The following is a 70,316-nucleotide window of genomic DNA, read 5'->3' as shown; positions in this document are numbered from 1 at the left end:
AGTATCCGCTAGCCGTATTGAAGGCTGTCTTCCACTCGTCTCCTTTCCGTATCCAAACCAGGTGGTAGGTGTTCCGAAGGTCCAACTTCGAAAAGATGGTCGCACCCTAGATAGGCTCGAAAGCCAAGGAGAGAAGTGGTAGCGGGTAACAATTTTATACAATGATATCATTGTGGCCCCAGAAGTTGAAACATGGGCGCAGGGTTTTGTACTTCTTTTCCACAAAGAAAGCTCCCTTCGGCAGAGGAGACTGAAGGACGCATGATTCCGGCCAATAGAGAGTCTTCAATGTATACCTCCATGGTTTTGGTCTCCTGGCCAGACAGGGAATAAAGCCACCCCTGAGTTGGTGTGGTGCCCAGGAGGAGGTCAATAGCGCAATCGTAGTGTCGATGCGGAGGAAGGGATGTGGCGCGAGCCTTGTTGAAAACCTCCCGGAGGTCCTGGTACTCCGCGAGAACGGCGGAGAGATCCGAGGCTTTACCCAAGCCCACAAAAGGACATCCCAGGGCAGGCTGCGCCGCCTTAAGGCAATGTGCGTGGCAGAACTGGCTCCAACCCAGGATAGAACCAGTAGCCCAATCGATCAGGGGGTTGTGCCTCTGGAGCCATGGAAATCCCAAAATCACAGGTGTATGAGGAGATTAAATTAGTATAAACTGTATGGACTCACTGTGATTACCCGACACTTGCAGGTTAATGGGACCCATACTGTGAGTGACCCTGCCAATGAAGCGTCCGTTCAAAGCTCTGGCGTCCATGGGAATGGAGAGGAGTTGAGGAGAGATACCCAGCTCAGATACCAGGCTAGCGTCCATGAAGCTCTTGTCAGCCCCAGAGTACTCAGAGATTCTGACTGGTCACCCCACAGCAGGATAGCGTGGACAGGAGTATGAGTAATTGGAGTCTCCCTGTATGGCCCATCAGCGTACCCGTACCTACTGATGAGCCTGGTCTTTTATTGGACAGGTGGATATGTCATGTCCTGTTGTACCACAATACAGGCAACTGTTGGAGCTCAGCCTGCGTAAACGTTCACTAGGAGACAATCTAGCCCTGCCCAGTTGCATGGGCTCAGGTGGAGACAAGTGAGAAACCGTGGACGAGCGATTGTGGATGAGAACAGACCTCCTCTCCCTCCTGCATTGCCATAGGTGCCTATCAATCCTTATATTCAAGGGTAACTGAAGGGTAACTCCCGGGCTGTGAGTTGGTCTTTGATTTCCTCCGATAATCCATGAAGGAAGGTGTCAAACAGGGACTCCAGGTTCCAGGCACTCTCGGCGGCCAGCGTGCAAAAGTCTAGCATGTAAAAAAAAAGTCTGCCACACTGCGGGAGTCTTGACGAAGTGGCTTCTGAGCCGCCTCTCTCCGGGAAATTGAGCACCTTCCTTACCTTCGCCACGACATCATCCAGACTAAGGAAAATGGCTGATTGTTAATACCACACCGCCATAGCCCAGGCGAGCGTCCTTCCCGACATCAGCGTTATAAGATACGCAATCTTCGACTGATCCGAAGGAAATTAAGAGGGCTGCAGCTCAAAGATGAGGGAGCACTGGGAGAGAAACGCCCGGCAGGTTCCAGGATCTCCTGCATAGGTAAGCGGGGTTCTCAGGAAAGTGGGGTAGGCTGGGGAGAAGCATCACTAGTAGCAAGGTTACTGAGAGCCCGGGAGGTTTCCGTTGTGGCTTGCTCCAGTACTTGACTATATGGTCATGGCATTCCTCCAAGGTATGGAGTCCCTCCATGAGGTTCTGAAGTAGCTCCTCGTGTCTTCCAATGGTGGCTCCTTGCAGGGAGATAGTGTTGTGGAGCTGGTCTGAGTCTTCTGGGTCACTCATGGCCAGTTTGTCCTATCACAACTCAAGATTTGACCCAGATGCAGACACAGGAGAAAGATGTTTCGGTTGTCAGAATATTTACTATCCCAAAGGGTCAGGCAAAAGGGCAGGTTGTGGGCAAGTAGAGGTTCGTAATCCAAGGCAGAGTCAACAAGGGACAGAACGGCAGGCAGGCTCAGGGCAGGCAGAAAGGTCAGAACCGGGAAGACTAGAAAATAAAACTAGAGAGAAGCTAACACACGGAAAAAACGCTGGGACGACTTGACGAGACAAGACGAACTGGCAACAGATAAACAGAAAACGTAGGTATAAATACACAGGGGATAATGTAGAAAAATAGGAGACACCTGGTGGGGGGTGGAAACAAGCACAAGACAGGTGAAACAGATCAGGGTGTGACATTATGTGTAAGGCAAAAGGTTATACTCAGAACCTATAACATCATAAAGACTGTTTTTGGAAGTAAGTTTTTTTTTGATGATTCTTTGGAAGGCAAGAAGGGTTCTACATTGAACATTTATCATATTTCCCAGCATGCTCTATTGCAGGGTGATTTTCATAATTGTTTGTTTTAATATCTGTGTTTTTTTCATGTATATTGATTGGTTGATTCATGTTATGCTACACAAAGATACATAGCGTAAATGTTTCTAAACTAATCCAATCTGTTAGTAGGCGGACTTATTGTACCCCTTACAGAGATGGTTGTCCCGGTTTATATGATTGAGGCAGTCTCGATAATTATTTCAACCCTGGCAGTCATTTGGAATTTAGGCTGTGGGTAATAAAACATTCCTCTTGTTTGAAAATCATAACTTTATTGATGGGAAACTACATTTCCTGAAGCATGAAGCTTTCCAGGCAATTGTGTAGAAAATAGGTTCATTCAGAGCTTCATTATCAGTTCACAATGCACATTAATGACATCTGCTGATCAGCAGTAAAAAACAAAGTGTGAGTATCAGTTTCAGTATCAGTGTGAGTATCAGTTTCCACTGATTTATCAAAACTTCATGGCGCGTCAGTAAAGTCGTTTGCTTTAATAGCCTACAATCAATTGGATTCCATCTTACATCATGCTTCCCTGTTTTGCCTTCACATCGACTATTTTTCAAAAATGGAATCTATAGCAGTGCAGAAAGTGTGGCTCCACATAAAACTATTTTCAAAATAGTGTGCCTTCAACATGATTCGACTTAATACCCTCACATCCCTGAATTGTCCATAGTTCCCTACTCAACCTGCTAAGCTACCAGTCAGGTGAAATGACATGTACAAAATCCCAGCTATATTTATAGGTACGATATCCAGTAGAGGTTGGTGTTTGAAAGCAGCTTAATTGAAGAAAGCACCGGAACCACAGCGAGATCAGTGGGATCTCGCATTTTGCAACACACAGTTTCAAAAAGCATGTGATCAAACTGACATTCAGACGTCATTGATGACGGATTTCTGATAAATTGATACACGCATTGGCACACTGTTTCGAAGTTAGCTGCTTAGCAATTTCGATGCATGCCTTGGAGCTCCAGTATCAAACGTAACATCACTACCTAACTCTGTCTGGATTCCAATAGGAATTAAACATCACATTGCAAGCCAGCACAATGTGACTTACAGGCCTGTAAACCAGGAGTTTCCCAACACCACTGAGTTAGGGTATATGAAGTTTTGATAAATCAGTGGAAAGTGATACTCACACTGATACTGAAACTGAAACTGATACTCACACTTTGTTTTTTACTGCTGACTATACTAGTTATACCCTAAAAGGGTTCTCGGTATATCCCTTAATAGAGGGTTCTAGGAAGAACCTTTAGATAATAAAGTGGTTCTCTGTAGAACCATATGAGAACGCATATGAGAACCCTGTAGATGTCCTGGAACCATTTACAGGGGGTTCTATGAAGAACCCTACATAGATGGTTCTAGGTAGAACTCTCTGCAAAGGTTTCTACCTAGCACCAAAAAGGGATCTCATATGGGGACAAACCAAAGAACCCTACATGGTTCTACTTAGCAACTTTTTTTCTAAGAGTGTAAGTGGGCCATTATATTCGTTCCTAAATTAGAAATCAATAATTAAATGAGCACAGTGTCCAATGGTCTTATATCTAGAATCAATATGTTTATTATGAAATAGTCCTGTGGAATCTTCGTTATGCCAAAAACACCATCATGACTTTTGTAGGTCACTCAGGATTCCACTGTCAAGACATTTTGTGCATCAAAATCACCATTGACAAAAGAGTTTGTTAAACAAGTGTTGATACATTAGAAATGTTGCTGGTATTAAATTCCCACCAAATATATGATTGTAAATTAATACAGTGTGCTAGCATAATGATTCAGAGACAATGGGTGAAAATCTAAATCAAATCAAATTTTATTGGTCGCATCACATACACATATTTAGCAGATGTTACTGTGGGTGTAGGGAAATGCGTATGCTCCTAGCTCTGACAGTGCAGTAATAGCTAACAATACAAAACAATACACGTACATCTACAAATAMATTTTTTCAAATTAAGAAATAGAGAAATATTAGGACTGGCAATATCAGAGTCCGGAATATAAATGTATATGTATATGATGGGATGTGTAGACATTATGGACGGTATATGGATATAATATGTAGTATATCTGTAGAATATGTGAGTTTGAATAGAAAATGTACACAGTGGTGGAAAAAGTACTCAATTCTCGTACTTGAGTAAAAGTAAAGATACCTTAATAGAAAATGACTCAAGTAAAAGTGAAAGTCACCCAGTAAAATATTACTTGACTAAAAGTCTAAAAGTATTTGGTTTTAAATACACTYAAGTATCAAAAGTCAATGTAGTTGCTTAAGTACGAGTACTTTTGGGTGTCAGGGAAAATGTACGGAGTAAAAATTACAGAATTTTCTTTAGGAATGTAATGAAGCAAAAGTAAAAGTTGTCAAAAATATAAATAGTAAAGTACAGATACTCCAAAACACTTCTTAAGTAGTACTTTAATGTATTTTAAAGTACTTTACACCACTGTTTGTACAGCAATAGTTAAATAGGATAGGCCTTGACTAGAATACAGTATATACAGTACATATGAAATGGGTAAAACAGTATGTAAACATTATTAAAAAGATCAGTGTTCAATGCCTCTATGTACATAGGGCAGCAGTCTCTAAGTTGCAGGGTTGAGTACCGGGTGGCAGCCGGCTAGTGACAGTGACTAAAGTTCAGGCAAGGGTACTGGGCAGAGGATGACACAAGCATTTCGCTACACTCGCATTAACATCTGCTAACCATGTGTATGTGACTAATAAAATTTGATTTGATTTGATTTGATTTGATTTGACTAGTGGTGACTATTTAATAGTCTGATGGCCTTGAGATAGCTGCTGTTTTTCAATCTCTCGGTCCCAGCTTTGATGCACCTGCACTGACCCCACCTTGTAGATGGTAGCAGGCCGTAGCTCGGGTGGCTGAGTTCCTTGATGGTCTTCTCGGCCTTTCTGTGACACAGGGTGTTGTCGATGTCCTGGAGGGCAGGCAGTGTACCCACGGTGATACGTTGGGCAGACCACACCACCCTCTGGGGATCCCTGCGGTTGCGGAAGGTGCAGTTGCTGTACCAGGCGGTGATACAGCCCTACAGGATGCTCTCAATGGTGCATCTGTAAAAGTTTGTGAGGGTCTTAGGGGCCAAGACAAATGTATTCAGCCTCCTGAGGCTGAAGAGGCGATGTAGCGCCTTCTTCACCACACTGTATGTTGTGAATGGACCATTTCAGATTGTCAGTGATGTGTACGTCAAGGAACTTGAAGCTTTTCACCAGTGGTGTACTACTTAGTTGTCTTTTGTACTTGACTTTCCTATTTATATTTTTGACCACTTTTACTTTTACTTCACTACATTCATAATGAAAATAATACACTTTTTACTCCATACATTTTCCCTGACACACAAAGACAGGAAAATTCTCAAATTCATGCACTTATCAAGAGAAAATCCCTGGTCATCCCTATTGCCTCTGATCTGGTGGATTCACTAAACACATGCTTCCTTTGTAAATTATGTCTGAGTGTTGGAGAGTGCCAATGGCTATCCGTAAATAAAAAAACTAACAATATAAGGAATTTGAAATTATTCATATTTTTACTTTTGATATTTAAGTATATTTTAGCAATTATGTTTACTTTCAATACTTAAGAATAAATAAAACTAAATACTTTTAGACTTTTACTCAACTTTTACTCATTGCTGCTGGGTCTGAGAGGGAGACACACCTAGCGAGGGAGAGGTAGTGTTATTGAGGATACAACACAGGCTGTAAAGCCAACAAGTATGGTCGTTACATAGGCATGACAATGATTGGATTTGGCTTTACAGCACAAACAGATTTGGGACAAGGCTACCATGAACTCACTAAATGTTATTCTTATTGGTACTTCTAACAGTTGTGTGTCGGCCTGTGGCTATCAATGGTAAGCTGAAATCCAAGATGGCGTAGCAGTCAGATGTCCTTTGTCCTCGTCCTGTCCCGTGTATATATTTTTTATATATTTTTCTTCGCATTTCTTTTTATATATATTTTTTTTCTTCTTAAAAACTCAACTTCAAAACACTCTCCTGCAACCTACCTCACTAAATGTGGTGCGGATGTGTTTTTTTTCTCCTCAAAGGTATTATTCACCTCGTATCCGAAATCTACAACAGAAGCTAGCCAGAAGTTAGCCAGCTCACAAGCTAACGTGAGTAGTTCAGCTAACCACAGCTAGCGCTTATCAGCTATCCTTTAGCTCGAAAACTATTGCCAGTTTTGTACAACGCGACTCAGACCAGAGCATACCAGACCTATTTTCTCTCCATATCCCCGGATTTTTACCGCAAGCTCTGGACATTTACACCTGGATCTTGCAGCTAACTAGCTGCTATCCGAGTGACTATTGGCTAACATCAATTCCGGAGCAAACACCAATTATCCCGGAGCTAGCCAGCTGAAGAGTTCCATCAGCCACTCCTGGGCTACAATCACCTATCCGGACCCGTTTTACTGCCGATGCGGAGCCCCACCGGGCCTTCACGACTGGGATACCGACGTTATCTGCCCGAGGGAGTTATTCATCTAGCCAGAAGTTAGCCAGCTCACAAGCTAACGTGAGTAGTTCAGCTAACCACAGCTAGCGCTTATCAGCTATCCTTTAGCTCGGAAAACTATTGCCAGTTTTGTACAACGCGACTCAGACAAGAGCATACCAGACCTATTTTCTCTCCATATCCCCGGATTTTTACCGCAAGTCTGGACATTTACACCTGGATCTTGCAGCTAACTAGCTGCTATCCGAGTGACTATTGGCTAACATCAATTCCGGAGCAAACACCAATTATCCCGGAGCTAGCCAGCTGAAGAGTTCCATCAGCCACTCCTGGGTACAATCACCTATCCGGACCCGTTTTACTGCCGATGCGGAGCCCACCGGGCCTTCACGACTGGGATACGACGTTATCTGCCCGAGGGAGTTATTCAACTGGCCCCTCCATCGCGACGTAACCTGAACGCCCATATGCTAACTGCGGCCCGCTAATCACATTTACATTTACATTTAAGTCATTTAGCAGACGCTCTTATCCAGAGCGACTTACAAATTGGTGCATTCACCTTATGATATCCAGTGGAACAACCACTTTACAATAGTGCATCTAACTCTTTTAAGGGGGGGGGGGTTAGAAGGATTACTTTATCCTATCCTAGGTATTCCTTAAAGAGGTGGGGTTTCAGGTGTCTCGGGAAGGTGGTGATTGACTCCGCTGACCTGGCGTCGTGAGGGAGTTTGTTCCACCATTGGGGTGCCAGAGCAGCGAACAGTTTTGACTGGGCTGAGCGGGAACTGTACTTCCTCAGAGGTAGGGAGGCGAGCAGGCCAGAGGTGGATGAACGCAGTGCCCTTGTTTGGGTGTAGGGCCTGATCAGAGCCTGAAGGTACGGAGGTGCCGTTCCCTCACCAGCTCCGTAGGCAAGCACCATGGTCTTGTAGCGGATGCGAGCTTCAACTGGAAGCCAGTGGAGAGAGCGGAGGAGCGGGGTGACGTGAGAGAACTTGGGAAAGTTGAACACCAGACGGGCTGCGGCGTTCTGGATGAGTTGTAGGGGTTTAATGGCACAGGCAGGGAGCCCAGCCAACAGCGAGTTGCAGTAATCCAGACGGGAGAGTGCCTGGATTAGGACCTGCGCCGCTTCCTGCGTGAGGCAGGGTCGTACTCTGCGAATGTTGTAGAATGTTGTAGAGCATGAACCTACAGGAACGGGTCACCGCCTTGATGTTAGTTGAGAACGACAGGGTGTTGTCCAGGAGCACGCCAAGGTTCTTAGCACTTTAATCGTTAGCTGTCTTGAGCATATCGGCTGCTATCTGAACAGGTCTATCGAACAATCTTACGCCGCGGGCTAGCTTAGTGGAGGCCTCACTGCTCCATCTACGGCTGCCCCCTGGACACTATGATCACTTGGCTACATAGCTGATGCTTGCTTGACTGTCCATTAATTCACGGTACTCCATTCCGTTTATTTGTGTTTTATCTGTCGGCTCTGTGCTTTAACTCAGGATCTGTGTGTAGTTAATCCGACCCTCTCTGCCTAGCCGTCGCCATTTTTACCTGCTGCTGCTGTGTTAACTGACTAGCTGCTGTTATCTCACCTGTTGTTTTTAGCTAGCTCTCCCAATCAAGACCTGCAATCACTTTATGCCTTATTGTATGTCTCCCTCAAATATCAATATGCCTTGCATACTGTTGTTCAGGCACGTTATCATTGTTTTGGTTTGCAATGGACCCCGTAGTTCCACTCTCCGTACCTCCGATACCTCCTTTGTCCCACCCCCCACACATGCGGTGACCTCACCCATTGAGACCAGCATGTCCAGAGATACAACCTCTCTTATCATCACCCAGTGCCTGGGCTTGCCTCCGCTGTACCCACGCCCCACCATACCCCTGTCTGCACATTATGCCCGAATCTATTCTAACGCCCATAAATCTGCTCCTTTTATTCTTTGTCCCCAACGCTCTAGGCGACCAGTTTTGATAGCCTTTAGCCGCACCCTCATCCTACTACTCCTCTGTTCCTCGGTGATGTGGAGGTAAACCCAGGCCCTGCATGTCCCCAGTCACCCTCATTTGTTGACTTCTGTGATCGAAAAAGCCTTGGCCTCATGCATGTCAACATCAGAAGCCTCCTCCCTAAGTTTGCCTTACTCACCGCTTTAGCACACTCTGCCAACCCTGATGTCCTTGCCGTGTCCGAATCCTGGCTTAGGAAGGCACCAAAAATTCTGAGATTTCCATACCCAACTATAACACTTTCCGTCAAGATAGAACTGCCAAAGGGGGAGAGTTGCAATCTACTGCAGAGATAGCCTGCAAAGTTCTGTCATACTTTCCAGGTCTATGCCCAAACAGTTCGAACTTTTAATTTTAAAAATTAATCTCTCCAGAAATAAGTCTCTCACTGTTGCCGCCTCTCGCTACCACTCCACCTCAGCTCCCAGCTGTGCCCTGGACACCATCTGTGAATTGATCGCTCCCCATCTAGCTTCAGAGTTTGTTCTGTTAGGTGACCTAAACTGGGATGCTCTAACACCCGCGCAGTCCTAACAATCAAGCTTGATGCCTCTACATCTCACACAACATTCAAGGAACCCACCAGGTACAACCCTAAATCGTAAACATGGGCACCTAATAGACATTATCCTGACCAACCTGCCCTCCAAATACACCTCTGCTGTCTTCAATCAAGATCTCAGTGATCACTGCCTCATTGCCTGTATCCGCACGGGTCCGCGGTCAAACGCACCCCCCATCACTGTCAAACGCTCCCTAAAACACTTCTGCGAGCAGGCCTTTCTAATCGACCTGGCCCGGGTACCCTGGAAGGATATTGACCTCATCCCGTCAGTTGAGGATGCCTGGTCATTCTTTAAATGTTACTTCCTCACCATATTAGACAAGCATGCTCCGTTCAAAAAATGCAGAACCAAGAACAGATATAGCCTTTGGTTCACTCCAGACCTGACTGCCCTCGACCAGCACAAAAACATCCTGTGGCGAACTGCAATAGCATCGAAGAGCCCCCGCGATATGCAACTGTTCAGGGAAGTCAGGAACCAATACACGCAGTCAGTCAGGAAAGCAAAGGCCAGCTTTTTCAAGCAGAAATTTGCATCCTGTAGCTCTAACTCCAAAAAGTTCTGGGATACTGTAAAGTCCATGGAGAACAAGAGCACCTCCTCCAGCTGCCCACTGCACTGAGGCTAGGTAACACGGTCACCACCGATAAATCCGTGATAATCGAAGACTTCAACAAGCATTTCTCAATGGCTGGCCATGCCTTCCTCCTGGCGACTCCACCTTGGCCAACAGCCCCGCCCCTCCGCTGCTACTCGCCCAAGCCTCCCCAGCTTCTCCTTTACCCAAATCCAGATAGCAGATGTTCTGAAAGAGCTGGAAAACCTGGACCCATACAAATCAGCTGGGCTTGACAATCTGGACCCCTATTTCTGAAACTGTCCGCCGCCATTGTCGCACCCCCTATCACCAGCCTGTTCAACCTCTCCTTCGTATCATCTGAGATCCCCAAGGATTGGAAAGCTGCCGCGGTCATCCCCCTCTTCAAAGGGGGAGACACCCTCGACCCAAACTGTTACAGACCTATATCCATCCTGCCCTGCCTATCTAAGGTCTTCGAAAGCCAAGTCAACAAACAGATCACTGACCATCTCGAATCCCACCGTACCTTCTCCGCTGTGCAATCCGGTTTCCGAGCCGGTCATGGGTGCACCTCAGCCACGCTCAAGGTACTAAACGATATCATAACCGCATCATCATAAAACATTACTGTGCAGCCGTCTTCATCGACCTGGCCAAGGCTTTCGACTCTGATATCACCATATTCTTATCGGCAGACTCAGTAGCCTCGGTTTTTCTAATGACTGCTTGCCTGGTTCCAAACTACTTTGCAGACAGAGTTCAGTGTGTCAAATCGGAGGGCATGTTGTCCGGTCCTCTGGCAGTCTCTATGGGGGTACCACAGGGTTCAATTCTCGGCGCGACTATTTTCTCTGTATACATCAATGATGTTGCTCTTGCTGGCGGCGCGATTCCCTGATCCACCTCTACGCAGACGACACCATTCTATATACTTCCGGCCCTTCCTTGGACACGTACTATCTAACCTCCAAACGACGTTCAATGCCATACAACACTCCTTCCGTGGCCTCCAATGCTCTTAAACGCTAGTAAAACCAAATGCATGCTTTTCAACCGTTCGCTGCCTGCACCCGCACGCCCGACTAGCATCACCACCCTGGACGGTTCCGACCTAGAATATGTGGACATCTATAAGTACCTAGGTGTCTGGCTAGACTGCAAACTCTCCTTCCAGACTCATATCAAACATCTCCAATCCAAAATCAAAGCAAGAATCGGCTTTCTATTCCGCAACAAAGCCTCCTTCACTCACGCCGCCAAACTTACCCTAGTAAAACTGACTATCCTACCGATCCTCGACTTCGGCGATGTCATCTACAAAATAGCTTCCAATACTCTACTCAGCAAACTGGATGCAGTTTATCACAGTGCCATTCGTTTTGTTACTAAAGCACCTTATACGACCCACCACTGCGACCTGTATGCCCTAGTCGGCTGGCCCTCGCTACATGTTCGTCGTCAGACCCACTGGCTCCAGGTCATCTACAAGGCTATGCTAGGTAAAGTGCCGCCTTATCTCAGTTCACTGGTCACGATGGCTACACCCACCCGCAACACGCGCTCCAGCAGGTGTATCTCACTGATCATCCCTAAAGCCAAAACCTCATTTGGACGCCTTTCCTTCCAGTTCTCTGCTGCCTGCGACTGGAACGAATTGCAAAAATCTCTGAAGTTGGAGACTTTTATCTCCCTCAACAACTTTAAAAATCTGCTATCCGAGCAGCTAACCGATCGCTGCAGCTGTACATAGTCCATCTGTAAACTACCCACCCAATTTACTACCTCACCCCCCATACTGCTTTTATTTATTTACTTTTCTGCTCTTTTGCACACCAGTATCTCTTCTTGCACATGATCATCTGATGATTTATCACTCCAGTGTTAATCTGCTAAATTGTAATTATTCGATTTATTGCCTACCTCATGCCTTTTGCACACATTGTATATAGATTCTCTTTTTTTTTTTTCTACCATGTTATTGACTTGTTTATTGTTTACTCCATGTGTAACTCTGTGTTGTCTGTTCACACTGCTATGCTTATTCTTGGCCAGGTCGCAGTTGCAAATGAGAACTTGTTCTCAACTAGCCTACCTGGTTAAATAAAGGTGAAATAAAAAAAATTAAAAAAAAGTAGTATTTTACTGGGTGACCTTCAATTTCACTTGAGTCATTTTCCATTAAGCTATCTTTACTTTAACTCAAGTATGACAATTGGGTACTTCCCCCCCACTGTTTTTTCACCTTCTCCACTGCGGCTCCGTCGATGTGGATGGGGGCGTGCTCCCTCTACTGTCTCCTGAAGTCCATGATCAGCTCCATTGTTTTGTTGATGTTGAGGGAGAGGTTATTTACCTGGCACCACTACTCCAGGGCTCTCACCTACTCCCTGTAGGCTGTCTAGTCGTTGTTGGTAATCAGGCCTACCACTGTCATGTCTTCTGCAAACTTGATGATTGAGTTGGAAATGTGCATGGCCACGCAGTCATCGTTGAACAGGGTGTACAGGAAAGGGCTGAGCACGCACCCTTGTGGGACCTCTGTGTTGAGTATCAGCGTAACAGAGGTGTTGTTGCCTACCTTCACCACCTGGGGGCGTCCCGTCAGGAAGTCCAGGACCCTGTTGCTCAGGGCGGTGTTCAGACCCAGGGCCTTGAGCTTGTTAATGAGCTTGGAGGGTACTATGATGTTGAAGGCTGAGTTGTAGTCAATGAACAGCATTCTTACATAAGTATTCCTCTTGTCCAGATGGGATAGGGCAGTGTGATGGTGATTGCGTCATCGTGGATCTATTGGGGAGGTATGCAAGTTGGTCTAGGGTGTCGGGTAAGGTGGAGGTGATATGATCCTTAACTAACCTCTCAAAGCCCTTCATGATGACAGAAGTGAGTGCTACGGGGCGATAGTCATTTTGTTCAGTTACCGTCCTCATGTGCAGTGGTGGCCTGCTTCGGCAGCACTGTGTTTTCCTCGAAGCAGGCAAAGAGGGTGGTTTTCCCTTTATAACCCATTATTGTTTGGAGTCCCTGTCACATACAGTACCTGTCAAAAGTTTAGACACACCTACTCATTCAAGGGTTTTTGTTTATTTTTACAATTTTCTACATTGTAGAATAGTAGTGAAGACATCAACACTATGAAATAACACATATGGAATTATGTATAAACCAAAGAAAGTGTTAAAAAAATCTAAATATATTTAACATTTTAGATACTTCAAAGTAGCCACCCTTTGCCTTGATGAAAGCTTTGCACTTTCAGTTAGAAAAGCCAAGGCTAGCCTTTTCAAGCAGAAAATTGCTTCCTGCAACACAAACTCAAAAAAGTTCTGGGACACTGTAAAGTCCATGGAGAATAAGAACACCTCCTCCCAGCTGCCCACTGCACTGAGGATAGGAAACTCTATCACCACCGATAAATCCACTATAATTGAGAATTTCAGTAAGCATTTTTCTACGGCTGGCCATGCTTTCCACCTGGCTACCCCTACCCCGGTCAACAGCACTGCACCCCCCATAGCAACTCGCCCAAGCCTTCCCCATTTCTCCTTCTCCCAAATCCAGTCAGCTGATGTTCTGAAAGAGCGGCAAAATCTGGACCCCTACAAATCAGCCGGGCTAGACAATCTGGACCCTTTCTTTCTAAAATTAGCTGCCGAAATTGTTGCAACCCCTATTACTAGCCTGTTCAACCTCTCTTGCGTGTCGTCTGAGAGTCCCGAAGATTGGAAAGCAGCTGCGGTCATCCCCCTCTTCAAAGCGGGAGACACTCTTCACCCAAACTGCTACAGACCTATATCTATCCTACCCTGCCTTTCTAAGGTCTTCGAAAGCCAAGTCAACAAACAGATTACCGACCATTTCGAATCCCACCGCCCCCTTCTCCGCTATGTAATCTGGTTTCAGAGCTGGTCATGGGTGCACCTCAGCAACGCTCAAGGTCCTAAACGATATCTTAACCTCCATCGATAAGAAACAATACTGTGCAGCCGTATTCATTGACCTGGCCAAGGCTTTCGACTCTGTCAATCACCACATCCTCATCGGCAGACTCGATAGCCTTGGTTTCTCAAATGATTGCCTCGCCTGGTTCACCAACTACTTCTCTGACAGAGTTCAGTGTGTCAAATTGGAGGGCCTGTTGTCCGGGCCTTTGGCAGTTTCTATGGGGGTGCCACAGGGTTCAATTCTTGGGCCGACTCTCTTCTCTGTATACATCAATGATGTCGCTCTTGCCGCTGATGAGTCTCTGATCCACCTCTACGCAGACGACACCATTCTGTATTCTTCTGGCCCTTCTTTGGACACTGTGTTAACAAACCTCCAGACGAGCTTCAATGCCATACAACTCTCCTTCCGTGGCCTCCAACTGCTCTTAAATACAAGTAAAACGAAATGCATGCTATTCAACCGATCGCTGCCTGCAGGGTCTTGTAGATGACCTGGAGCCAGTGGGTTTGGCGATGAGTATGAAGCGAGGGCCAGCCAACGAGAGCGTACAGGTCGCAGTGGTGGGTAGTATATGGGGCTTTGGTGACATGCTCATGTTTCTTGGCCTAATCAAGTCTCTTCTTAATATTGGTGTCCTTTAGTAGTGGTTTCTTTGCAGCAATTCGACCATGAAGGCCTGATTCACGCAGTCTCCTCTGAACAGTTGATGTTGAGATGTGTCTGCTACTTGAACTCTGTGAAGCATTTATTTGGGCTGCAATTTCTGAGGCTGGTAAATCTAATGAACTTATCCTCTGCAGGAGAGGTAACTCTGGGGTCTTCCTTTCTGTGGCGGTCCTCATGAGAGCCAGTTTCACCATAGCGCTTAATGGTTTTTGCGACTGCACTTGAAGAAACTTTCAAAGTTCTTGACATTTTCCGTATTGACTGACCTTCATGTCTTCATGTCATTTCTCTTTGCTTATTTGAGTTGGTCTTGCCATAATATGGACTTGGTGCCTTACCAAATAGGGCTATCTTCTGTTTACCACCCCTACCTTGTCACAACACAAATGATTGACTCAAACTCATTAAGAAGGAAATAAATTCAACAAATGAACTTGTAAAAAGGCACACCTGTTAATTGAATGCCTTCCAGGTGACTACCTCATGAAGCTGGTTGAGAGAATGCCAAGAGTGTGCAAAGCTTTCATCAAGGCAAAGGGTGGCTACTTTGAAGAATCTCAAATGTAATATATATTTTGATTTGTTTAACACTTTTTTGGTTACGACATGATTCCATATGTGTTATTTCATAGTTTTGATGTCTTCACTATTATTCTACAATGTATAAAATATAAAAAATAAAGAAAAACCCTTGAATGAGTAGGACTGTCCAAACCTTTGACTGGTACTGTACATCTCGTGTCTGAGCCGTTGAATTGCGATTCCACTTTGTGTCTGTACTGACATTTTGCCTGTTTGATTGTCTTTCAGAGGGCATAACTGGGCTGTTGGTACACGTCCATGTTCACAGTCACCTTGCCGTGTTTAAATGGGGTGGTTTGTGCTTTTAGTTTTGTGCTAATGCTGCCTTCTTTCCAGTGGCGACCCGTCATTCAGAGCCTCACCTGTTCAGCAATAAAAAAAATCATGCTTTTTTTGTTGTTGCCTGTTTTGCATTAATATATCACATATCAGTTTGCATACAATGTAAAAAAAAATATATATATTATTTGGCTTTCTTGACTACGGCTGCTCCAAAATGCAGGTGTTTTAGCCTAGGTCAGTGCTTTCTGTGGTGGTGGGGCAGCCAGTGGAAAATACGGTCCGTAGGGGTTGGTAATGTTCTCTAGTTGCGCAATGATTGGCTCAGTGTTCTGTCACTCATGGGGACACTACGTCACCTCAAAATCTACGGGGAGAGCTCGAATATTCAAGCCCCTTGGGTGCTGCCATAGATTTACATTAGAAGTGCCCATCCAAGAAGGCTCAAGGTCATTGGCCACATATAAAATGATGTCAAATGACATTATATCTACCATAGCATTGGACTGATCATGTCAATGTCATACATTCAAAATCTTAACAAGCTAGACAAGGAGTCATCATAAAAAAAAATGTCTCCTGAGTGGCGTAGCAGTCTAAGGTACTGCATCTCAGTGCAACAGGCGCCACAACAGTCCCTGGTTTGATTCCAGCCTATATCACATCCGGTCGTGATTGTGAGTCCCATAGGGCGGCGCACAATTGGCCCAGTGTTGTCTGGGTTTGGATGGGGTAGGCCATCATTGTAAATAAGAATTTGTTCTTAACTGACTTGCCTAATTAAATAAAGGTTAAATGTAAAAATAAAATAAATCATCATGAATCAAGTTGACAATCTAAAAAAAATTGTGGGGAGTTTGTTCCACCAAGGTTTACATGCACCAAGATTCCACAGTAGGAACAACATCCTCTATGCATGTCCTGATGAACTCAGCCAATGTTATTCTCAGAGGCAACCTGGAGCATATCCCAGTCTGCGTGATCCTAACTGCCAAATCATTGTTCCATTCAACCAAATTAAAGGATGTTTTATTAGAATATCTTTACAGTTAAGTTATCTTTTCTTTTCTTTTCATTGTAAGACTAGCAGAGGACCTCTAAACGTGTATTCTTTGGGCCTCTTGTCCATGGGCAGGAAGTCAAGCAGTTGGCCGTGATGGTCAAAGCTACAGTATCTCTGCTCACTTTGTTTTGACTCTGTATTGGCTGAAGGGAGGTAAACAGTGTCCCCTTCTGGATCTGTGTCAGAATGGCTGCTTTCTCCAACTAGCCTGTGGATCAAACAACTTAAACATTGTATTTCTCTCTGGTGAAGGACATGACAAATAACTGAAGCATTTATACTGGGTCAAATCCCTGTTTGACAAATGTTTTTGAAGCAAAATGTTTGTTGTCTTTCAACTAGGAATAGTTCGTGGTTATTAAATGTAACTAGTCGGTCAAGAAATCATGCATAGAGATTGTTGGTTTAACATTACTACTCTGAGAGGAGTTTGTAGTTGTCTTTACCTGTCCTTTTTCCATGACCAGAATTGTACCAGCTGTCTATGACAGTATGAATGGGATGGGCGATGGTCAGTGTAGTGCAGTCTTTGAACTGTAGGGAGATTGTAGATCATCTAAAAGAACACCAGAGGGGAGTGTGGACATGTGGTTTACTCTCCACTATTCAATGTTGGTAAACTTTCAGTGTTTGGCTCTTCTTCAGCTTTAAAACATCCCTTAAAAGGTCAGCCTTTCAAATATCACAGTGGAATAAAAATGTAATTTTAGTGTGAATTTGAAAAGAAGCACTGAAGGCCTACTATTCATCCAAATACAGTTTTAATAGTAGATGTGGGAGACTGGGAGTTGCAATCAGGAAAGCATTGGTTATAGAACTATGGGCCCAAAATAGTAGTTTCAGATACATATTACTAGCCAATACGTCCTTGGTCGATTGTTTGTCTGCATTCTTCACCGCAATGTCACTTAGGTTACGTAAACAAAAACATCACCTCTACTTCCTCTGGAATTAACAGAACAAGGGCTCTGAAAACTACTAATGCTGGTCTGCTCTTATATTTCTGGGTTTGGGATCAAAGTATACTGTCTAACTATGACTTCTGTAAACTCTCAGACTGTAGATCCGTGTTCTTCAGTCCCTGTCCCAGGAAACCCACACGTATGCATGTGTTTGTTCCAGCCAAGGAATGCACTTGATTCAACTACACTGTTAGAAAAAAGGGTTCCAAAAGGGTTCCAAAAGAACAATTTTTTTGTTTCAATGTAGAACCATTTTGGGATCCACGTAGAACCTAAACGGTTCTACGTGGAACCAAAAGTGTTCTACCTGAAGCCAACACGGGTTCTTCAAAGGGTTCTTTTATGGGGACAACTGAAGAACCGTTTTAGGTTCTAGACAGCACCTTTTTTTCTAAGAGTGTAATCATGGTTAGTTGAATACATTGAACCAGCTGTGTTAACACTGGGCTGAAGATTTTTTTTTAAATATTTTCCATGAGTAAGTTCTGAATAAATGCATATGCCACACATAATAAATGAAATACATATGCAACATACATACATCATTATCTGTGCAAACTTTCATAATATACAATGCATACATTACAACAAGTCAGACCATGTGGGTCTTTTCAGGCTTGGGGTTGAAGACCAGTGCCGTAGCTCGCTTCACAGATGTGACCTCATTGCCCTGTGGTTAACCTGACCTTTATTAGTGTTTACACCCGACCTGCCCAGGTCCTGGGGTCACAGCCAGGAGGTGGATGGATGGCTATCCAGCTGAGTGTTTGGGCTATGGAAATGCTCTACGCAGCCAGGAGAAGATTCCAATCCCTTGATTTAGACCACCTAGCCAGGACTGCTGGACCACATTAAAAGTGTGTGAGGGACGCTGTGTGCGGGGAGTTTCCCGAAAGCAGTGGTCTGTGTCAGTATTGTATTTGCGTTTAGTCATGGGTGAAATAAGCTAAATATGGGAGAAATTAAAGTGCTACTTCAGCTACGGAGCTAACGCAAAACCTTTCAAGGGTGATGAACACGACACACCTTCTAAAAAATAAAAAAGTGGCAAAAATATGTTTCCTGGGGTGAGTTTCCTAAAGGCTTCGTAGCTAACAAGGACCTTAGCTATTCTCTACATGTTATTTCTTTCCATGATGCAAACGGATTGAGGCATTTAGGAAAGTCAGCCCGTGGAGAGAAATGTTATCCACGGGGACTTTTTATTTTAGGTATGGCTTGTTCATCCTCCTTGAAATTGACAATTGGAAAAACAAATCTGAATTTGTTCTGAAGTAAAAGAGATACAGTACATCTCAGAGAAGCCATGAGCCAAAATGCTGACCAAAGGACCTCAAAATGATGCTGTATGTTTCTATTCATCCACTTTCTCATGGAGCAGACATTTCTCAAGTGTAGCCACTTCTTTTGACATTAGGAATGTGCCTGTTGTTCATTGGTCCCTGTGACAGCCACCACCCAGACAATAACGCCAAACAACATGCAGTGCATGTACTGAGGTGTTTAATAAATAACAATATCAACAACAAAACAACAACAACAAGTGATAAAGAAATGGTTGGTTTATATACTTGCAGTCCTCATAATCAATAATTTACTTTGTGCAGACGGCTAGGGGAGGGCTGTAGTGGGGCAGAGTCTCAGAGCACTCCAGCGGGTAGGTGGTGGGGGGTTGGGACTGCAGTACTGCAGTGGCCACATGATAGTACCAAGTGGTCCTGTCGTCAGTACTGAAGTGACCACATGACCAGTGAGAGTACGGTCACTGTCGCCAGGACTTTCGGCTGAGCACACAGACACAGGCCACGTTGATGCGGATCAGTCTCCAGGCCACCAGGTTTTTGAAGGTAGTCAGCGCCCGCACAAAAGTGTGCGAGTTGGTGCAGTAGGAGTTCCAGTGTCGCCCATCGATGCCCAGGCAGCCAGTGCTGCCGCCCCGCGCGCCACGGCACGTGGTCTCAAAAAAGTACTGCTTCTTCTTCACGTTGTTAATGTTCACGTCCGGGAGCACCTCCACCTCGTTGCCAGATATATCCGTGGCCTTGGTCTTGTTGCCTACCCAGACGCTGATGCTCTCACACACAGAGTACACCCCCCGGTGCTTCGGCTGACCAACCCTGCGCCTTGCCCTACTGGTCCCGGACCCCTGGCGTCCCGTGGGCTCAGTGTCGGGCGGCTGGGCACTGAAGAGAACGCGGGGCGAGCGGTAGCGTCGCTTAGTGAACAGTTTGGGATCCACGGTGGGGGCAGAGTTAGGGGTCCTTTTGGGGGCAGGGCCTTGCTGCTGAGCGGAGACCGGGGGGCAGGAGTCCCCTCCCATGGTGGCCACTGCCTGGGCACTGACCATGAGGAGCAGGACCAGCATGGACGACCTCATGGACACACACACCTGGCGGGATCAAACACACACATAGACGTCAACATCAGGGATCAAACACACACAGACATCAACATCAGGGATCAAATACACACACAGACATCAACATTAGGGATCAAATCCTGTTCAAGAATTGTAGAAACTGACTTTGGATTCCGCTTCTTCCATCATAGAGCATACAGACAGGTGGTTTCAAAATAGGTGAGGAACTTTGTCCTATTCATCCATAGAGAAAGTAGTTTGAGGATTATAATGTGTGACACTGTTGTTAGAGTGTGGGCTCAGTGTGATGGCAGTACCGTGCAGGGATTGAGAAATACAACAACAGCTGTGTCGTTGTCAGCTTACTGGTAATGGCAGCTCGCACAATATGCTTTACACAATACATACTGTGCAGCTAGAAAAACATGTTTACTCTTGTGGTGGCATTGAAAAAAATCAAATAACCTTTTATTAGTCACATGCGCCGAATACAACAGTGAAATGCGAGCCCCAAAGCAACAATGCAGTTTAAAAAAATATGGATAAGAATAAGAAATAATAGTAATAAGTAATTAAAGAGCAGCAGTAAAATAACAATAGTGAGAATATATACAGGGGGATACCGGTACAGAGTCAATGTGCGGGGGCACCGGTTAGTTAATTATGTACATGTAGGTAGAGTTATTAAAGTGACTATGCTTAGATGATAACAACAGAGAGTAGCAGCGGTGTAAAAGAGGGGGGGCAATGCAAATAGTCAGGGTAGCCATTTGATTAGATGTTCAGGAGTATTATGGCTTGGGGGTAGAAGCTGTTTAGAAGCCTCTTGGACCTAGACTTGGCGCTCCCTTACCGCTTGTCGTGCGGGAGCAGAGAGAACAGTCTATGACTAGGGTGGCTGGAGTCTTTGACAATTTTTAGGGCCTTCCTCTGACACTGCCTTGTATAGAGGTCCCGGATGGAAAGAAGCTTGGCCACAGTGCTGTCGGTGATCAGGCCTATCACTGTTGTGTCATCTGAAAACTTAATGACGTGTTGGAGTCGTGCCTGGCCGTGCAGTCATGAGTGAACAGGGAGTACAGGAGGGGGTTGAGCACGCACCCCTGAGTGGCCCCTGTGTTGAGGATCAGCATGGCGGATGTGTTGTTACCTACCCTTACCACCTGGGGGTGGCCCGCCAGGAAGTCCAGGATCCAGTTGCAGAGGGAGGTATTTAGTCCCAGGTTCCTTAGCTTATTGATGTTGGAGTTGTGTTTGGCCACGCAGTCGTGGGTGAACAAGGAATACAGGAGGGGACTAAGTACACACCCCTGACAGTGTTATGGATCAGTGTGGCAAACGTGTTGTTGCCTACTTTTACCACCTGGGGGCGGCCCGTCAGGAAGTCCAGGATCCAGATGCAGAGGGAGGTGTTTAGTCCCAGAGTCCTTAGCTTAGTAATGAGCTTCGTGGGCACTATGGTGTTGAACGCTGAGCTGTATTCAATGAATAGCATTCTCACATAGGTGTTTCTTTTGTCCAGGTGGGAAAGGGCAGTGTGGAGTGCAATAGAGATTGCATCTTCTGTGGATCTGTTGGGGCGGTATGCAAAATGGAGTGGGCCTAGGGTTTCTGGGATAAAGGTGTTGATGTGAGCCATGACCAGCCTTTCAAAGCACTTCATGGCTACAGACATGAGTGCTACGGGTCAGCAGTCATTTAGGCATGTTACCTTAGTGTTCTTGGGCACAGGCACTATGGTGATCTGCTTAAAACCTGTTGGTATGACAGACTCGGAGAAGGAGAGGTTTGAAATGCCAGTGAAGACACCAGTTGGTCAGCACATGCTCGCAGTACACGTCCAGGTAATCTGTCTGGCCCTGCAGCCTTGTGAATGTTGACATGTTTAAAGGTCTTACTCACATTGGCTGCGGAGAGCTTGATCACACAGTCTTCCGGAACAGCTGGTGCTCTCATGCATGTTTCAGTGTTATTTGCCTCGAAGCGAGCATAGAAGTAGTTTAGCATGTCTGGTAGGCTTGTGTCACTGGGCAGCTCTCGTCTGTGCTTCCCTTTGTTGTCTGTAATGGTTTGCAAGCCCTGCCACATCCGATGAGCGTCAGAGCCCGTGTTGTATGATTCGATCTAAGTCCTGTATTGACGCTTTGCCTGTTTGATGGTTCGTCGGAGGGCATAGCGGGATTTCTTATAAGCTTCTGGGTTAGAGTCCCGCTCCTTGAAAGTGGCAGCTCTAACCTTTAGTTCAGTGCGGATGTTGCCTATAATCCATGGCTTCTGGTTGGGGTATGTACGTACGGTCACTGTGGGGATGACATCATCGATGCACTTATTGATGAAGCCAATGACTGATGTGGTGTACTCCTCAATGCCATCGGAGGAATCCCGGAACATATTCTAGTCTGTGCTAGCAAAACAGTTCTGTAGTTTAGCATCTGCTTCATCTGACCACTTTTTTATTGATCTAGTCACTGGTGCTTCCTGCTTTAATTTTTGCTTGTAAGCAGGAATCAGGAGGATAGAATTATGGTCAGATTTGCCAAATGGAGGGCGAGGGAGAGCTGTGTGTGGAGTAGAGGTAGTCTAGAGTTTTTTTCCCTCTATTTGGACATTTAACATGCTGATAGAAATTTGGTAAAACAGATTTAAGTTTCCCTGCATTAAATCCCCGGCTACTAGGAGCGTTGCCTCTGAGTGAGCGTTTTCATGTTTGCTTATGGCGGAATACAGCTCATTCAATGCTGTCTTAGTGCCAGCCTCAGTCTGTGGTGGTATGTAAACAGCTWMTAAAAATACAGATGAAAACTCTCTAGGTAGATAGTGTGGTCTACAGCTTATTATAAGATACTCTACTTCAGGCAAGCAATAGCTCGAGATTTCCTTAGATATCGTGCACCAGCTGTTATTTACAAAAATACATAGTCCGCTGCCCCTTGTCTTACCAGCCGCCGCTGTTCTATCCTGCCAGAACAGCGTATAACTAGCCAACTGTATGTTGACAGTGTCGTCGTTCAGCCACGACTCCGTGAAGCATAAGATATTACAGTTTTGAACGTCCCGTTGGTAGTTTAATCTTCTGCGTAGGTCATCGATTTTATACTCCAAAGATTGCACGTTTGCTAGCAGAATGGAAGGAAGTGGGGGTTTATTCGATCGCCTACGAACACGTATAACGTAAGCCTTCTCCGGCGTCATTTTACACCAAAAAAATGAAAGCAGCATTACAGTGTGTTGTATTCTAACTCTACACTAGGAGTTCTTATAGTGACCTGACCAGGAAAAACTCTGTAAACAGGTGACTCTTTTTGAGATTGTGACCTGCGCAGAAATCTTAACTGATTTTTRCATGTCACTTCTCTCACGTAAAGCTTTATGAAAATAAAATTATTCAAATTTGAATTGGATTCAATATAAAAACAAATATCTTGTTCAGCTCACCTGTGCAGTGTTTCCGCGTGAAGTGTGGCCCCTGGCGGGGCGGGCTCCTAGAGCACGTGTTCAGAGCAGACTGCCTTCCAGGTTTCTGCCATCAGGACTGTCTGTCTGGCTCTCTATGGCCCCCAGCTTGGCTCTGGCACCTGCCTATGGTGAGAGAGAAAGACACAAATAACCTGAGGAAGGCATGCAACCAAAGCGCACGGTTTTAACAACAAATTATTTCTAAAGCCAACTTCAATGGTCCTGCCAAAAGTTGCTGAATATCTCCAGCTTACTCTTTCAGTGTTCATGCGCCTTGGTTGGAAAGTGGGGTAGCCACAGTATTATTTTCCCTCTGCGCTGTGTTGAGTCATGCACAGGGTTTGTAAAGCAGCTCATCAAGCCACTCTAAACACACTGACATGGGAGAGGGATGGCCAAAGAGCGCCAGTGTAATATACTCGTTACATACCAGTACACACACGTGATACACAGGACCTGTGGGATTCATTGTACAGTATGGAACCCACAGGTTTGAACAAAACAGTGCTCAATAAATATATTTAATCAATCCACAGTGAGACTTAATAACCCATATTCCTCACATGCAGCTGAGGTGATATACTGTCTGTATTAGTGTTCCCATGTGTGGTTTCCCATATGAAAACTAAAAACTAGATTTGGGTCTTAGTGTATTAAACTCAATGACTTTGCCACAGCCATTTTTCTCAGAGATCTGTGAACAGAACACTAAACCCTCTCTCGGTATTGCTCTCCCAGGAATCTCCGAAACATTCCAGTGTAATCCCTCTACCCCCTCTCGCAGAGGCAGCATTGTCAGGACAGTGGATAACCATTTGGGCAAAGAGAAAGAGTTTGCTCCTCACCAAATAGCTCTTCTCCAACAACACCTTGTTACTGTCACACAGTCTGACTGCTACTATAAATCAACCACACAGAACACACAGTATCATCCACAGAATCATCCCAACATAATCATTGAGAACACACCACACCAGACAGTCTTTCTCCTGAGGTTAGACAAATGTATGGATGGATGAAGAGGCAAAGAACTTAGCAGAGCTGCTCGTAGTAGACACACAGAGAATATCTACAGAATACAGTTTTGAGCTGTAAGTTCCTCATCATAGTCACAGCCAACAGGCCTAGAAGAAGAAGGGAGAACGAAATGATGTAGTTTGTCAGCTCAATTGCCTTGAACCTTGCCAGATGTCTATCAACACTCTTAGAAAAAAAGGTGCTATCTAGAGCCTAAAAGGCTGTCCACAAAAGAGAACCCTTTGAAGAACCCTTTTTGGTTCCAGGTAGAACCCTTTCCACAGAGGGTTCTCCGTGGAAGCCAAAAGGGTTCTAGCTGAAACCAAAAAGGGGTCTCCTACGGGGACAGCTGAAGAAACCCTTTTGGAACTCTTTTTTCAAGTGTAGTGTACTGTATATAATAGCCCTGTTTGTCTTTCTCTCAGGGAAAGACACGTTTTCCAAACTAATATGGAACTCGAAATGAAAGAATCTGATACATCCTGCTTGTTTTCAGTTACATAACCTTCCAAGAATCTTTGAGACCAGTTACTTTGTACCATGACCACTATATTATTTAAGACTCTGTGGAAGGCACTGTGGTTTTTAACGAGTTTACATTGAATATACATGTATGCAATGACAAAAAAAAATTGCAGCGTCACTGTCAAGTGCAATTACACCCAGTAATCGATATGGTCTGTTGGTTCAGAATAGCGCGGCCCACCCACAACCACTGACCTACAACTCATTAGCTCTAATGGAGTCAGTCCATTTAATGAATTCCGTCTGGCATGACTGACAACCAGACCCCGGCGACACAGACAATCCACCGTCTGCCACACGGGAACAACCCCCCCCCCTCCCAGAAAACGTTGGCTTCATTTATATGGTAAAAGTCACACAGTGCCTCTGGTAACCTGAGCCTGTCTGCCCGGCCCCCATTCAAAGCCGTCCGGCGTAGAGGGAGCTGTGGCCCCGGTGACTTTATCTGAGGGCCACCTCTGGGCTTTGAATGACATGCTGCTCAGTGCGTTGCCGTGGGCATTCTTGCGAAACTGCTCACAGCAGGAATGAAGCATAGCATTGTGCTGGCCTAGAGCCTGATATAGCAGGGCTCTGGGGGGGACAAGCACAAAGAACAGGAGAGAGATATGGATACTGGGAATAGTTTGGTCTTTATATTGTAGAATAACTGTAGTTATCGTAGATAGTTTTATGCTGAGTGAGACTCTTTTTTTATCTGCCAAAGTGACTCATAGAGACTCATAGAGAGATGCTGCAATGCTTCATGAAGGTTTAGCAGATGCTAGACCAAATGTGTTATCCTAATCAATGAATCAATCTACACTACCATTCAAAAGTTTGGGGTCACTAAGAAATGTCCTTAGTGACCCCAAAAGCACATTTTTTGTCCATTAAAATAACATCAAATTGATCAGAAATACAGTGCAGACATTGTTAATGTTGTAAATGACTATTATAGCTGGAAATGGCAGATTTTTAATGTAATATCTACATAGGCGTACAGAGGCCAATTATCAGCAACCATCACTCCTGTGTTCCAATGGCACGTTGTGTTAGCTAAGTTTATCAAGTTTATAATTTTAATCAGCATTTGTGGGTTCAATTACAGCCTCAAAATGGCCAGAAACAAATAACTTTCTTCTAAAACTTGTCAGTCTATTCTTGTTCTGAGAAATTAAGGCTATTCCATGTGAGAAATTGACTAGAAACTAAAGATCTCTTTCAACGCTGTGTACTATTCCCTTCACAGAACAGCGCAAACTGTCCCTAACCAGAATAGAAAGAGGAGTGGGAGGCCCCGGTGCACAACTGAGCAAGAGGACAAGTACATTAGAGTGTCTAGATTGAGAAACAGATGCCTCACAAGTCCTCAACCGGCAGCTTCATTAAATAGTATCCGCAAAACACCAGTCTCAACGTCAACTGTGAAGAGGCGACTCCGGGATGCTGGCCTTCTAGGCAGAGTTCCTTTGTCCAGTGTCTGTGTTCTTTTGCCCATCTTAATATTTTCTTTTTATTGGCCAGTCTGAGATATGGATTTTTCTTTGCAACTCTGCCTAGAAGGCCAGCATCCCGGAGTCGCCTCTTCACAGTTGACGTTGAGACTGGTGTTTGCGGGTACTATTTAATGAAGCTGCCAGTTGGTTACTACATGATTGCTTATGTGTTTTTTCATAGTTTTGATGTCTTCACTATTATTCTACAATGAATATAGTGAAACAATCCAAAGGGGTGAGTACTTATTATACTCACTGTAGGTACTAGATCATCATATGACTGTTTTGGTCCTGGGTCGGCTCAGAAAATGCATTTAGCGGGAGATGATAAGGATGAATTTCAAGCACGAATGGTATGTTGTCATACAGTAGAAGGTTTCACCTTTAAGGAGTTGATGCAAAACACATTAGCTCAACTGAAGCCCTGATTTGGAAGGCTTCATTTTATACCCGCTCCAGCTTGTCCAGGAGTTGGGAATTATTGAGCGTGAATATTCTAAGAAGTATAATAGCATGCAATTGAAGCATACTGTTTCCCCTTTTCTTAACAACATTCTTGTTTGAGCTAGTTGGGGGGGAAAGGATGTATTACTGTTATCACGTGATAACTTCGTGGGAAATCATCTTAAATATAACAATTCCAGAGAGTGAAATTGGCAGGTTGTTTTGATTCACTGCAGATGTGTGAGAGTGGAGGAAGGAGGCTGGCGTCTAGGCCTGCTGAAAGCCAAAGAGGACCTGTAGTAATCAGCTGCAGGACGGCTCTGTGTTCCAGCACACTGGCTCTGGCTGTTGTCTTGTGGAAGTGGGATGTAGTCCAGTGCATCTGCTGATCTCACAGATTGAGCCATCACTTACTATTCCATTCAGAATACCAAGAACCCAAAATCAACAAATGGGATTGTAAAGGGGTTGTGTCTACCTGGAGATAATGTGCAGAGCGTGTGTTAGAAATTCCTGCAAAGAGGGTGTTTAGAAATGTCTGGAAAGAGAATGTAGAGATGTCTCAGCCAGTGAAACAGGCCTGCATTCTGCTGTTGTGATTTCTGCAATAAAATAAAAGTTTGATGAAATATTGAAAATCCGGTAGGCTCCCCCCACCCCCAAAAAGAGACATCAGAATAAACACTTTTATCTTTCCTTCCGCCATTCGTCCTTAAATGTTTCAGTGTTGAAAACATAATTCACCAAGACAGAAAAAAGTTCAAGCAGGAATGTACCATAAACTTGTATGGAGCTGGAGTTTAACTAGGACAGTTTCATTAGTCACTGATGGCTGTGTTTGGTCTCTGTGCCTGGAGGGAACACAGCGGACCCTTGTCTCTGTACACACTGTCACTTTATACACATTAGCCTCACTTAAACACATCTATCAAAAAGAAGACAGCCATTTCTGTGAACTACAACCACCACAAAATAATACTGAGCAAAACGCATGAAAGGCTTTGTTTTTCCGGTGTAAATTAAATATTAAAACTAGATGGTAAAGATTCAAAGATCAGAATTGATTTCTCCATTCAATATGATGTCTTCCTGTCCGATCCCGATCCCTGGGTAGGAGAGGTGTTGGTAAGCAACATTGTAGAAATTGTCTAGCACATTGTTCTGCTCACTTAAACAAAGAGCCTCAAATATTTTGTCGACCTGAATTGGTCGATGTGAACCAGTTTAACCTAATGGAAAGAGTCTTAGCAGGAATAACATTGATCTCATATCATTCCAATTAAGTGATGTCCACGAAGTAGGCCTAGAAAAGGCAAATAGGGATAGGATGAAATTGTGTTCCTGGGTTAACATTACAGTTCACAGACACAAAGGACCAATTCAGCTATTATAGGACAAATTATCACAAGGCCTTAAACATTATGCGTGAACAATGTATCAAGACTTGGGAGATGATTTTACCTTGATCGTAGTCTGTCCCAAAGCATCCACACCTGGCCACTGAAATAACATATCCTTTGATGTAGCTGGAGAATAAATGTGTCTATGGAAAAATATTTTGATACAGACCTCACATCAGGCATACCCTACAAAACATTGACGAGAACGCATTTGAGTGCGTCTCACAGCCAATAATGCATTGTACAGTGTTTAGCTTGGACCAATGGCAGCCAGGAGGCCACTTTTGGCTCATTCAAGTCCATCTAGCTCACAATGTTTTGCTGTGAAATTATKGAGGCTCCGTCTGTTTACACCTTTGTTTCATGGGTTTGTGTGTATCTGTGGCTTTACTTGTCAGTCAGTCCACGGCGTTCAAAGCCTCTGCCTCAGATTGCATGTTGCTTTACGACTGCTAGCCGTGTCAGGATGAAAGCATTATGTTTGTTATGGTCTTTCGCCCCCAGAGTTGCAGAATGTGTTAAATGGCACTGCTCTATTTCAAAGGTAAGCCAAGAGCCCCCCCCCAAAAAAACGCATGAGTTTCAGTACCTTCATGCTGTGTGGCCCTCTCACGTTTCCGGTTCTTGGGTAGAGATCACATTAGTGGGGGGCAATGAAGCGAGCAATCGTGGCCCTGTTGTAACTTTGCAAAGGGCAGATCATCTGAGCAGATGTTCAGATTTACATTATGTCCCTTGGCACTGTATACAACTGTCTGCGGTTCCTCTAAATATTGAAATTAGATCCCAAGTTTAGATGGCATACATAAATCTAGTCACGCAGAATATCAGAGATGATTGACCCTCTGCAAGTAAAATAAACTTGACTTAACGCTTGTGATATACAACATTTTCTCTGGTGTGTGCTATTTCACATGCACTGACCCTCCTTCACCAGTCTGGGCTCAGGGTTCTTAAGAGGGACCTCTCCATGTAACGGCGTTAGAGGCTGTGTAGTGTATCCATCCATCTGACTCGTATAGGAAAAGCTGCCAACAGACTAGAAGAAACATCTTACCCTTTTTTTTTTTTAAATGATCCAGCCTCCAACTGTCAGTGACAGTCTTACTGTGCACTAATCATACCACGGTCTATTTAGAATGTACTTTACTAAAAATGTATGCAGTAAGTAACAAATATCAACATACTAGGCTCACCCATTCTGAGAATGCGTCATCTAATGAGCAATTGTTTCCCGCCATTCGTTCAGTTGGTAAGGCGCAACAGCTGGATATCAGCTGTTGCCAAACACACATGGGTCTGAAAAAAGGATTCTCCTTCTCAATAGCATGCAGCGAATTCATACTAGATAAAACATTTAAATGAGCATGACATACTTGTAACGATCGTTCTCCTCCTCTTCGTCTGAAGAGGAGGAGTAGGGATTGGACCAAAGCGCAGCGTTGAATGTGGACATAATGATGTTTATTAAAGTAAAGACGAAACACGAAAACACTTTAACAAACTACCAAACAAATAAACGATGTAGACAGACCTGGACTTGAGAACTTACAATATACGAAGAACGCACAAACAGGAACAGACTACATACACGAACGATAAAACAGTCCCGTGTGGTAACATATACGGACACAGGAGACAACCACCCACAAACAAACAGTGTGAACAGCCTACCTTAATATGGTTCTCAATCAGAGGAAACGTAAAACACCTGCCCCCTAATTGAGAACCATATCAGGCAACACATTGCACCCAACATAGAAACACAAAACATAGAATGCCCACCCCAACTCACGCCCTGACCAACTAAACACATACAAAAACAAGAGAAAACAGGTCAGGAACGTGACAATACTTGCATTTAAGGCATACTCAGTTTCAGTGTTGGGGAGTAGTGAACTACATGTAGATCAACTAGTAATTTAACTACAATGAACAAAAATATGAACGCAACATGAAAAGTGTTGGTCCCATGTTTCATGATCTGAAATAAAAGATCCCAAAATATTTCCATATGCACAAAAAAGCTTATTTCTCTCCAAACGTTTGCACCAATTATTTTACACCCTGTTAGTGAGCATTTCTCCTTTGCCAAGATAATCCATCCACCTGACAGGTGTGGCATATCAAGAAGCTGATTAAACAGCATGATCATTATACAGGTGCACCTTGTGCTTAGGACAATAAAAGACCACTCTAAAATGTTCAGTTTTGTCACACAACACGATGCTGCAGATGTCTCAAGTTTTGAGGGAGTGTGCAATTGGCATACTGACTGCAGGAATGTCCACCAGAGCTGTTTTTCTACCATAAGCTGTCTCCAACGTCATTTTAGAGAATTTGGCAGTGTGTCAAACCAGCCTCACAACCGCAGACCACGTGTATGAAGTCGTGTGGGCGAGCGGTTTGCTGATGACAAAGTTGTGAACAGAGTGCCCCATTGTGGCGGTGGGGTTATGCTATGGGAAGGCATAAGTTACGGACAATGAACACAATTGCATTTTAGCATTGGGAATTTGAATGCACAGAGATACCGTGACGAGGTCCTGGAGGCCCATTGTCGTGCCATTCATCTGCCACCCTCACATCATGTTTCAGCATGATAATGTTGCAAGGATCTGTAAACAATTCCTGGAAGCTGAAAATGTCCCAGTTCTTCCACGGTCTGCATACTCACCAGACATGTCACCCATTGAGCACGTTTGGGATTCTCTGGATCGACATGTATGACAGCGTGTTCCAGTTCCCGCCAATATCTAGCATCTTCGGACAGTCATCGAAGTGGAGCGGGACAACATTCCACAGGCCTCAATCAACAGCCTGATCAACTCTATGCTGAGGAGATGTGTGGCGCTGCATGAGGAAAATGGTGGTCACACCAGATACTGACTGGTTTTCTGATCTACGCCCCTACCTTTTTTTAAGGTATCTGTGACCAACAGATGCATATCTGTATTCCCAGTCATGTGATATCCATAGACTTGGGCCTAATGAATTTATTTCAGTTGACTGATTTCCATATATGAACTGTGACTCAGTAAAATCATTGAAATTGTTTCTTCTTGCATTCATATTTTGGTTCAGTATACATTTTGCAGTAGCTTGGTGGTAGTTGAACTAAATTCAAATCTAGGTAGTGTGTTCAGTAGTTGATTACTGTTTTTCCATGTAGCAGTGTAGCCAACTACCGGAACTACACACTACTCTTTTTGTAAAATGAAAACAAACTATGGGTGAAGTAGGCAATAATTTCCTTTCTTTTTAGGCACCAGATCTGCCTAATTCTCCCTTGAAACATAATTTGTGTGTTTAATAGGCTAAATAACACATTATGTTCACTTCTTATGGCTGCAGGGGCAGTATTGAGTAGCTTGGATGAAAAGGTGCCCAGAGGTGCCCAGAGTAAACTGCCTGCTCCTCTGTCCCAGTTGCTAATATATGCATATATATATTATTAGTATTGGATAGAAAACACTCTGAAGTTTCTAAAACTGTTTGAATGATGTCTGTGAGTATAACAGAACTCATATGGCAGGCAAAAACCTGAGAAGAAAATCCAACCAGGAAGTGGTAAATCTGAGGTTTGTAGGTTTTCAACTCATCGCCTATCGAATACACAGTGGGATCTGGGTCATGTTGCACTTCCTACGGCTTCCACTAGATGTCAACAGTCTTTAGAACCTTGTCTGATGCTTCTACTGTGAAGTGGGGCCGAAGGAGAGGGGATTGAGTAAGATCTATCATGAGCTGAACATGCGCTGACCATGCGCGTTCATGTGAGAGCGAACTCTGTTCCATCGCACTTCTGAAGACAAAGGAATTCTCCGGTTGGAACATTATTGAAGATTAATGTTAAAAACATCCTAAAGATTGATTCAATACATCGTTTGACATGTTTCTACTGACTGTTACGGAACTTTTTGACATTTCGTCTGCTTTTAGTGAACGCGCTTCGTGACTTTGGATTTGTTTACCAAACGCGCTAACAAAAGTAGCTATTTGGACATAAATGATGGACATTACCGAACAAAACAAACATTTCTTGTGGAACTGGGAGTCCTGGGAGTGCATTCCGACGAAGATCAGCAAAGGTAAGTGAAGATTTATAATGCTATTTCTGACTTTTGTTGACTCCACAATTTGGAGGGTAACTGTATGGCTTGCTTTTGTGGCTGAACGCTGTTCTCAGATTATTGAATATTGTGCTTTTGCCGTAAAGCTTTTTTGAAATCTGACACAGCGGTTGCATTAAGAACAAGTGTATCTTTAATTCTATGTAAAACATGTATCTTTCATCAAAGTTTATGATGAGTTTTTGTTATGTGATGTGGCTCTCTGCAATTTATCCGGATATTTTGGAGGCATTTCTGAACATGGCGCCAATGTAAACTGAGGTTTTTGGATATAAATATAAACTTTATCGAACAAAACATATGTATTGTGTAACATGAAGTCCTATGACTGTCATCTGATGAAGATCATCAAAGGTTAGTGATAAATTTTATCTCTATTTCTGCTTTTTGTGACTCCTGTCTTTGGCTGGAAAAATGGCTGTGTTTTTCTGTGATGGCGGTGACCTAACATAATCGCTTGTGGTGCTTTCGCTGTAAAGCCTTTTTGAAATCGGACACTGTGGTGGGATTAAAGAGAAGTGTATCTTTAAAATTGTGTGAAATACTTGTATGCTTGAGAAATTTAATTATGAGATTTCTGTTGTTTGAATTTGGCGCCGTGCACTTTCACTGGCTGTTGTCATATCGATCCCGTTAACGGGATTGCAGCCCTAAGAAGTTTTAACATATGACGCCAAAGTGATCTGTCCTTGCAATTTGTAGTCTGTGACATTTCAGATTTACATTTTCACCAAGTAATTTGTAAGTAGTGAACTATTTTTTCAAATTACATTTAGTTAAGTAAACTATATTTTTCTTAAGGGTAGCTTGAGTGTAGCTTAACTTCTCCAGTTTGAAGTAATTGGTAGCTTGGTAAACTATATTTTCAGAGTAGCTTTCTCAACACTGCTCAGTTTTCGATGTTTCACATACTACAAAATGTTCTATTTTCGCATTTCCAAACAGCCTACTATTTAGGATACAAGTAAGGGTATCCGGACATGGCCAATCATCTTGAAAGGTTCACCCAAAAATCAAATGACAAATGTTTGCCTTTTGACAAAGGAACAAGAGAACTGACTATCTGAGACATTGAATTCCGATTTAGAGTAATAATTGAGACTCACGTCATTGTGACATAGTCAGCTTGGAGTTAATGTGCAACCAGTCATGGTTCAACACTTCATTGCCTTCCCACCTACCCCTTGTTGATCATTATTAAATGAACTATTCCATCAAGTGTGTCTTATTGCCTACAGAGAATGTAGAGTTTAGGTACAGAGTCTGCGCTTCAAATCATTCTCCACTACCTTAAGAGGCTAAACTGTTTACAGTAATATTATCCAATTAGGACTTCATTCCTTCACTTCCATTTCAAATGGAGAGTTGGATCTTGTTTATCCTCTCGCTAACCTTCATTTTGCCTCTTGTCTTGTCCAATGTTATTGTACTGGTTTTTCCATGAGGATTAAAGATGGATTCTTCATTAGGGGAAACCGTGCAACTGTCCACCCCAGCACCTTTGTTATTGTCTTTGTGGACAAAACGGAGGTGTGGGCGTTGAGCTGTGTGGTAAAACAATTATCAGTACATATTCTGCTGTTCTATCACGTGTGCAATGATGTCTGAAGGACAAAAAACAATGTTTCTTGTTTCCAGTAACTTCTTCAATGTTGTAATATCCCAAACAGACATGACAGTTTCACCATTAAGGATTCCAGCTTTAAAGTGTATGGTTTATTAACAAAAATGACAAATGTCTAAACAAATTGCATAGTAGATCTACATGCACAGTTGATGTCGGAAGTTTACATGCACCTTAGCCAAATACATTTAAACTCAGTTTTTCACAATTAGTGACATTTAATCCTCGTAAAGATTCCCTGTCTTAGGTCAGGTAGGATCACCACTTTATGTTGAAGAATAATGTGAAATGTCAGAATAATAGCAGAGATAGATTTATTTCAGCTTTCATTTCTTTCATCACATTTGCAGTGGTTCAGAAGTTTACATACACTCAATTCGTATTTGGTAGCATTGCCTTTAAATTGTTTAACTTGGGTCAAATGTTTCGGGTAGCCTTCCACAAGCTTCCCACAATAAGTTGGCTGAATTTTGGCCTATTCCTGCTGACAGAGCTGGTGTAACTGAGTCAGGTTTGTAGGCCTCCTTGCTCACACACGCTTTTTCAGTCCTGCCCACACATTTTTTATGGGATTGAGGTCAGGGCTTTGTGATGGCCACTCCAATACCTTGACTTTGTTGTCCTTAATTTCTCCACAACTTTGGAAGTATGCTTGGGGTCATTGTCCATTTGGAAGACCCATTTGCGACCAAGCTTTAACTTCCTGACTGATGTCTTGAGATGTTGCTTCAATATATCCACGTAATTTTCCTCCCTCATGATGAAATATATTTTGTGAAGTGCACCAGTCCCTCCTGCAGCAAAGCACCCTCACAACATGATGCTGCCACCCCCGTGCTTCACAGTTGGGATGGTGTTCTTCGGCTTGCAAGCGTCCCCCTTTTTCCTCCAAACATAATGATGGTCATTATGGCCAAACATTTATATTTTTGTTTCATCAGACCAGAGGACATTTCTCCAAAAGCACAATCTTTGCCCCATGTGCAGTTGCAAACCATAGTCTGGCTTTTTTATGGCGGTTTTGGAGCAGTGGCTTCTTACTTGCTGAGCGGCCTTTCAGGTTATGTCGATATAGGACTCGTTTTACTGTGGATATAGATACTTTTGTACCTGTTGCCTCCAGCATCTTCACAAGGTCCTTTGCTGTTGTTCTGGGAATTAGTTGCACTTTTCGCACCAAAGTATGTTCATCTCTAGGAGACAGAACGCGTCTCCTTCTTCAATGGTATAACGGCTGCGCGGTCCCATGGTGTTTATACTTGCATACTCTTGTTTGTACAGATGAACGTGGTACCTTCAGACGTTTGGAAATTGCTCCCAAGGATGAACGAGACTTGTGGAGGTCTAGACTTTTCTTTCTGAGGTCTTGGCTGATTTCTTTTGATTTTCCCATGATGTCAAGCAAAGAGGCAATGAGTTTGTACGTAGGCCTTGAAATACATCCACAGGTACACCTCCAATGGACTCAAAATGTCAGTTAGCCTATCAGAAGCTTCTAAAGCCATGACATAATTTTCTGGAATTTTCCAAGCTGTTTAAAGGCACAGTCAACTTAGTGTATGTAAACGTCTGACCCACTGGAATTGTGATACAGTGAAATATTGACTCCATACTGAGTGTATGTAAACTTCCAACTTCAACTGTATATCTAAAAATACATACAGTGCATTTGGAAAGTATTCAGACACCTTGACTTTTTCCACATTTTGTTACGTTACAGCCTTATTCTAAAATGTATGAAAATTCATTTAAAATTATGTTTAAAAAAAACGAAAACCTTATTTACATAAGTATTCAGACCCTTTGCCATGAGACTCGGAACTGAGCTCAGGTGCTACCTGTTTCCATTGATCATCCTTGAGATTTTTCTACAAGTTGATTGGAGTTCACCTGTGGTAAATCCAATTGATTGAACATGATTTGGGAAGGCACACACATGTCTATATAAGGTCCCACAGTTGACAGGGCATGTCAGAGCAAAAACCAACCCATGAGGTTGAAGGAATTGTGTAAAGGCACAAATCTGGGGAAACGTACGAAAAGATTTCGACAGCATTGAAGGTCCCCAAGAACACAGTGGCTTCTATCATTCTTAAATGGAAGAAGTTTGGAACCATCAAGACTCTTCCTAAATGAGCAATCAAGGAAGAAGGGCCTTGGTCAGGGAGATGACCAAGAACCCGATAGTCACTCTGACAGAGCTCCTGTGTTTTTCTGTGGAGATGGGAGAACCTTCCAGAAGGACAACCATCACTGCAGCACTCCCCCAATCAGGTCTTTTTGGGTAGAGTGGCCAGACGGAAGCCACTCCTCGGTAAAAGGCACATGACAACCCTCTTGGAGGCACCTAAAGACTCTCAGACCATGAGAAACAAGATTCTCTGGTCTGAAACCAAGATTGAACTCTTTGGCCTGAATGCCAAGCGTTACGTCTGGAGAAAACATGACACCATCCCTATGGTGAAGCATGGTAGTGGCAGCATCATGCTGTGGGGATGTTTTTCAGCAGCAGGGACTGGGAGACTAGTCAGAATTGAGGGAAAGATAAACGGAGCAAAGTACAGAGAGATCTTTGATAAAAACCTGCTCCAGAGCGCTCAGGACCTCAGACTGGGGCAAAGGTTCACCTTCCAACAGGACAACAATCCTAAACTCACGGCCAAGACAATGCAGAAGTGGCTTTTGGACATTTACATTTTTTTTTATACATTCGCAAAAATGTCTAAAAACCTGTTTTTGCTTTGTCATTGTGGGATATTGTGTGTAGATTGATGAGGGGCAAAAAAAATGTTTAATCCATTTAAGAATAAGGCTGTAATGTAACAAAATGTGGAAAAAGTGAAGGGGTCTGAATACTTTCCGAATGCACTGTATCCCTGGGCATGTGTGCCAAATTGAATCACTCAAATCAATAGGGTCAAACAGATCAAGAGAAATAAACATGTGCCCTTTATAGCGCCACCATGAGGTCAATATGAATGTTCTTGCATATGTTGAGTCTTGACAGTGTTTTTTATTTATTTTTTATTTTATTTCACCTTTATTTAACCAGGTAGGCTAGTTGAGAACAAGTTCTCATTTGCAACTGTGACCTGGCCAAGATAAAGCATAGCAGTGTGAACACACAACAACACAGAGTTACACATTTTGCAACATGTGTACCAAATTTTTCTACAATATGAATATCCTTGACAGATTTTTGTATTAATGTGCAAGACCACTCCCATGTGAAGGTTTATTGATCAGTCGTGGCTATGTTGTTTTAGGTACCAGTCTGGAAAATATTGAAATGAGAGACCTTTGTCCATAGATGGCACATATCAAGTTTTGTGCAGATCGGTCATTCGGTCCCAGAAGAGTAGCGTTTTTTCAAAATGGCAGAAAATCCATCATGGCGGACCTTATGGGTCACTGAGGCAAATGTGTTCCTTGTGAGGAGAGGGACTTATGTAGCAAATGTCGTGACTTTAGGTCAAATGGGTTCAGGGGCATGGCCTTTCAAAATTTGTTATAAACTGGGTGGTTCGAGCTCTGAATGTTGATTGGTTGAAAACCGTGGTATATCAGACCGTATACCACGGATATGACAAAACATGTATTTTTACTTTTATAAATACATTGGTAACCAGTTTATAATAGCAATAAGGCACATCTGGGGTTTGTGGTATATGGCCAATATACCACAGCTAAAACTGTATCCAGGCACTCCGCGTTGAGTCATGCTTAAGAACATGCATAGCCGTGGTATATTGGCCATATACAACACCCCCTCAGGCCTTATTGCTTAATTATAGCGCCACCATCTGAACAATCAGTGTCATTTTGTAAATGTCGGATCTCTATGGCAAGATGCATCATTCACCCAAGTTTCGTCAAAATCGGGACGGTTCTGTCTGAGATATCACGTGTGACTAATGTACGAACTGACGTATTAACGAACAGAGACAGATCCACAGTCCCCTCCCCGATGTCATTGTGGGGGACAAAAATATATATTTTTCATCTGCATTAACAGGATACTTTTTCAAGTTATTCTCATTTTAAGGAACTGTATTTTGGCCTTCCATGGCTTCCTGTTTCACTGGGATATAAAAATTAGGTAACACGCATGTAAAATCCCTTTGTCATCCATCACAAATGAAAAGAGACAAAGGATGGTGACGTTCATGACTCAGGGAATGAGTGCAAAAATATTGCTTAAAAAACACTACTAGTGCAACAATTAAGACTTTTTAAACCAGTGGAACAGTGGTAAACATGCCTGGTATTGGACGCAAGTGTATCTTGTCCCCATGCACAGTGAGGAAGATGGTTCGGGAGGCAAAGGCAAATCCAAGGGCCAAACTTGGCAAATTACAAATCTCCGGGTCTCCAAATCTACAATTAGACACCACCTCCGTCTCAATAGACTGTTTCGAAGGGTTGCCAGAAAAAAATGCCTGGAGTTTGCTAAGTGGCATTGGCACTAGGACTGGAACCGATGCTATGGTCAGATGACACGAAAATAGAGGTCTTTGACCCCACAGATCAGTGGTGGGTTTGGCGTCGAAGAAGCATGCATATGCAGAAGACAACTTCATGCCTACCATAAAATATGATGTTATGGGGGCTATTTTTCTTCCACTGGTCCTGGAACCCTTGTTAAAGCTGGAACACTTAATGGTGAAACTGACATGTACGTTTGGGATATTACAACAACAAAGAGGTTATTGCAAACACTTCCCCCCCCCCTTGGACATCATTGCATGCGTGATAGAACAGCAGAATATGTACTGCAATTTTTTTTAACCATGCTCCTCGACGCTCCTCACCTCCATTTCAGGGTATGGACAGCGCCCGGGGGCTGTGTGTGGCTGTGCGTGTAGGAGAACCAACCAGTAAAAGCACAGCCCCCTGCATTATCGATGCATTGTGCCGACAACATCAAAGTAGCCTTTCCAGACTCTGAAGTCAGAAGGACTTCAGATTAGGTGTTATCCAGACTAGGTTGCCTCTGCTAGGAGGCTGAAACTTGACCACAAGTGGATCGTCCAGCAAGATAATAACCCCAAGCACAAAATCCACAAAGAAAATGTTAATTGACCCCAAAATCAACATTTTGCAATGGCCACCTCAACCCCATTGAAAACCTGTGGTTTGAATTGAACAGGGCAGTCCATAAGCGTAGACCAAAGGATATCAAGGATCTGGAAATATTCTGTATGGAGGAAGGGTCTAAGATTCCTCCCAATGTGTTCTATAATCTCATAAAACCTTTTAGAAAAAGGCTCAGTGCCGTGCTGGTATTGAAAACAGTGGTGCCAATAATTTTGAGACCTATATTTTACAGACTTTTTTGTGTCACTTGTTATTAACCAAAATCTTTTTCTCTGAACAGTATAGTATAACATAATACAATTTTATGAGCATGCGATAGCTCAGTATTTGTATTCTTTCTTTATTTGATCTCATCTTTATCAAGAGGGCCAATAAATTGGGATGTGACTGTATGAAAGCAAACTGACGTAGTCTGTCTATGGTTCTCCTCAACCCAATGCAACACATACTGGGTCTGCTACAGATCTCTTTTTTGTGCTTTACTTAGACTTAAATCTTTCGATTTCCATAATCATAATTACAGTTTTTGTGCTCCCACAACTGCACCTACTGGCTTGATACAGGGTAAGTTATTACAGTGGTAGACTCAGGTAGAAGATGTGTGTTATGTAGACTAAAGTGTGCTGTAGATTTTTGTGTTCAAAATATGGTATTTTGAAGGGTTAACTTCAATGTGTTTTTCATAATATGATTTAAAATCGGTTCATTCTTGTTTGGCAGTAATGACATGTTTTGAAACTAAAAGAAAGTGAAGCAAATGTGACATTTGCAATCTGTGATATAGACGGAATAGATTTGCAGCATAAATACAATTTTATATTCACTTTTGATTGAAAACACCTCATGCTCTGAAGCATATTACTTTAATGAGGTAGGGAGATCTCATGTCTGGGAGTCCAGGCCCACCCACCTACCCACCCACCCACCTGTGGAACAGATTGTTTGGCAGATGAACCGGACCATGGGGTCAAATAGCTGTAGACTCCCTGAGTGCACTGCAACACCGCAGCAATGCAGCTCAGCTCATACCAGATGAGGAAAGACAAAAGAGGAGTAAAGATATCAGGCCAGCAGTCAAATAGGGGTGCTTAGATTTGTCCCGTTTCACACATGTACAAGTATGCTCTAATATATAATATAAATCTAATATTTCTCCCCTGTGCCCTCTCCTGTTTGTTCTTCTACTAGTAATCCTGGGGATCAGCCAGAGGAAAGCCTGGGGGCTTTGGTTCGCACCATGAAACCCCTCCAGCAAGCAGGGAAGGATTATCTGTCCCTAGGGACCTGTTTTCAAGCCCTTCACACTGTCAACTCTGAGAGACATACTGTATCAGGTGAGACTAACCACTGTAAAACACCTTCCCTAAAACCAAACACCTCACGTAATACCTCAGGATAAGAGACTCAAAAAGGAGTGGCCGAATGGCGATTGGGCGGGAAAAGTATTGTATTTTAAGCCACAAAAGAACTTGCTTGTGTGTACAGGTAAGATTTGGAAGTAAGTTCGATTTGCACAGACCCCAAGAGCAGGAAAATGCAGGAAGGTTAGGGAGTGTTTTCCCTTATTAGCACTGATAATAGCACTGATACAGGGCCCATCTCCCATTCAGACGATGCATGGAATTTGCTATTGTTACATTTTCTGTGTTGACAGCCTCTGCTGAGAGAAGGGGTGATGATGAGTGTGATAAGAAGGAAAGCATCTCTGGTCTGATGAACGGCATACAGTTCGTCTAGCTCTTGCGAAATGAAACATCTGTAAGTTGTGTGCTGTCTAGCTCTTGCGAAATTAAACATCTGTATGTTGTGTGCTGTATAGTTGAGGCCCACCCGTTACAAATATCCCAAAATGTATCTGTGTTTATTTGGAATCCAGCAAGCACACAAGTTTATTTCCACAAGTGTCTGTGCGTATCCCAATGCTGGGATGGTTAACACTTTGCTATGATATTTAAATAATAACGTTATTAATTGTATATTAAAATGTCTAATGTGCAAGAATAATTTGCGCTGTACAAACAAAATGATGAACAGGAATTATATTTACTCTCACGGATGGCCAACAATACCTATCTGATAGCCACACCTCCAGTCTTTCCGATATGACCAGGTGGAAAGTGATGATGTCTGAGAAGCCGGTGTTTGGAGGATATATTGGCGCGGGTGCTGTTAGGCCCGAGACGAAGCCGAAGCCAAAATATATCCTTCAAACACCGGCTTTGAAGGCATTAGCGCTTTTAATCAATTTATTCAAACTATTTCATCCTTCCACAACATATAGTCCCGACACAAATCTAGGGTTGCTACCCAAGCCGGCTGGYCGTTCGTTCTATCGGTTCGGTTGCTAGTGGCGCGACCCAGTCATTCAGTCTTTTTGTTCTTCATCTATGGACGCGACTACGACTTACTTACAGTCACTTCAAAAAGTGCAGCCAGAATAACAGCAATGTAGCCGCATTTGTATTTCTTCAAGCTGTTCTCTCGTGGCATTTATTTGCTCACTCGTCTTGACACTKTTGCTCAGAGAAGCTAGCCAACAACATAGCTAACACAATCACTTCAAACTGAAGCTGACACCGGCTGGAATGCGGTTTTAACCAATCAGCATTCAGGAGTAGATCCACTCGTTGTATAAAGCTCAATAACCCAGCGTCAACAACCCAACTTAAAGAAAACAACGGGTTGTTTGTTACCCAACTGGCAGGGTCAAAATAACCCAACGTGTGTTCTGTCCAATATTTACCCAAATTGGGTTGTTTTTAACCCAGCGTTCTTTGGAGTGCAGGACATTTGAGCACTGCAGAGAGGTAAACATTTAGTACAGCTGCTCTCTTGTTTCCGGCAGCCTCTCAGACTTCCACAATAGGGGTCAGTTCCATTTGTCGTTTGGCACCCTCCATTCCCTCCTCTCACTCCAAAACAACTAACTCTGTGATCTCTATGTAAGTGCCATTTGAGTGACAGCTCTTTGAAGGGAAGTGAACATAGGCCTTGGGGGGATACCTCAGTGTATCTCAACAATTCCTTTGAGTGGCGATAACACATGAAATGAATGTCTGAACATAAATGTTAAAGTCTATAAAATTCGAATTGCTAACTGAATTCATTTGATTTAATAGAAAGAAAACAAAGAAGAAAATGACTAGCTTTGGGAGTAGTGCCTAGCAGTCCATAGAGGAGAGAGAGAGAGTAGTGGGTATCTGAGTACTGCTGTAACCTGAGGAGCCTGAGGCTGGGTTTCGAGGCTGGGCTTTGAGTGACAACTCTCCCTGAGGGAAAAGACGAGATGGTAGCATCCCATTCAACCATGGGCTTCGATCTCTACCTCTACCACCTCTCTGCTGAGCCCTCAACCAGGCAGCCTGGTGAAGGCCAGTACGGGGCTGAAACACCTAGGTAAGAATTGACTATAAGAGCCAAGGTCCTTACATGTTATGTTCAGAGGCGTTTGGCTCTGGTTGCCAAAACAGCCAAATACTCCATCGAAACGTGAAGCGATTCTCAATTGTTTTACGGTTCTAAAAGCATGAATCCCCTCTATCTTCATATCACATCAATAGTTTCACAAATACAAAACTGTACTTACTGTACACTGTTTTAACCAGTTTTAACACAGTTGCAGCCGACAGTTCTTTACAGTTACACTACGTTTGTGGCGTCTTTTCTTCCGTTAAACACAGGTGTTCGGGGATGCAGATAGCTAATTAGCACAGGTAATTGCCTCTGTCTCTGTCTTCCGTAAACAAGCGCCGTAACATGGAAATATGGCCGCGTGGGAACCCTAACCCTACAAAGTTGTGTGATAATTAAACCTTTCGTTTTTTTTTACGATTACTCGCTGATATAAAAGTTAAGTTCCATACGCTTCCAAAACTATATTGCATGTGAGGCGTATTTGCATTTAGAAAGAGCTTCAGGGCTCTGTCAGAGAGTTGGACAGCTGTTCTCAGCCAGCAAACAGCCTCGTGAATAAACAGTCTATGAATGAGCTAGGTGGCTATTTAAAAAAAAAAAATGGTACCCTCTCCCAGTCACTTCAGGGAGACCAGACCACTGACAGAGAAAGTTTTGGCATGCAAGCAAGTACAATCATAAAGACGTAATAAATTGATTTGGTACACAGAAGATGAAGGTATTTGACTAATTGCAAGAGCTTTATCTTGTTATAATTAGTTGAACAGCATACTTGTACGTTCTATAGCAATGTTTTTTTTCTATGAAAAGCTCAGGTCAAATAATTTTCGACCTTTTCTTTTGACACAATGTATGAGTAAGTATGTTTCCCAATGTGGCTATACAACACAGCAGCAGAGTGGCTGAACTTGTGTAAAGTCTCCTACCTCTTCACAAGTGGATGTCCCAACCAATACTGAGCTATATTCCAGTGTGTGTGTGTTATTCCACAGGTTTATCTCCACAAGTCAGGTCTCAAAATGCCCAGTTCCTTCTCATTGAGGGAAGACAATCCACTCAGCCTCTTGTACTTGTTTGGAAATTGACCGTTCTGAAAAGTTATAGTCAGAAGAGTCCCAGTGCCAGTGCCTCCTTTTAGCTGAGGAGTGCTGCAGGTCCTAGTGCCTGGGTGCCTGGCCCTGTCACGATATCACTTTCATGATCAATGCTGTAGACAATCACCTGTAATCTGCAGTTTATAGTATCTGATTATGAAGCACACACTTTTATGTGATGCCAAAACATGATCTTATTGGGGGGGAAAAAGTAACAAGTCTCTTACAACACAGCATTCACTGGCCAGAACAATACAATGCTTTGCAGACAATGTTAATATCAGTGTGTGTGTGTACAATGCTAATTTCCATGGGTTACCTCACTGTACATTCCTAGAGGTAAAACAGGCTGGGATTGAAAAGTGACCAGTTGACAATAGTCATGTATTTGGGTTAAGACGGCAGTATGTAGCCTAGTGGTTAGAGTGTTGGGCCAGTAAGTGAAAGGTTGCTAGATCGAATCCCTGAACTGACAAGGTAAAAATCTGTCGTTCTGCCCCTGAACAAGGCAGTTAACCCACTGTTCCTAGACCGTCATTTTAAATAAGAATTTGTTCTTAACTGACTTGTCTAGTTAAATATAAATACTTGTTGAATTGCCAGGATGCCCAGTCCCCTTTAGCGACCAGCAGCCTCGCTGGCACTGAGTTTACTTCAGCATAACCATGCACACTGCACGTGTAAAAAATGATATAAGTTAATGGGGAAAGAAACGGGGACAACATCACTTACTGGCATTCCACACATGACTCCACTAGCCAGCCAGAAAAGCTATGCAGCAGAAGGCTTAGGCATATGTCTGTCCAAACCCTCTAGGATAATGTTAATGATAATACATTTCATTTGCAGGACACCTTTCAGGATACTCAAGGACACCTTACATTGAAAGTATATAAAAAATGCAGGTTAAAATCATAGAGGAATAAAATCAATCAATTGTGCAATTTAAATAAAAGGATAGTCACATTTAATGATACATAACATGGGCTGGCAAGTTATACTTGAAAAAGCAATTTTCTTAGGAATGAATCATCTTTCATGTTTGTCATGTAATTGAAGCGGTAAGTGCAATTAACAACGGCCCAGAAATTTGACAAACTATTTACATTGGAATGCTTCCAGATGTATTCATTCCTAAGAGTATTCAGTATTCAGACCACTTGACTTTCCACATTTTGTTACGATACAGCCCTATTCTAAAATGTATTAAAACACTTTTTTCCTCATCAATCTAGAGACACTACCCCATATTGACAAAGCAAAAACAGTATTCTTTTTATGTTTATAGAAAATAAAACACAGAAATATTTTATATTCATAAGTATTCAGGCTCTTTGCTATTAGACTCGAAATTGAGCTCAGGTGCATCCTGTTTCCATTGATCATCCTTGAGATGTTTCTTCAAGTTGATTGGAGTCCACCTGTGGTGAATTGATTGGAGATGATCTGGAAAGGCGCACACCTGTCCATATAAGTTCCCACAGTTGACAGTGCATGTCAGAGCAAAAACCAAACCATGAGGTCTAAGGAAATGTCCGTTAAGCTCAGAGACAGGATTGTGTAGAGGCACAGACCTGGGGAAGGGTACCAAAACATTGATTCAGCCAAACTGAGCAATCGGGGGAGAGGGGTCTTGGTCAGGGAGGTGACCAAGAATCCGATGGTCAATCTGACAGAGCTCCAGAGTTCCTCAGTGAGAAGGGAGAACCTTCCAGAAAGACAACCATCTATGCAGCACTCCACCAATCAGGCCTTTATGGTAGAGTGGCTAGACGGAAGCCACTCCTCAGTAAAAGGCACATGACAGCCCGCTTGGAGTTTTCCAAAAGGCACCTAAAGGACTCTCAGACCATGAGAAACAAGATTCTCTGGTCTGATAAAACCAAGATTAATCTCTTTGGCCTTAATGCCAAGCGTCACACTTGGAGGAAACCTGGCACCATCCCTACGGTGAAGTGTGGCAGCATGGTACAGCAAGGTACAGAGATATCCTGCTCCAGAGTACTCAGGACCTCAGACGGGGGCGAAGGTTCATCTTCCAACAGGACAATGACCCTAAGCACACAGCCAAGACAACGCAGGAGTGGCTTCTGGACAAGTGTCTGAATATCCTTGAGTGGCCCATCAGAGCCCGGACTCGAGTTTCTCTGGAAAGACCTGAAAATAGCTGTGCAGTGACACTCCCCATCCAACCTGACAGAGCTTGAGAGGATCTGCAGAGAAGAATCGGAGAAACTTCCCAAATACAGGTGTGCCAAGCTCGCAGCGTCATACCCAAGAAGACTCAAGGCTGTAATCGATGCCAAAGGTGCGTCAACAAAGTACTGAGTAAAGGGTCTGAATACTTATGTAAATGTGATTTTTTTAAATTTATTTTTTTATACATTTACAAACATTTCTAAAAACCTGTGTTTGCTTTGTCATTATGGGGTATTGTGTGTAGATTGATGTATTCAATTTTAGAATAAGGCTGTAACGTAACAAAATGTGGAAGAGTCCAAGGGTGTGAATACTTTCCAAATGGACGGTATGTGGTCATTTGTAGCTTAGTTGGTAGAGCATGGAGCCTGCAATGCCCGGATACTGGACTCGATTCCTGGGACCACCAATATGTAACTGTCTGCTAAATGGCATATAATACATATGGCTGTTTCCAGTAAGTGTCAAAAAAAGCAGCAAAAGATAAACGTTTGACCTGCACGCATGCACTAGACCCAGCCAAGTTCAGATGTTTATGCAACTCAAAAGTTAATTTGTCTATGCTTTCTTCGACACTTACTGAAAACAATCATATGTAGTAATAATATGTCATTTAGCAAACACTTTCATCCAAACCTGACAGTGATGTGTGCGACATTTCCATATGGGTTGTCCCAGGAATCGAACCCACTATCCTGGCGTTGCTAGTGCCAAGCTCTAGCATCTGACATTTAGTCCGCATGAAACCTAACATGCTATTCTTTCTTCTGTTCTCTGTCGGGTTGGGATTTCCTGCACGGATGTCATCACTCATTCAGTTCTATTTGGGTCTATGGAGTAGACCCATTCATCAACAGTTGATTTCTCCGACAGCAACCACTAACTCCCCAGATCAGTCAAGGATTACTCTTACCCATTCATCAGCATCGAAGGCAGAATTGTATAAGCTCCATTGAAAACCAAATACACAGTGTACATTAATTTGACAGTCCCGTGTGCACCCTTCTACATGTGTACATGACGGCCTACCCCGGCCAAACCCTAACCCGGATGACGCTGGGCCAATTGTGCGCCGCCCTATGGGACTCCCAATCACAGCCAGTTGTGATACAGCGTGGAATCAAACCGGGGTCAGTAGTGATGCCTCATGCACTGAGATGCAGTGCCTTAGACCGCTGCGCCACTCGGGAGCCCGCCAAGCCCTTCTGGAGCAGACATATGGTGAGCAATATTTTTGGAACATCAAATCACAATTAAAAGTATCAAAGTATCAGTATCAAAACGCAATACAGAGAATCGTGAGAATCCCAAATACATATCGTATAGGCACCAAAGTATTCTGATAATATGGTATTGTGAGGTCCCTGGCAATTCCCAGCCCTTGATGATACTGTATCAGTGGACAAGTCACACAAAAAGGTGATCTTGTACAATGTTGCATGGGCGGGCAGGGGGGGGGGCAGAAATGGCATACAACAACTGCTTTATAGTATGTACTGTATAAGGATAATGAAACTGTAGGACTGACATATTTCTCAACATGCTCACAACCTGCCATTGGATCAAATAAAATAAAAATGCATGTCCAGTTATAGTCAAATACTGTATGGAAAATGATATTACTGTTACGTTCCCCAGCAAGGAATTCTAAAATTGTCGCTCAAAGAGAAGGCGGAACTAACAAAGAGTGACTGACAATAAGCTGAACCAAACAGGTGGGGTTTTAGGAGGGGTTCTGAAAGACACTCATGGTCATGGGGGTGTCTACTGAAAGTTCACTAGCAAAACAACAACTGAGACCTAAAAGACACCCACCATGAGTGCCCACTAAATTTGCCAAGGTGTAACGCATACTGACTAACGAGGTGACACCAATCGGTGAGCCCTTCGCGCTAACAAGCTATACGTGTTAAAGTCCAACCTCAAAACATAAATGGAAAAACCAAAGCCTCTAACATTAAAGAGCTTATGTTCGGTAATGTACTACTGGTATGTGATTGCTGTAGATAAAAGTACCATGTATGTCAAATGTATGTATATGTTGCAGAAAAGCTGTAAAAAACTAAAAAGATGTGTGTCCTCTGAAGAGGGTGGATCGGTTAATAAAATATACATTCAAAATTATATATTTTTTTAACATTACCATCTACTATTCATTCTGTTCAGTGCTCAAAAACAACATTTTTAAATGTGCTTGTTGTATTTTTTCTATTGTATAAAATGGTAGTTAAAAATACTAAATGGTGAGCCTATCATTATCTGATTTATTGGATGGATTTCCCATATCTGTCCCCATCACTAGTACATTTCAATGTTCACACAACGATAATACAACTATCTAGTTGATGTTTTTTCAGGATCTTTTACCACACATGCTGGATTTCCTATCCTCAACAATCATTCAGACAAAACACAAAAGTTGTAATACAATCTGTATTCAAGTTACTCAATACTGAGAACAGGCATTTACACTTTTCTGAAAGATTGTGCTGTTGCTGATGTGATTCTATTGTGTAGATAATGGATTTTGTTTTTTAGCATGTTACAGTTGCATTTAAAATATATTTGTTTTGAGCATGCTGTTATTTTTTTATTTTTTATTATACAAATTATTCACAAGTTGAATTTCAATAAGAAGTAATATAATTGTGTGGTATGACTTTACAATGTACTATATACACCATATAGCTTTATAGGAATGAGTTCCTAATCTACTGAAACTTCTTCATGGCCAACTTGTTTTATTTAAACATTCTAACATGTCTCCCGATGTCTTAGTACTAGACATGGTACTAGTTTTTCCATACCACATCTTGGGAATCATTTTGAACCATCCTTGTTGATGGATATGACATAAAAATACATTGGATGTCTTAGCAGCCCCATTTCACATGTTTATACTCCAAAAATACGTTTTTACAGGGGAGTGAAATAATGTTTATATGTTAAAATGTTGAGATAAATAACCTTTGGTGAAACAGAGAGACACTGATGTTTTATATACTACACATCCCTTTACGGATAAGACACATCATTTCACATGTAGAAAATCACATGATTTCACATGTGTCATTTCCACATGTTTTGCAGGTATGAAATCATGAGAAACCATTTTTTTTTTTTACCATTCACATGAGATATTTCACATGAAGTTTCACCTGTGGATTTTCACATGTGAAATTATACGAAAACATGCATTCTTGGAACACTTCACATGCGATGATATTTCACATGTGGATTTTCATGCGATCACACCTTTCACATGTGGATTAACATTTTCACATGAGATTTCACAGCTGATGTCCTGCAAATAACAATTTGCCGTTATGATACACACACAGTGCTTTTAACATAGTGTTTTAATGTACATATTTGACTACATTGTGAGTGTTTATTTATGCAGTAATTATTATTCAACATGGCCTTACCTGAGATTTGAACTCTCTTGGTTCACTGCATTCTGATCATCCTACTACCACCATGTCTATGTCAATAAGTGATTTCACTTCTATTCCTACACTTTGGACTTCAAAGTACATCTCAGCTTTATGTTAGTCCCTCAAGAAAAACAATTATATATTATAATAATGATTCAGGAGTAGCATAAAAACATAATAATATGCCTCACCAACATTAGACAACTACACAGAAAACCCTACAATTGCTGAAATAAGTCAATTAAATCAATGATGAGAAAATAGTCAGAATAACTGAGAACTAAAACAGCAGTACAGGTGGCACTCTTTTGCTAAGTGCAGAGATGTATTATAGGTATTGAATGTGTAGGGGGATATATTGATATATTTGCAACACCAACAAATAAGTAGCAGTGCTCAGGGACATTGAGGCCTAAATCAAGCATAAACACGCGATAGCTGACACCCTAATAGCTGTTGTTTTTGCAGTGTCGTTAGTGTAACTGCGGTACGGTACATTGTTGTTCCCAGGTGTACATAAAGGTCAAAGATACACATAAGGTACCTTCAGAACACACATGGTACTTGTTGGTACCTTTTAGGGTACATATAAGGATAATCTAGTATAATGGTACATTTTTATACCCAATGTGGCCAATTTAATGCTGCATTCATAGCCATGTGGGAGATGGTTAGTAAATACCAGTTGGATGCATTCATGTGCTTTGAACTCGTTGAGAAACGCTGATTGGCTAATGGCAAACAAGCTGTGTAAAGCATAAACTAAAAGTACAACTTTGATGCTGGTAAAAACAAATGATTGTGTTCAAAAACACTATTAGTAGATTGCTTTTTATTCATAATGTTTTCTTGCAAATAACTGCAGAAAATGCTATTATCAAGGTAATTCCTTACTAGGTGACCTGTGTGGGAGAAGTGGGCCCTCAGGATAATTGACAAGTTTCCCATTAGTTAATACCAGTTGGAGGGCCGTTCAAGTGGATTTTTCCCACTTATATGTGATTAATTCCCACTTCCCGCTTGGTTACGTATGCAACATTATGCTGCATTCATTTGCTAGTCTGAACTAGGAAACTGAGAAAATGTCAAATTTTCTAACTGGTTGTAGTTAATCACATGCCGTCTTCAACGAATTAGCAAGAGTTTCCTAGTTCCGACTAGCATGTGAACGCCTCTATACTGCATTTTGATTGTTGAGTCAAATATAATCTATTTTTAAAACCTCTTATAAAGTTGGCTTTGTAGCATAAATTGGGAATTTGATATTTTTTACTGATATTATGATTGTCTGTTTCATATATGCAAAGTAGTTAAAACGCTCTCAGTTCCACTTTAATGTTCTAGACAGGTTAATGTTCTAGACAGGTTTCATGGGAACGTTTCAAAAACATTTATGTCTATCAATTGTCAGGAGGTCACCTGATGGTTCCAAAGAAACATTCTCCAAAACAAATGGTTTCATTTTTGGTATTTTGGTATTTTTTTTAGGATCCCCATTAGCTGTTGCAAAAGCAGCAGCTATAATTCCTGGGGTCCACCAAAACATGAACATAATACAGTGTGACGTCATACAGAACATCAATAGACAAGAACAGCTCAAAGACAGAACTACATACAATTTTATAAACGGCACACGTAGCCTACATATCAATGCATACACACAAGCTATCTAGGTCAAATAGAGGAGAGGCGTTGTGCCGCGAGGTGTTGCTTTATCTGTTTTTTGAAACCAGGTTTGCGGTTTATTTGAGCAATATGAGATGGAAGGAAGTTCCATGCAATTAGGGATTCGATATAATACTGTACACTTTCTTGAATTTGTTCTGGATTTTGGGACTGTGAAATGACCCCTGGTGGCATAAGTGTGTGTGTCAGAGCTATGTGTACAAACAATTTGGGATTTTCAACACATTAATGTTTCTTATAAAAAGAGGGATGCAGTCCATCTCTCCTCAACTGTTAGCCAAGAGAGACTGGCATGCATAGTATTTATATCAGCCCTCTGATTTCAATTAAGAGCAAAACGTGCAGCTCTGTTCTGGGCCAGCTGCAGCTTAACTAGGTCTTTACTTGCCGCACTGGACCAGACGAAAGGACAATAATCAAGATTAGACAAAACTAGAGCCTGCAGAACTTGTTTTTTGGAGTGTGGTGTCAAAAAAGCAGAGCATCACTTTATTACAGCCAGACCTCTCCCCATCTTTACAACCATTGAATCCAGATGTTTTGACCATGACAGTTTACAATCTAAAGTAACGCCAAGTCATTTAGTCTCCTCAACTTGTTCAACAGCCACACAATTCATTACCAGCTGAGTTCTAGAACTTAAGGAATGATTTGTACCAAATACAATGTTCTTAGTTTTAGAGATGTTCAGGACCAGTTTATTACTAGCCACCCATTTCAAAACAGACTGCAACTCTTTGTTAAGGGTTTCAGTGACTTCATTAGCTGTGGTTGCTGATGTGTATATGGTTGAATCATCAGCATACATGTACACACATGCTTTGTTTAATGCCAGTGGCAGGTGATTGGTAAAAATAGAAAAGAGTAGAGGGCCTTGAGAGCTGCCCTATGCTACACCACACTTTACATGTTTGACATTAGAGAAGCTTCCATTAAAGAAAACCCTTTGAGTTCTATTAGATAGATAGCTCTGAATCCACGATATGGCAGAGGTTGAAAAGCCATAACACATAGGTTTTTTCAACAACAGGTTATGGTCAATAATATCAAAGGCTGCTTATTATCAGTTTCTTTCAACCAATCATCAGTCATGTGTGTCATTGCAGTACGTGTTGAGTGCCCTTCTCTATAAGCATGCTGAAGGTCTGTTGTTCATTTGTTTGCAGAGAAATAGCATTGTATTTGGTCAAACCCATTTTTTCCAAACAGTTTGCTAAGAGCTGGCAGCAAGCTTATAGGTCTGCTGTTAGAACCAGTAAAGGCCGCTTTACCACTCTTGGGTAGCGGAATTACTTTGGCTTCTCTCCAGGCCTGAGGACAAAGACTTTCCTCTAGGCTCAGATTAAAAATATGACATAAGAGTGGCTATTGAGTCAGCTACCATCCTCAGTAGCTATCTATCTAAGTTGTCAATGCCAGGAAGTTTGTCATTATTGATCGATAACAATAATTTTCCCACCTCTCCCACACTAACTTTACAAAATTCAAACTTGCAATGCTTTTCTTCAATATTTGTGTTTTTATGCATGAGTACAATTGCTCACTGTTCGTTGTTGGCATTTCCTGCCTAAGTTTGCCCACTTTGCCAATGAAATAATCATTCAAATAATTGGCAACATCAAATGGTTGTGATGACTAAGCTATCTGATTCGATTAAAGATGGAGTTGAATTTGTCTTTCTGCCCATAATTTCATTTAAAAGTACTCTAAAGTTTTTTTCCATCATTTTTTATACCATTGATCTTGGCTTCATAATACAGTTTCTTCTTCTTTTTGTTTTTTTATTCCAGCGCCATTTCAACGTATACATTTAAAGATCATCAAATCAACAAGGCTATATATATATATATATATATATATCTTCTTCTTCTTTTTTTTTACCTTTCTTTAAGAACAAATTCTTATTTACAATGACGGCCTCGGAATATTTGGTTAGTTTAATACACTGAAAACACACGGAAAGATACCAAAAACTATTTAGTACAATCAATGTAGCTAAATATCATGTCATAATTTATGAGTGGTAGTGGAAATGTGGTCATAATTTGTGCTCAAGGGGTAATCCTACAGAATTGCATCTTTCAATGAGAAACTGATGTTAATTAAATCAGTTAGGGGGGTTGTAAATGTTGCCAAATAATGACTAATATGTTGTGCTCTGTTAAAAGTACACACACAATTTTTTTTAATTAATAATAGGGTAAAACAGGTTTATATGCCCCACCAACATCCCTAAAATTGCTGAAATAAGTTAATTAAACCAATGATGAGACAGACATGGTGGAGTAGCAGGAAGATCAGAATACCGTTGTGAATTCAAGTCCCAGGAGAGGACATGTTGAAAAATATAATCATGTATGTCAAAAGTGTGTCAAATATGTACTGTAAGTTGAAAACACCATGTCAAAAGCATTTTGTTTGAGTATCCTTAACCTTGGCAGCAAACAAAGCGCCGTGAATAGATCAGTGGTTCACCAATCAGAGCCTTGATGGCCTCGGCCACAGTAACAAGGGGTGATGTGTAAAGATACTTTTTTGGGGGGCAGAGGGATAGTTTCTTTGGGACACACAGGAATGTTCTCATAACGTTCCTCTGAAACTTATCTTGAATGTTAATATCTTAGATTCTGAGAGCATGGCCACCATGTTTTGTGTACCGTATGTTTGGTGGGATGTTGATCGAATATTGTCCTAATCCTCAGAAAACTGGACACAGGAATGTTCTTGCAACGTTCCAATGAAACCTGTCTAGAACATTAAAATATGATATTCTGAGAACATGTAAACCACATTCTGTGTAAATTCTGTTTGACATTTAGGAAATGTTATCCTCACTCTAATGCCAAAACATGCTAAAAAAGGTTCTCAGGGGGTTTCTGCTAACATTCATAGAATATACTGTACCCCTAACTAATGGAAAACTGGACACTTAGACATCTGGGTAACATTACAAMATTTTTATCTCACCCTAGAATTGTTAGCTAAGATGACATTAAAGAAAAGTTACCGTATGTTTTACATGCTACTATCCAAATACTGTATTGCGGCTTGGATTGAATTGAACCCTTATAAGTATGTGTATGTGTAAACAGCAGTCCTGAGGCCCAGTCCTTATGGCACCAGTGGTGTCTGCCACTCCAGAGTCCTGTGTCTGTGAGGGATCAGACCCCCTGCCTCTACAAACAGGGAGCAGACGCTACTTCCTGCTTTAACACTGGGGGGCTTTGTGGGCTTTGGACCCTGGCCTCCTGCTGATCTCCTGTAAATCAAATGTGGAAGACCACAGCCACGCAGCTTACATTCTCATGCTGTTCCACTTGAACGTCTTTAGACACAATACGGGAATGACAGTAACCGGAGAGGAAACATAACTCACACTACGGAGGAGTCTGACGACAGGCTGCTTTCCATCAACGTCCGATCAGTCCAAGTGGTCGCCATGTAACCTGCTTACTACAGTTCAGCTATGGGTACTTTCCTGACTGTTGCAATGTATCATATAAAGTTTTACTAATTGAGAGGCAATACGTTTGAAGTTGTTATTGGAGTTGGCATTAAGAGTCATTGTTTGCCACGTGGGGTCTCTCTCTCTATACTACTGTATGTCACTGACGGTCGGTGCAGTTTAAGATGAGGGAGGACCATTTCTTTTAATGAGCATGACCTTATTTTTATTACAACATTTTGGATGACCGTCATTCGTATTCCATTCACCCAGCTCAAAGTAACATCGATAGGTTTAGGCTACGACGTGATACAAAAATGTTCCCTATACCTTTCATGAGGTTGCTACAACCTAGCCTACGAATTAAGTTTACAACGTAGGTGCACAGGTAGAGAGAACATTTTGAGTAATCAAGGTGACAGACAGTGGCACATTCAGTACTGCCTTGCACACCCTTGCCTGCATCTAGCTGATCTAGGGTGTAATCATTAGTCCAACAGTTGAAAACAAGAGTTTCTATTGGACAAATTCAGCTATGTTTATCCCCGTTTTGTTCCGTTTAAGAAACGTTTTCAAAGAATCGGTGGAAGGAATACAACCCTGATCACTGCAAACACAGTTCACTTTCATAGCAGCTACATACAAACACGATAATTTGCTCATTGTATAATTCTTCCTCGCATCTATGCGCTCTCCTTCTCTCAGATTTTCCCTTCACTTGTGGCCTTCAGTGCACAATACAACAGCTGTCTGTGACCAGGCGAAAAAACCTTTCCAAGCTAAACCTTCATACCATAACTCACAGCTTACATCGTCACCAAATTAGCTAACATCATAGTCAACACAGCTAGATACTAGAACTAACGTGTTAATAAACCTGCTACAATCATGCAAAACAATGTACAGTCGTGGCCAAAAGTTTTGAGAATGACACAAATATTAATTTTCTCAAAGTCTGCTGCCTCAGTTTGTATGATGGCAATTTGCATATACTCCAGAATGTTATGAAGAGTGATCAGGTGAATTGCAATTAATTGCAAAGTCCCTCTTTGCCATGCAAATGAACTGAATCCCCCAAAAAACATTTCCACTGCATTTCAGCCCTGCCACAAAAGGACCAGCTGACATCATGTCAGTGATTCTCTCATTAACACAGGTGTGAGTGTTGACGAGGACAAGGCTGGAGATCACGCTGTCATGCTGATTGAGTTTGAATAACAGACTGGAAGCTCTCAAAAAGGAGGGTGGTGCTTGGAATCATTGTTCTTCCTCTGTCAACCATGGTTTCCTGCAAGGAAACACGTGCCGTCATCATTGCTTTGAACAAAAAGGCGCTTCACAGGCAAGGATATTTTTTTATTTTTTTTATTTCACCTTTATTAACCAGGTAGGCTAGTTGAAACAAGTTCTCATTGCAACTGCGACCTGGCCAAGATAAAGCATAGCAGTGTGAACAGACAACACAGAGTTACACATGGAGTAAACAATAAACAAGTCAATAACATGTAGAAAAAAAAGAGAATCTATATACAATGTGTGCAAAAGGCATGAGGTAGGCAATAAATCGAATAATTACAATTTAGCAGATTAACACTGGAGTGATAAATCATCAGATGATCATGTGCAAGAAAGAATACTGGTGTGCAAAAGAGCAGAAAAGTAAATAAATAAAAGCAGTATGGGGGGTGAGGTAGGTAAATTGGGGGGTAGTTTACAGATGGACTATGTACAGCTGCAGCGATCGGTTAGCTGCTCGGATAGCAGATTTTTAAAGTTGTTGAGGGAGATAAAAGTCTCCAACTTCAGAGATTTTTGCAATTCGTCCAGTCGCAGGCAGCAGAGAACTGGAAGGAAAGGCGTCCAAATAGGTTTTGGCTTTAGGGATGATCAGTGAGATACACCTGCTGGAGCGCGTGCTGCGGGTGGGTGTAGCCATCGTGACCAGTGAACTGAGATAAGGCGGCACTTTACCTAGCATAGCCTTGTAGATGACCTGGAGCCAGTGGGTCTGACGACGAACATGTAGCGAGGGCCAGCCGACTAGGCATACAGGTCGCATGGTGGGTCTATAAGTGCTTTAGTAAAAAACGAATGGCACTGTGATAAACTGCATCCAGTTTGCTGAGTAGAGTATTGGAAGCTATTTTGTAGATGACATCGCCGAAGTCGAGGATCGGTAGGATAGTCAGTTTTACTAGGGTAAGTTTGGCGGCGTGAGTGAAGGAGGCTTTGTTGCGGAATAGAAAGCCGATTCTTGATTTGATTTTGGATTGGAGATGTTTGATATGAGTCTGGAAGGAGAGTTTGCAGTCTAGCCAGACACCTAGGTACTTATAGATGTCCACATATTCTAGGTCGGAACCGTCCAGGGTGGTTATGCTAGTCGGGCGTGCGGGTGCAGGCAGCGAACGGTTGAAAAGCAGCATTTGGGTTTACTAGCGTTTAAGAGCAGTTGGAGGCCACGGAAGGAGTGTTGTATGGCATTGAAGCTCGTTTGGAGGTTAGATAGCACAGTGTCCAAGGAAGGCCGGAAGTATATAGAATGGTGTCGTCTGCGTAGAGGTGGATCAGGGAACGCCCGCAGCAAGAGCAACATCATTGATGTATACAGAGAAAAGAGTCGGCCGAGAATTGAACCCTGTGGTACCCCCATAGAGACTGCCAGAGGACCGGACAACATGCCCTCCGATTTGACACACTGAACCTGTCGCAAAGTAGTTGGTAACCAGGCAAGGCAGTCATTAGAAAGACCGAGGCTACTGAGTCTGCCGATAAGAATATGGTGATTGACAGAGTCGAAAGCCTTGGCCAGGTCGATGAAGACGGCTGCACAGTAATGTCTTTTATCGATGGCGGTTATGATATCGTTTAGTACCTGAGCGTGGCTGAGGTGCACCCGTGACCGGCTCGGAAACCGGATTGCACAGCGGAGAAGGTACGGTGGGATTCGAGATGGTCAGTGATCTGTTTGTTGACTTGGCTTTCGAAGACCTTAGATAGGCAGGGCAGGATGGATATAGGTCTGTAACAGTTTGGGTCCAGGGTGTCTCCCCCTTTGAAGAGGGGATGACCGCGGCAGCTTTCCAATCCTTGGGGATCTCAGATGATACGAAGGAGAGGTTGAACAGGCTGGTAATAGGGGTGCGACAATGGCGGCGGACAGTTTCAGAAATAGGGGGTCCAGATTGTCAAGCCCAGCTGATTTGTATGGGTCCAGGTTTTCCAGCTCTTTCAGAACATCTGCTATCTGGATTTGGGTAAAGAGAAGCTGGGGAGGCTTGGGCGAGTAGCAGCGGGGGGCGGGGCTGTTGGCCAAGGTTGGAGTCGCCAGGAGGAAGGCATGGCCAGCCATTGAGAAATGCTTGTTGAAGTCTTCGATATCACGGATATCGGTGGTGACCGTGTTACCTAGCCTCAGTGCAGTGGGCAGCTGGAGGAGGTGCTCTTGTTCTCCATGGACTTTACAGTATCCCAGAACTTTTTGGAGTTAGAGCTACAGGATGCAAATTTCTGCTTGAAAAAGCTGCCTTTGCTTTCCTGACTGACTGCGTGTATTGGTTCCTGACTTCCCTGAACAGTTGCATATCGCGGGGCTCTTCGATGCTATTGCAGTTCGCCACAGGATGTTTTTGTGCTGGTCGAGGGCAGTCAGGTCTGGAGTGAACCAAGGGCTATATCTGTTCTTGGTTTTGCATTTTTTGAACGGAGCATGCTTGTCTAATATGGTGAGGAAGTAACATTTAAAGAATGACCAGGCATCCTCAACTGACGGGATGAGGTCAATATCCTTCCAGGGTACCCGGGCCAGGTCGATTAGAAAGCCTGCTCGCAGAAGTGTTTTAGGGAGCGTTTGACAGTGATGAGGGGTGGTCGTTTGACCGCGGACCGTGGCGGATACAGGCAATGAGGCAGTGATCGCTGAGATCTTGATTGAAGACAGCAGAGGTGTATTTGGAGGGCAGGTTGGTCAGGATAATGTCTATTAGGGTGCCCATGTTTACGGATTTAGGTTGTACCTGGTGGGTTCCTTGATGATTTGTGTGAGATTGAGGGCATCAAGCTGGATTGTAGGACTGCCGGGGTGTTAAGCATATCCCAGTTTAGGTCACCTAACAGAACAAACTCTGAAGCTAGATGGGGAGCGATCAATTCACAGATGGTGTCCAGGGCACAGCTGGGAGCTGAGGGGGTCGGTAGCAGGCGGCAACAGTGAGAGACTTATTTCTGGAGAGATTAATTTTTAAAATTAGAAGTTCGAACTGTTTGGGCATAGACCTGGAAAGTATGACAGAACTTTGCAGGCTATCTCTGCAGTAGATGCAACTCCTCCCCCTTTGGCAGTTCTATCTTGACGGAAAGTGTTATAGTTGGTATGGAAATCTCAGAATTTTTGGTGGCCTTCCTAAGCCAGGATTCGGACACGGCAAGAACATCAGGGTTGCAGAGTGTGCTAAAGCGGTGAGTAAGGCAAACTTAGGGAGGAGGCTTCTGATGTTGACATGCATGAGGCAAGGCTTTTTCGATCACAGAAGTCAACAAATGAGGGTGTCTGGGGACATGCAGGGCCTGGGTTTACCTCCACATCACCCGAGGAACAGAGGAGTAGTAGAGATGAGGGTGCGGCTAAAGGCTATCAAAACTGGTCGCCTAGAAGCGTTGGGACAAAGAATAAAAGGAGCAGATTTATGGGCGTGGTAGAATAGATCTGGGCATAATGTGCAGACAGGGGTATGGTGGGGCGCGGGTACAGCGGAGGCAAGCCCAGGCCATGGGTGATGATAAGAGAGGTTGTATCTCTGGACATGCTGGTCTCAATGGGTGAGGTCACCGCATGTGTGGGGGGTGGGACAAAGGAGGTATCAGAGGTACGGAGAGTGGAACTACAGGGTCCATTGCAAACCAAAACAATGATAATGATAACTAGCCTGAACAACAGTAGCAAGGCATATTGATATTTAGGAGAGACATACAATAAGCATAAAGTGATTGCAGGTCTTGATTGGGAGAGCTAGCTAAAACAACAGGTAAGATAAACAGCGCAATAACAGGGTGCTAGTCTAACACAGCAACAACAGGTAAAAAATGCGCGACGACTAGGCAGAGAGGGTCGGATTAACTACACACAGATCCTGAGTTAAAGCACAGAGCCGACAGATAAACACAAATAAACAGAATGGAGTACCGTGAATTAATGGACAGTCAAGCATGCATCAGCTATGTAGCCAAGTGATCATAGTGTCCAGGGGGCAGCCGTAGATGGAGCAGGGAGGCCTCCACTAAGCTAGCACGCGGCGTTTAAAGTTAGTAGCCCGGGGGGTGGTCTGCTCAGACGTGGTCGTGTCGACAGAGAATCCAAGCCGGATGGCGAAAGAGAGGTTGTGAATTGTAGAATTGTGTTTGCTAACTGGTGCTAGCTTCGTGGCAGTGGCGCTAGCTGCGCTAGCTGCAAGCTAGCTGTGAGGATCATATTGCTGCCAGTAAGATTGCACCTAAATCAACCATTTATTGGATCATCAAGAACTTCAAGGAGAGCGGTTCAATTGTTGTGAAGAAGGCTTCAGGGCGCCCAAGAAAGTCCAGAAAGCGCCAGTACGTCTCTTAAAGTTGATTCAGCTGAGGGATCGTGGCACCACCAGTACAGAGCTTGCTCAAGAATGGCAGCAGGCAGGTGTGAGTGCATCTGCACGCACAGTGAGGCGAAGACTTTTGGAGTATGGCCTGGTGTCAAGAAGGGCAACAAAGAAGCCACTTCTTTCCAGGACAAACATCAGGGACAGACTGATATTCTGCAAAAGGTACAGGGATTGGACTGCTGAGGACTGGGGTAAAGTCATTTTTCTCTGATGAATCCCCTTTCCGATTGTTTGGGGCATCTGGAAAAAGCTTGTCCGGAGAAGACAAGGTGAGCTCTACCATCAGTCCTGTGTCATACCAACAGTAAAGCATCCTGAGACCATTCATGTGTGGGGTTGCTTCTCAGCCAAGGGAGTGGGCTCGCTCACAATTTTGCCTAAGAACACAGCCATGAATAAAGAATGGTACCAACACATCCTCCGAGAGCAACTTCTCCCAAACATCCAGGAACAGTTTGGTGACGAACAATGCCTTTTCGAGCATGATGGAGCACCTTGCCATAAGGCAAAAGTGATAACTAAGTGGCTCGGGAACAAAACATCGATATTTTGGGTCCATGGCCAGGAAACTCCCCAGACCTTAATCCCATTGAGAACTTGTGGTCAATCCTCAAGAGGCGGGTGGAAAAACAAAACCCCACAAATTCTGAAAAACTCCAAGTATTGATTATGCAAGAATGGGCTGCCATCAGTCAGGATGTGGCCCAGAAGTTAATTGACAGCATGCCAGGGCGGATTGCAGAGGTCTAGAAAAAGAAGGGTCAACACTGCAAATATTGACTCTTTGCATCAACTTCATGTGATTGTCAATAAAAGCCTTTGACACTTATGAAATGCTTGTAATTATACTTCAGTATTCCATAGTAACATCTGACAAAAATATCTAAAGACACTGAGGCAGCAGACTTTGTGAAAATTAATATTTGTGTCATTCTCAAAACTTTTGGCCATGACTGTACAGCAAGCAGTTTGAAGTTACACCGGCAGGCCCTGGTGGCAATAAATGTATAAAATAAAGTTTTCCTTGACTTGGAAGAGTTGCAGTGTTGGATAGCCATAGCCAGCTAGTTAACATAGCATCCCTCTCTGTTTGGGCCTGGTGTTTGAGTAGGCTAAACTAGCTAGCTGTATTTGCTAGCTAGGTAATTAAAGTGAAACAAATATATGAAAACTCTCTCTCTCTCTTTTGCCTCTCCTTCATTTTTGAGGAAATAATTTTTTTCAAAACTGTTCATCTATTGAGTCAGCTACTCACCACATTTTATGCACTGCAGTGCTATTTAATTTATCTTTTTAATTTAACCTTTATTTAACTAGGCAAGTCAGTTTAAGAACAAATTCTTATTTACAATGACAGCCTTGTGATTGGTCAACTGTAAGGATTCTTCAATAAAGTCTTTGTAGTCATTCAATGAGAGACAACTACTTTTCATGCACCTTTTTTCAATAAGAAATACTGCACCAAACATCTTAGTTAGATGTAAAATTGTGTGACTAAGATCTCCTCTGCAAAAACGTAAAAATGAATGACAGATTTCTTGAGATTAATTGTGACTATTTTGAGGAATTGTATACTGGCTACGGCGTCTCAAACTGAACAAACAGTACTTTTGGCGCTTTTTTCTTTTAAGGTCTTTTAAGCGAGTAAGAGAGCACACTCGTTCGGTTCGCCTAGCCAACTTCGGCTAGCCGCCAACTGAACTGTATCATGCTGACGCCTTTAGGTATACTAGATCAGGCTTCCTGGTGATTCCAATGCTCATCCAATACTCTCTCACAACTCACTCTTGAAGTCTATGACAAGTTGCACAGACAATCTGCAAAAATATTCGAAAATATGAAAATACTCATACACCATTAATAGGGGAATCTGATTTCAGTGGGTCAATGGATGAGAGAGAATTACCTGTGAAAACTTTCCAGGCCTCCCCTCCTCTGGCTGTGGGGAGTTTTGCCAGATATGGGCACCATTAGCCACATCGAATCAGAACCTGTGATAGAAATATATTTTTTTGTTTAATCATGCAGGGATATGAAGAGAAAGTAACGGTTGGCTACCTGGTATATGTGAGTGGCTCAATTTTCCTGATCAACAAACCGCACCTTGACTACTCCCTCCTTGGTGTTGGATATGGGTGCACTACACTTAAGCCCCTGTGAGTTGAACCATTACCTCACATGTACGTCAACACACTCAGCAGCCAGTCCTATAAAACCAGTGCTGAGATTGGGATTGGGAGATGCTGAGTGGAACTTGTTCAGGCCTAGTTTAGAGAGCATTGCATGGACGTGCATACACACACACACACACACACACCGCCTATACCCCGAGATGAGCCTGGGGGTTGTTGGGTAGATGGCCTTTCAGTGTGGCTGCCGGGGCCGAGAGCACAATGCTGGTGTTGTCTCTGACAGAATGGACAATTTTCACACTGGATTATATTTCTGTTTAAACAGAAGAATTCCAAAACCTCACGTCTCTACGTAATTTTGAATCAGACAATCGCTTGGTTTGAATTTTGGACTTCAAGTGAGTTTAGCAGATCCCGATGACCTTCAATTCAATTAATCTCAACACCAGATAACTGGCCCGTAGTAGACAACTCAACTCAACAGACAAATATTCTGGCCACATTGACCCTACAGTCCAATCTATGAAGATAAATAAACGTATGATAATTGTTTGGAGATTGCAAAAAGTGATTACCATTGGCTGATAATTATTTCATCTAACCATGAGTATTCAGTGCAGTGTGCGGAAAGAGTAACGTATGTCATTTCAATCAACATTATACAAAACAACATCCTGTTCAACGTCCACCTACACCGTACAAATTATATAGCTGAGTATATATGAGTTTGCAGCTGTATCTATCTGACGATTGAAAGATCCATTGTCTCTTGTCCTGGAGGTTTGTTTGTAAAAGGTCTTGTTCCTGTTTGGTCTTTGGAAGGTTGTTCTCTGTGGCACATGCAGTGTGTTGAAAGATGAGGTCACATGAAGCTCGGGTTCTCATACGACCAGACTGTGTACTGCTGCTTATGATTAATGTTATCTAGCCAAATGTATCCGCATTGTAAATATTGATCATTATGTTACCTTCATGTAGGCAGGGGTTGAACACAAAGGATCTTGTTAACTTGTTGGAAACCGGATTCCTTTTATTGATATCGAAATATATACGGTACCAGTCAAGATGAGTTGGACACAACTACTCATTACAGGGTTTTTCTTCATTTTTACTATTTTCTACATTGTAGAATAATAGTGCAGACATCAAAACTACTGCAACTCGCTGTTGGCTGGGCTCCCTGCCTGTGCCATTAAACCCCTACAACTCATCCAGAACACCGCAGCCCGTCTGGTGTTCAACCTTCCCAAGTTCTCTCACGTCACCCCGCTCCTCCGCTCTCTCCACTGGCTCCAGTTGAAGCTCGCATCCGCTACAAGACCATGGTGCTTGCCTACGGAGCTGTGAGGGGAACGGCACCTCCGTACCTTCAGGCTCTGATCAGGCCCTACACCCAAACAAGGGCACTGCGTTCATCCACCTCTGGCCTGCTCGCCTCCCTACCTCTGAGGAAGTACAGCTCCGCTCAGCCCAGTCAAAAACTGTTCGCTGCTCTGGCACCCCAATGTTGGAACAAACTCCCCACGACGCCAGGTCAGCGGAGTCAATCACCACCTTCCGGAAACACCTGAAACACCACCTCTTTAAGGAATACCTAGGATAGGATAAAGTAATCCTTCTAACCCCCCCCCCCCGCCCCCCTTAAAAGAGTTAGATGCACTATTGTAAAGTGGTTGTTCCACTGGATATCATAAGGTGAATGCACCAACTTGTAAGTCGCTCTGGATAAGAGCGTCTGCTAAATGACTTAAATGTAAATGTAAATGTATGAAATAACACATATGGAATCATGTCGTAACCAGAAAAGTGTTAAACAAATTTTATATTTGAGATTCTTCAAAGTAGCCACCCTTTGCCTTGATGACAGCTCTTGGCATTCTCCTGGCATTCTCTCAACCAGTTTCATGCAGTAGTCACCTAGAATGCATTTCAATTAACAGGTGTGCCTTGTTAAAGGTACATTTGTGGAATTTCTTTCCTTAATGCGTTTGAGCCAATCAGTTATGCTGTGACAAGGTAGGGTGGTATACAGAAGATAACCCTATTTGGTACAAGACTAAGTCCATATTATGGCAAGAAAAGCTCAAATATGCAAAGAGAAACGACAATCCATCATTACTTCTTCAGGATTGGTGGTTCACCTGCGGGATGGTTGAGCTAACGTTGGCTAATGCGATTAGCATGAGGTTGTAAGTAACAAGAACATTTCCCAGGACATAGACATATCTGATATTGGCAGAAATCTTACATTCTTGTTCATCTAACTGCACTGTCCAATTTACAGTAGCTATTATAGTAAAATTGTACCACGCTATTGTTTGAGGAGATTGCACAGTTTTGAACTTGAAAGGTTATTAATAAACAAATTAGGCACATTTGGGCAGTCTTGATACAACATTTTGAACAGAAATGCAATGGTTCATCGGATACGCCTAAAACTTTGCCCATATACTGGTGCCATCTAGTGGTCAAAATCTAAATTGCACCTGGGCTGGAATAATACATTATGGCCTTTCACTTGCATTTCAAATATGATGGTACAAAAAATATAAAAAAAGGTAGTTTTTTTCTTGTATCATCTTTTACCAGATCTAATGTGTTATATTCTCCCACATTTCCGCAAACTTCAAAGTGTTTCCTTTCAAATGGTACCAAAAATGTGCATATCCTTGCTTCAGGGCCTGAGCTACAGGCAGTTAGATTTGGGTATGTCATTTTAGGCGAAAATTGAAAAAAGGGGGCCTATCCTTAAGGGGCAAATTTCAAGAACTTTGATGAAACTGGCTCTCATGAGGACCACCACAGAAAAGGAAGACCCATAATTATAAGTTCATTAGAGTTACCAGCCTCAGAAATTACAGCCAAATAAATGCCAAATAAATGCTTCACAGAGTTCAAGTAACAGACACATCTCAACATCAACTGTTCAGAGTAGACAGTGAATCAGGCCTTCATTGTCGAATTGCTGAAAAAACACTACTAAAGGACACCAATAAGAAGAAGAGATTTGCTTGGGCAAGAAACACGAGCAATGGACATTAGACCGGTGGAAATCTGTCTTTTGGTCTGATGGGTCTAAATGTGAGATTTTGTTTCCAACTGCTGTGTCTTTGTGAGACGCAGAGTAGGTGAACGGATGATCTCGGCATGTGTGGTTCCCACTGTGAAGCATGGAAGAGGAAGTGTGATGGTGTGAGGGTGCTTTGCTGGTGACACTGTCAGTGATTTATTTAGAATTCAAGGCACACTTATTAATCAGCATGGCTACCACAGCCTTCTGCAGCGATACGCCATCCCATCTGGTTTGCGCTTAGTGGGACTATAATTAGTTTTTCAACATGACAATTACCCAAAACACCTCCAGGTTGTGTAAGGTTTATTTGACCAAGAAGGAGAGTGATGGAGAGCTGCATCAGATGACCTGGCCTCCACAATCACCCAACCTCAACCCAATTGAGATGGTTTGGGATGAGTTGAACCGCAGAGTGAAGGAAAAGCAGCCAACAAGTGCTCAGCATATGTGACTTGTCTCAGGAAACTAGGCTGATGTCACGGGTCACTACTTCAAACGAGAGCCATTTGAATTTATTTTTATTTTTTTATAATATTTTATTTTATTTGGCATCCAGAATGCCTTTTGGAACATGTGAACTTTCATGTGCATTAATAACAAACGTGTATGCCATCTGTAAATGCAAATAAAATAGTTAAATTACGAGCCTAGTTGGTTTAGCCACAGAAAAAGCCAGCAACCTTCCTGCTAGCCATGCTTGGCTGAGATAATGAGTGGGCTGGACATGTCGAGAGATGAGTTCAGATTGTTCTGCCATATAGCACGCTTCTGTCTATTTTAGCTGGTTAGTATGTGTAGTTAATCCTGTCTAAGGCAGCTTTAAAAAAAAAAATCTATTGCTTAGTAGAACTGCATTATTGTTGCCTGCCACTTTCTGGAGGACAGAGTTTTGACATTAGTGGAATTACAGTACGATAGCTACGGAGATGGAGAAAACACCTGTATCCGGATTACATCTTCAAACTAAGGGCTACCATGGCATCAGTGACAGGGAGTGTAGCTAGCAAAATTTTCTGATATTACACGTTTCCAATTTTGACAAAGTTGTTTTAATTTGAGGTTAGTGTACTGTTAGCTTGATAGCTAACATTAGCTGGCTGCCTCGCTAGCTAACATTACATGTGTGATCTTATTATTCGTATCTCTGAGCCATTTGCTTGGCTAGTTATAGCATAAAGTTAGCTAGCTAACATTGGACCTGGTTGGTTAGCTACCTGCAGATTCATGAAGGGTAGTAACGTCATGAGTTGGGATTATGGTTAATTGTTTAGCTAGCTAAGTGTGAGTGAAACACTCTGAATTTACGAACGGACAATCTGACAGCACAGTTGCAGTAACCAACGCTCTCGATAACATAAAAACTGTCTAACCAGCTTTGCTAGGCTGAATAATATTCAGTGAGCTGTTCTCTCATTTATGTCTGGAAGTAACAAGCAATTTAGCCAGTTAGCTTCGGTGCTTGACTGCTGTTGTTAGTACAGAACCCTCGGATCAACCCTTAAAGAGATGGGTCGGGCTAAAGCTTAAGAGGGTGTTAACGATGCTGAATTAGACAAAGAAAAGCTCTCCAGTTGGTACCAAAACATTCAAAGGCCATTTTCTCAAAAGTGAGGTTTCAAGTTGATCAACTTTAAAAGCAGAATTACTTTCCTATTGTTCTTCAAATGCAGTGTATGATATACAATTGTGTAGCTCTGTGTCTCTGCTTTTATCCACTGTAAAAAACACAATTTCAAATTTTGCTACATGACTGAATGTGGGAACTCCTTCAAGACTGTTGGAAAAGCATTCCAGGTGAAACTGGTTGACAGAATGCCAAGCGTGTGCAAAGCTGTCATCAAGGCAAAGGGTGGCTACTTTGAAGAATTTAAATTTTGTTTTGTTTAACACTTTTTGGGGGGATTTGTTTAACACTTTTTTGGTTACTACATGATTTCATATGTGTTTTTTTCATAGTTTTGATGTCTTCACTATTATTCTACAATGTAGAAAATAGTAAAAAAAATCTGAAAAACCCTTTAATGAGTAGGCCTGTTCTAACTTTTGACTGGTACTGTAATTATATGAATATATAATTTTGATAGAATTTATTTACAGTAATAAAAGCCTATACATTTAAGTGTGATCACATGTTCAAAATGATGGAAATGCGTCATTGTTCTTCGAAACCCTTAGAGATATGTCCACCAAGGATTCACTTCCACAATAAAGCATTGTAAGACAGAGTGCCACTCTCTATGTCACTGGTGGCTTGGCTGGCCTCCCACTACTTCTTCCCTGAGGGGCTGAGTCTGTGCCAGGGTACTTCTCCAAGTGGTAGTGTGTTGAAGGAGTGATATTGAACCATTGGACAACACATCTTACAGTATGTTCACAGTGAAGTGCTCATGGATTTTTCTCTGTCATTGAGTTGGAATGCTCCTTTGCATTAAAATTCCCTCTCTCTGGACATCAATAATGAGCTTCCTGTTCTCATTGACATGAGTAAGGACATTTCTCTGTGGCAGTCAGACACATTTCAACAAGTGCACAGCTTGGTCTTTTATGTAAAACTGATGTTTATCGGCTGTGAGTTATGAACCACAAGTGGATTAAAAAAAGGTGCACGGCTCCATGACCACGAGAAAAACATCCTTGAAATGTCACCATCAAATGCCTCATGCCACTTTGTCCACATAAACAAGTGTTTTTTTATGGGCAGATGATTACTCAATCTATCTGGTTGTGTCTTTCAGTGCAACTATTAAACAGCTACTCAGAAATCACATCCACTTTTCGCCAGCCCCAACCTGACAAGACAGGAGCATAACAAACCCACATATCGTAACCACGTCCATTTCAAACATCTCTCATCCACCAAATAAACTAGGCATACATGGCATGTAGACAGATACTGTGTCAACCACACAATTCACAACCATTTACAGACAGACAGAGACCTGTTGCGTAACATGCCTAATGATTGGGTTCAGTCAGCACTGAACAAATGTCCATAGAGAGTCACTAAGGTGCAACGACCAAAACATACAGTATACTGTAGAAATACATTCATTACTGTATACTACTGAAATATACACCCCTCAAAGCTCTCAAATCCATAACCTAGCTTACCCCAGCTCTTCTATTCTATTGCAACCAAGCTAGAAATCATGAGTTTGAGAGAAAGGGAAAGAGGCAGCCTAACGAGCACAGCACACAGTCTTCTCCCTTCAAAGGGCTGAACTCCCTGCAACCTGTCCTGCACCCATCAAATCAATAAATTGGTCCTTGAAATGAGATCTGTGTGAAAGGCAGGCCACCCTGTCTAGGGGGCTGAAAGGGCTGGCCCCTGGGGTGGGTAACTATTGTATCCCTGGCCCGGGGCATTGAGGCTCATGAAGCCCCCATCCTCCCCTACCAAGAGGATCAGGTGACCCTCCTGTACCTTTGAAATCGGGTACGTGATCAAACATCCCGCCATCTCAAACTCCACCACAGCCCCCTCTAGTGAAATCCAGTCCTCCTCACTGAAATTGATGGGTTGGTTGCTTTGTTCATCAGAGAGAATTTCCATTCTTATGCAAACATATCTAAAACTGGCTTAGGCGAGCATATAAAGTTTGAATCCATTTTAAGTGATTGTAAAAAGGTTTTACTTGTAAATTAATGAAAGTTTACAGGTAACTGTGTTTCCATGAAGTGGTTAACCTTTTACTGCAGTGGGCTAAATCAGGGTCACACAGAGTGATTCTTGGTAGTCATAAACAAATCTACTTTGAAACAAAAGTATACACCTCACACACTAAAAAATACATCTGTACCATGTCAAACAGAGTTGAAATGTATTCAATTTTTGAGTTTTGCATCCCAATATTACACTTTACATACATTCACAGAAGACTGAAAATAATAAAACTTTTTGACATAGGAACACCAGATTTTTGTTGTTTAAAAATATATACAGTACCAGTCAAAAGTTGACACACCTACTCATTCAAGGGGCTTTCTTTATTTTTACTATTTTCTACATCATGTAGTAACCAAAAAAGTGTTAAACAAATCAAAATATATTTTATATTTTATATTCTTGAAAGTAGGGACCATTTCCCTTGATGACAGCTTGGCACACTCTTGGCATTCTCTCAACCAGCTTCATGAGGAATGATTTTCCAACAGTCTTGAAGGAGTTCCCACATATGCTGAGCACGTGTTGGCTGCTTTTCCTTCACTCTGCGGTCCAACTCATCCCAAACTGTCACGAATACTACCGAAGGTGGCTCCCCTTCCTGTTCGGGTGGCGCTCGGCGGTCGTCGTCGCCGGTCTACTAGCTTCCACCGATCCTTTTTTGGGTACTATTTAGGTTCGTTTTGCCCGCTAGTGTTTGTGCGGGCTTATTAGTTGTTACGTGTGGTGATGTTACGTGTCTGTTTTTGGGTTTCGCTGTCCTGTGTTGGTAACAAGGTTTTGGGGTTTGTGTTGCGCCAGTGTTTTGGGCATTCACCCATGTTTGGACCTGTTACTTTTTCCGAAGGACATTAAAGCGTTTTTCCCGTACATTTCGCTCTCTGCAGTTGACTCCTCATTCATTTCACTCACCCGTCGTTACACAAACCATCTAATTTGGGTTGAGGTTGGGTGATTGTGGAGACCACGTCATCTGATGCAGCACTCCATCACTATCCTTCTTGGTGAAATAGCCCTTACACAGCCTGGAGGCGTGTTTTGGGTCATTGTCCTGTTGAATAACAAGTTATAGTCCCACTAAGCACAAACCAGATGGGATGGCGTATTGCTGCAGAATGCTGTGGTAGCCAAAGCTGTTTAAGTGTGCCTTGAATTCCAAATAAATCACTGACAGTGTCACCAGCAAAGCACCCCCACACCATCACACCTCCTCCTACATGCTTCACGGTGGGTACCACACATGCGGAGATCTTCCGTTCACCTACTCTGCATTTCACAACGACACGACGATTGGAACCAAAATTCTCAAATTTGGTCTTATTAGACCAAAGGACAGATTTCCACCTGTCTAATGTCCATTGCTCGTGTTTCTTGGCCCAAGCAAGTCTCTTCTTCTTAATGGTGACCTATAGTAG

The 70,316-nt window shown here is 42.8% G+C and overlaps 1 protein-coding gene across 2 annotated transcripts; it reads right to left on the bottom strand.

The window, feature by feature from the left end:
- Positions 1-17,371: 17,371 nt before the first annotated feature.
- Positions 17,372-43,616, bottom strand: ngfb (nerve growth factor b (beta polypeptide)). Of its 2 annotated transcripts, none has more exons than XM_023997411.2 (3): positions 43,465-43,616; positions 23,386-23,529; positions 17,372-19,980 (listed from the first exon to the last, which is right to left on the bottom strand). In XM_023997411.2, the coding sequence occupies exon 3, from the start codon at positions 19,966-19,968 to the stop codon at positions 19,354-19,356; it is 615 nt and encodes a 204-aa protein (XP_023853179.1). In that variant the 5' UTR covers positions 19,969-19,980; positions 23,386-23,529; positions 43,465-43,616; the 3' UTR covers positions 17,372-19,353. The 2 variants fall into 2 exon arrangements, with proteins under 2 accessions (XP_023853179.1, XP_023853180.1); XM_023997412.2 differs by lacking the exon at positions 43,465-43,616 and adding an exon at positions 23,661-23,787.
- Positions 43,617-70,316: the final 26,700 nt, after the last annotated feature.

Source organism: Salvelinus sp. IW2-2015, linkage group LG11, assembly GCF_002910315.2.
Source record: "Salvelinus sp. IW2-2015 linkage group LG11, ASM291031v2, whole genome shotgun sequence".
Taxonomy (NCBI): Eukaryota; Metazoa; Chordata; class Actinopteri; order Salmoniformes; family Salmonidae; genus Salvelinus; species Salvelinus sp. IW2-2015.
This window is presented reverse-complemented; position numbering and strand designations above follow the sequence as displayed.

Coding starts and splice junctions, on each gene's coding strand:
- ngfb (XM_023997411.2), bottom strand. CDS start 19,968: ATGAGGTCGTCCATGCTGGTCCTGCTCCTCATGGTCAGTGCCCAGGCA.